General features: G+C 37.0%; 1 long non-coding RNA gene across 1 annotated transcript; it reads right to left on the reverse strand.

The window, feature by feature from the left end:
* Positions 1-34,312: 34,312 nt before the first annotated feature.
* On the reverse strand, positions 34,313-48,377 carry LOC139008118 (uncharacterized). Its single transcript, XR_011471100.1, has 5 exons — positions 48,355-48,377; positions 45,104-45,188; positions 43,191-43,335; positions 42,348-42,417; positions 34,313-35,122 (listed from the first exon to the last, which is right to left on the reverse strand). It is a non-coding gene; the product is annotated as an uncharacterized lncRNA (long non-coding RNA).
* Between the last annotated feature and the right edge of the window lie 9,116 nt (positions 48,378-57,493).

Consider the following 57,493-nt stretch of genomic DNA (forward strand, 5'->3'; position numbering starts at 1 on the left):
GAGGCAAAAACTGATAGAACTAAAGAGATAAATAGACAAATACATTATAGTTACAGACTTAACACTTAAACGCTCTCTTAATAATTGACAGATCAAGCAGACAGAATATCAGTAGGGGTATGATAACTGCAAGAGCATTATCAATCAACTTTACCTAATTGGCATTTATAGAATGTTTTACACAGCAAAAGCAAAGTTCTTCCCAAGTTCACATGGAACAGGCACCATCAATATAGTCCACATCCTGGACCTTCAAACATTCTTTAGCAAATTTAAAATAATAGCAAGCAATAATTAATAACCTTAAAAAAAAGAATTACTGGGCCATCATGGTTTTACTGGTGAATCATACCAAACATTTAAGGAAAAAATTATACCAATTCTTGACAATTTCATTTAGAAACAGAAGCGGAGGAAACATTTTCTAACTAATTTTATGAAGTAAGACATAACAGATAAGAAAACTACAGACCAGTATCTCTTAGGAACATATGTGCAAAAATTACCAACAAAATATGAAAAATAGAATCCAACATTGCATAAAGAAAATTGTATACCACAGCTAAGTGAAATTTATTTCAATTAAACATTGCCAGTTTAACATTTAAAAGTCAAAGAAATCTACTATATCAACAGAATAGATAAGAAAAATCATATCATCATCTCAGTTAACACAGAAAAAGCATTTGACAAGCTCCAACATCTATCCATGACAAAAATTCTCAGAAAATTAGGTAGAGAGAACTTCCACAACATAATAAAGCCTACTTACATAAAACCTATAATTAAATTTAACTAATGATGAGACACAGAATATCCTCTTTTACTACTCCTGTTTAATGTTGTGCTTGAAGTCTCTAGCTAGTGCAATAAGATAAGAAACAGAAATAAAAGATATACACGTGGGAAAAAATAAAACTTAATTTTTTTAGATTGCACAACTGTCTATTTAAAAAGATCTGCAAATAAATGTCTGGAAGTAATAAGTGAATATATCAAGATTATATAATATAAGGATAAATTTAAAAGTCAATAGTTGTCCTATGTACCAGCAATGAGAAATTGAAGTTTAAAATTTCAAAAATTAATTTACAATAGCATAGAAAACATAATTCATAGTTATAAACCTAACAAAATGTGTATAAGATTTATATGTGGAAAACAACAAAATACTAATGAAGGAAATCAAAGAATAGAGATATTTTTCCATGCTTATACATTGAAAGACTCTATATTATTAAAATGTCAATGCTTCCCAACTTGATATATAGATTCAATGCAATTTAATTCAAAATCCCAGGAAGATATTTTGCATACACCAACAAACTAATTCACAAATTCATAAAGTCAAAGCTTCCTAGAATGGCTAACACAAAACTGAAGAAAAACAATGTTGGAAGTCTCACCATAATGTGACTGTAATCAAGACAGTGTGGTATCAATGTAAGAATAGAAATATAAATCAATAGAACATGAAAAAGAGCTCAGAAGTATATCCAATATGTATATCCAATACTTAACTTGACAAAGACACAAATGCAATTCAAATTCAAAGGTTTCTTTTTTTTTAACAAATGATCCTAGAAAAGTTGGATATGAATATCAATTCTTACACACTATGCAAAAATTAATTCAGACTGGATCAGAGATTTCATTGTAAAAAGAGAAACAATAAGCCATCTACAAGAAGACATAGGACAAATTCTGTATGAATAAATTTGGTGGCGAGTTTCGAGCTACAACACCAAATTATGGTCCATAAAAGAAAAGTTAGGCAAATTAAACAGTATTAAAATTAAAAAGTTTTCAATTCTTTTAAATTTATTAAGGTTTGATGATCAAATAGTCAAACCTCAGAGGGAAGGTAGGGGAGGGTGGGGGTAAGGGGGAGAGATCAACCAAAGGGCTTGTATGCATGCTTATAAGCCTAACTAATGGACACAGACACCAGGAGGGTGAGGGTATGAACGGGTGGTGGGGGAGGCAATGGGGGAATAAGGACACATAGGTAATACCGTAATCAATAAAGAAAAAAAAAATTAAGATTTGTTTTAAAGCCTAGCATATAGTCTATCCTGGAAAACATTTCTTATACATTTGATAAGATTGTGTATTCTGCTGCTATTCAGTGGAATGTTTTAAAGATATGATAGAAGTGTTAAATATAAGTAGTTGGTTTATGATGTCATTCAAGTATTCTATTTCCTTGTGGATCTTTTGACCAGTTGCCCATTGAAAGTGAAGTATTAAAGTGCATATAAGATAGGAATGTATACATCTATGTGTTACTTCTTTATAACACCTATTATCTTGCTGATATTTAATATTTTAATATTTGACTCAAGAGTGTTTGGAATTGCTCATTGGAGCATTTTGACACTACTATAAAGGCCCTGCCAGATAATTCTAACAGCTCTCTATTTTCATTGGTATCCCTTGATTTTATTTCTCCATATGAGTTGAGATTTGTGAAGTTCTTCATATGCCAAGTGATTTTTGTTATATTGTATTCATTTTGGGTATTACAAGACTTTGGGTCTTTTTTATATTCTATGAGAATGTTGATTTTTTTTTAGCCTTCTATAAACTGTGTTTTCAATGTCAGTTCACTTTTTAAAGCCTTTGCCATGCTCTTTTTTAATCCTGCATATAAATGACCCAGTGGTCAGTTTGAGACCTGATGAGAAATCTATTCTTTTTCAAAGTCTTTGGCATGCTAATTAGGATTAGATTCCTGTTTGCAAGGTCAAGTACTAACCCAGGAATTAATAAACAAAATTATTGCTTTCCCTAGCCACATCCTCGCTGTAATATTACTGATATTTTCCAGACCTCTGGGTTTCACATTTTGGTCTTCTAGTCAAACTGTCCTCTTCTTTGATTGCAACTACTTCAGGGCCACCTGGCAGGAGGACAAGAGAGGGGGAAATCACCAGTCTGGTACCACCCACTTGGAGATGGCAGGCAGATCCAGCAAAGGAAAAGGAAGTACCCCCTGCAGCAGAGTTTTGGCTGCAGCACCACCTGGTTCTGGAGTGCAATAAAACAGAGAAAAAGACAATGAAAAAAAAAATCAAGAGATTTCACCTATTTTCTCTGAGCTTCAGAAATTTCCTTTTCCGCTCTTCAAACCAGAACTAGAGGGTTGGTTTCTCTTTGATTTCTCTGTTTATGAAGCATAAAGTGCTCACTTTCGGGACTTGGGTTGCCTTATGATCAGGCCAAGAGATACTGGAGGGGGAATAAAAGGTAAACTTACTGTCTGTTCCATGGTACATAAAATTCTGGTGTTTTTCACTTTCCAGTCTTGCTGATATTTACTTTTCAGTGTTCTCAAGTAATTCTCTTGAGATTTGTCCAGATTTGATAGTTTCATTCAAGGAGAGGGAAAGGTTGGCATATGCAGTTATCTTTACCAGAATGGGTAAACAATCCTTTTTTAGTTAATACTTTTCAACATTTCAGAACAATTTTAAGCCATCATTAAACTTTAGTAATTTGTTTTCTTACATCTTATGAAAGTTTTTATGGGAGGGGAAAGAATTACATTGACTTCACTTGTGATGGAATTATTTAGAAAGATGAGGTTTAACCTGATGGCATATATGAAACTCTACAACAATCTGATGAACTCATGTAGAATATTTTCTATGATAAATTCTGTTTACTATTTCAACCCCCAAGACTACTCTCTCTCATAGAACTGTATATCCATTCACATTCTGGAGCCTTCAACAATGTCTGCTGGGAAGAGGAAATTTCATAGATTTTTATCTCAGAACATCTCTTCTTAACAAATAAAAAGAAAACCACATTATTTTTTCCTCCTCAATTTTCACCATTGTTTATTTTCAAATGTTTTCCTTATTTCCTAATCTGAAGATTTTAGAAATGTTTCTATTCTAAAAGAAGGAATTCAAATTGCCACTAACCAAACTCAGGCATTCTAGCCAACACTTGATGACATAATTTTCACTCATATGAGAAGCCAGATATATTATTAAGCTGGGAAATCCATTAGAAACTTGCATTCAATGAGTCAATCCATTATCATCCCTTTTCATATATATCAAGTTCATATATCAAAGTTTGTTTTTGTGTGTGTATTATTTCTTCTATCTAATGTAATCTGAATTTTACAGGAAATTAGAATTTAGAGGGGCTTAATGTGTGGCCAAGATCATATGAACAAAAGTAGAACTAGATTTTAGACCATTTAACACCAGGACACAAGTCTTTCCTCACAATATTGTATCTCTTAGAAGTTCAGGTTTATGAAATTTGCATATATTATTAGTATAAAAAATTTTAGCATTATTTATTTTCTATTAATAATATTATGACTAGATATTTATCTTTACAATTGTGATTGGATGTTGGATTTTTTTAGAAAATCATATATATACTAGAGGCCTGGAGCATGAAATTCATGCATGAGGAGGGGGTCCCTCAGCCTGGACTGCACCCTCTCCAATCGGGGACCCCTTGGGGGATGTCCGACTGCCAGTTTAGGCCCGTTCCCACAGGGATAGGGATTAAACCGGCAGTCGGACATCCCTCTCACAATCTGGGACTGCTGGCTCCCAACTGCTCACCTGTTTGCCTGCCTGATCGCCCCTAACCACCTCTGCCTACCTGCCTGATCACCCCTAACTGCCTCTGCCTGCCTGCCTGATGCCCCTAACTGCTCCCCTGCTGGCCTGACCACCCCTAACTGCTCTCCCCTGCAGGCCTGATCACCCCTAACTGCCTCTGCCTTGGCCCCTGCCACTGTGGCTTTGTCCAGAAGGATGTCCGGAAGATGTCCGGTCTATCTAGTCTAATTAGCATATTACCCTTTTATTAGTATAGATAAAATGATATGGTGAGCCTGACTTATGGAAATCCTAATAACTCAGATTTAATCAATAAATACATTAAAGCTTCTACTGATCCTGCAACAAGTTGCTCAACAAATTTATTTGATAAGTTAAATGACAGTATACCTTCTAATTTGTTTTCATATTTAATTATCCATTTATTCTTTTGATTCATAAGCAGTAATTTCATCCTGTTGATTCCCTCTTGACCTTGTGCTTGTAACTGAATCCTGAGATCTGGCTTGTGGCCCAGGAATATGTAGAAAATTGTTTATATTAACAGCAAGCTGCCTTGAGCTCCAATGCTTTGATTTAACGTTATAACTGTACTAAAAGTAGCATAGCTTTCCCATGTACTCTCTACTCTGTTCAAATCCCTTGTCATTATAACAGATGTTTGGATTATTGTTCTGTAAACTATGTCAGAATTTCAATCTCTAGTATCTGTTTATTATTCTCCAAGGGTGATATTACAAATGTTCTCATGCACAGTTAATACTTATAAAATAGTCTGTCTTATTTCCCATAAAAAAATAAAAATTAAAAAAAAAACTTACTAGAAAGATTCTGTTAATCAGAATTAAAATACCTAAATTTGGGAGGAGTGTTTTAAGTGTATATGAGTAAATGATTCCAGTTAAGAATAGGCAACATTTCAGAAAGTATTCCAATCATACACAGAAAAAAACAACAACACAAAACTACAGCTTTTATCTTAAGTCTTATAAGGTACTGATTTTAAAAATTTTTATTTAAATATATATAGTTAAAATTGAAATACCATAATTAATTTTATTCTGAGATTGAGATACAATTTAATTTATAGTAATGCCTGTGAAAGCCATATTTGCTGCTAAAAGCTCATGGTTTTGAAGTGTGCCATGCTAACAACATGAAAGAATTATTGGAATAAAATAATATGAAGACTACATCCTCATAATAATATCAAAAATGTATAGGGACAGCACAACGTTTAAAATGTGTACTTGAACACAAAATCTTATTACCTTAAAAAAAAAAAAAAACACAGGGTTACTGACAGCTTTTTAAAATACATTTTTAAAGCCTGAACTATTAGTTTTCCCTGTTGTTTGAATGAGTTATTGCAGCTTTTACAAGGGCATGAAATAAGATTTCCTGAGGTGATGGTACAACTGGTTGTTGATGAAGAACAAAATCTCTGCTATATCATTTATTTCTCCTTTACATTTTTATATTTTAATTCTTACTCAAAAGGGAATTGGCCTGTTTGAAATAGAGCCCACATCAGATAAAGGAGCATTATGCCCACTTATTGCAAGAGATGTAAGCACACTAATAATCCGAAGGATAATCTGTACTTCTAGAAAACAATGTTTGTCGCCTAGTTAGAAATATTTACATGGAAATATTGGCCTCATACTCCATATACATTTTTATCTTTCTTTTTTTTGTATTCATTGTTTAGCACTTCTTTCTTTTGAATATAAAAATGGCATTAAAAAAAAGCAGGAGAGGAGAGAAAGAAGCCTATTCTTTGCAAATGATTTAGAAGGAGAGTTACAGAATTCTTCTGGGAAATAAAAGGAGAGGGGAAGGGAGCATTTAAGGAAAAGGGTCAATTAACTACTCCATCAGCCCCATCGAAGAGGGTGCTCTATCTTTTACTTCATTCATTTTGCCTTAAAGAGTGGACACAGCTACAGTGGCGTTCAGAGTCTCCAAGAATACTAACGTGCATTATGTTTGCATTTAGGATTTTAAAAAATGAAGGGAAAAAAAAAACACAAGGTCAGCTTCGGAAATGATGAATGCCTTTTTGCTGAAAGCTGTACTGAACGTCCTTGAGTTTAATCAAAACTATTTGTTTTTAGTCAGCTTTGCTGTTGTCTCTTTTACTCTTGTCCACTGATAGCTTGACATTAATGACATCATAAATCATGTGAAGTGGCGGCTAGGGTTTGGTAGCATTTCAAGTGTTTGTTGAGATGTCCTGGACTGTCGGAGAGGCTGGTGCAAGCTGGGATATCATCCTGCACTGAATCTTTAGCTTATGGCATTATTTTGGACGGTAAAAGCATGAAGTGCATTATTAGTGTGATGGACATTCATTAAAGAACATCTGGCTCCCTGTTAAATACTGGCTTCAGAAAGATATGTTTGAATAGGTAGATTTATCTTTATTTCTGTTTCTTAATTTTAAAAAAAAACATATTAAAATGAAGAGCTCATCCTCTGTACTTGTCAATCCCTGTGTTCTTTCAATGCCTGCTAAGTAAAGCATCAGGGTCCATTTGTGCTGCTCATGCTTGCACAGTGTACAGTCAATTGAGACTTGAACAATGTGCATGTTGGAGCAATTCTATCACACTTTTAAAGGGCTCTTGTTAAGCATAAAGCATCATCAGTACATAGGAAATGTATCCTTTGAAAAATGTCTAGCTTTTATCAGTTTTTTTGTTTCAGAATGATTTCACCAGATCATTCTATGTTTTATGGCGTGTTATCTGTGTGATTGCTCTTAAAACATGCTTTTCATTATCATTGTACTCTACTGTTAGGAAAAAATATTATCCTTTAACTGTTATTTATTTAATGGTATTATGTTATACTGCAAACTTACATATATATATATATATATATATATATATATATATATATATATATATCATAAGAATAATATGTAAATCATTTACTTTCTTATCAGGTCAATACATTAAGTTATAGAGATTCACTTTGTTTTATAAGGCAACTTGAAAAAAGATATATTTTTTTCTTCAGTCATGAAAAAGGACATCATCTTGCAATGTTCCTTACCTATTATAAAAGAGTACTGTTCATAGCATTGAGATAGTTCAGCCAAAATATGCCCAGATTTCAACATAAAATGCAGTTTTTGACTTATATTCAAAGTGGATCAAAATTAGATCATTGCTACACAACCTCCTCCCCACCACCAATGAAATAGAATGACATCAAATAAAATCAATCTTTTGACAACTTGGATAATTCAATCATTTAGTGGTTAATTTAATGATCTCATTTTAAACTTGAGGGGGGAAAACATGTTGTGTATAGATGTTAAGTACAGATTCTTAAAACTATTTCCCTAAATGCCTGGCTGGTGTGGCTCAATGGTTGAGCATCAACCTATGAACCAGGAGATCATGGTTCGATTTTCAGTCAGGGCACATGTCTGGGTTGCAGTGAGTCTCTCTCATCATTGATGTTTCTATCTCTCTATCTCCCTCTTCTTTCCTCTCTGAAATCAATAAAAATATATTTTAAAAAACAATATTCCTAGATATTAATTATCTACTTTTAAATGAATGCTAAGAGGTCATTTCATCACAGCTTTTTTTAAAGTAATGTAAAAATATCCTAACTTGATGTAGTATTAAGATACTTTTTCCTTTTTTTAATAAGATATATTGACAACATAAATGAATTTGAGCATTTGATTCTTCCTTCAAATAGGATTAGTCCATGTTATTAAAAAGGTTTTATTTTCTCCATTACTCAAATGGTAGCAAATAATTATAAGAATAAAGTAAATTAGAGGTGAGATCAATGTAATTAGAGCTCATTATGATGTATACCTCAGGTCAAGGAGTTCCTTGCCAAATCTAAGGGAATATTAACATGAACTTTTAGACTATTTTGTAACTTAAAGAAATGTTCAGATATTGTCACGTGATTTCATGGAATCTCTCACTATGCTATATAGAGAATGTTCTCATGGAGGAGAAGTAATTTATATACCCTTTTCAACCTAAACTCTCTTATCTACTTTCTGCTCATCTGTCTCCCAAAAAAATTATAAGTTTTTTCCCCTTTCATGGAGTATTTAATAGCCTTCACTTTCATCTGATCTGTACATGATAGAATCAGGTGGGCATTATTTTTCTTCAGAGTCTAATTATGTACTATAATGAAATGTACTAGATTTTCCCTGGTCTGTGCTATTTCTCCTAATTTAAAAGCATCAAATAATTATGTTTACCCTAGGAACAGAGAGAATAAACTTTAGCTTGATCCAGAAAAGAGAATACATGTCTCCATGAGATACAAATGTTAGAATGTTCCGGCATACAGAGGGATCATTTACTTAACTGGCTCAGAAAAAGTTATCTTAGACTTTGAATATTCAATTTTTTGCATTCACCTATCTTGAAAACATTTCTAACATCAAATATATACTTAGCAGATCTCTTTTTTCATATTAATAATGACACTATTCATCAGTGAGCAAATAAAGCTTTTTTGGTAAAACAAAGAAAAAAATTTCTCTTTTATTAATAAAGAGCAACAACAAATTGATTCATTATTTGTATTAACTAAAGAATTGATTCTAAATAATTTTGCTTCCTAAAATTTAACAGAAAACATTGACAACCCTGGCCAGGAGGCTTAGTTGGTTGAAGCATTGTCCCATAGACCAAAAGGTTGTGGGTTTGATGTTTGATTCCCAGTCAGGGCATACGAGAGGCAACCAATCTCTCTCTCTCTCTCTCTCTCTCTCTCTCTCTCTCTCTCTTTCTCTCTCTCTTCTCCTTCTTCTTTCTATAAAATCAATAAAAAATATCCTTAGGTGATGATTAAGAGGAAAAAAAAATAAAAAGCTGTCAAAACTACTTAGAGAATCTACCTTGTACAAACTACTGCCACTGCCCCTCTCTGGAATGAGAGAGTATATGCTTGTATATTCACATACATACACACACTTGTACATGCCCAGGTTTACTTATACACATCGTTATATCAATATCAGGTAAAATCATTGTGCTGGATTAACAGTTTTATTTATCCTGAAGATTTTCATTTTAATTGAAGCTCCTATTGGAACCCTGATGGAAAACTATAAGCTCTGAGTCTATTCCAAATTGAACCAAACTCCAGATAATGTACCAGTAGTGAATAATGGTAACTACAGTGAAGGATCTGAGGTGCTATTTATTTCTAACTAACAGACAGCACCTGACAGTATTTGTGTATCAACTTGTTATTTAAGTCCTATGAATGCTAAGCTGACTTATTTAACAACTAATTGTCTTTTACAACTAATCACGAAGGATGTATAAACTTTGGTAAGTAAAATCATCCAATTTGGCAAGGGGCATCTACACTAATAAAAAAAATTGACTGAACCTTCGCTATGCCTTAAGCTACGTCCACCAGCCAATCAGAGTGACTATATACAAATTAACCCAACCAAGATGGAGGCCGGCAGCCACAGAGCTGGAGCAAGCAGGAGGCTTGGTTGCCCCAATGATGGAGGAAGCCAAGCTTCCCGCCTGCTGCGGCTGGCTCTGAACTCCACTCAAAGCAACAAAGTTTCAATTATAGAAGGTAAATAAATCCCAGAATTAAAAAAAAAGAAAAAAAAAAGGAGAGGCTGGGAGCTTTCGTCGCCGGGGGGGTTTGGCCATCCTGAAAACGGCCCTCAGCCGCTCACCCAGACTGGCCAGGCACCCCAGTGGGGACCCCCACCCTGAAGGGGGTGTGACCAGCCTGCAAACACCCATCAGCCCCTCACCCAGGCTGGCCAGGCACCCCAGTGGGACCCCCACCCTGATCCGGGACACCCTTCAGGGCAAACCAGCCGGCCCCCTCCCATGCACCAGGCCTCTATCCTATATAATAAAGGGGTAATATGCAAATTGACCCTAACAGCAGAACGACTGGGAATGACTGGTCACTATGACACACACTGACCACCAGGGGCCAAACGCTCAATGCAGGAGCTGCCCCCTGGTGGTCAGTGTGCTCCCACAGGGGGAGCTCTGCTCAGCCACAAGCCAGGCTGATGGCTGCCAGTATAGTGGTGGTGGTGGGAGCCTCTCCCGCCTCCTCAGCAGCGCTAAGGATGTCAGACTGCAGCTTAGGCCTGCTCCCCACTGGCAAGTGGACATCCCCTGAGAGCTCCCGGGCTGCCAGAGGGATGTCTGACTGCCAGCTTAGGTCCCAGACTGAGAGAGGGTGCAGGCCGAGATGAGGGACCCCCCACCCCCGAGTGCACAGATTTTTGAGCACCGGGCCTCTAGTATTAAAATAAAAGAATTTATGTCATAAAATATACTGGAGAAGTTTGTTTTCAAGATTGTCAAATGCAATGTCATAAATTTATCACCATGAAGATCTTCTAAGAAACTTTTTTCTTATGTTAAGATGAGATTTATAAATAACCATAATTCAAAAAATTTTAAATGTGTTAAGAAGGGCGGGAGAAGCCTATTCTTTGAGCTATCACTCCAGAATGTCAGTGCAGGTAAAGAGTAACTGCCATGGGTAGGGGTCCTACATAGGCACTCTTCTACTGTTACCCAAGAAAATGAGATACACAAAACTCTCATCCCTTCTAAGAGAAATAAAGCAGAATGTAGGTGATAGCTACCATTTAGAAGTATGCCACAGAAAAATCCTCCTTAATCAGAATTTTCTGCCTATCATGTTTATCGCTTTTATTTGAATTCAAATTTATTCTTTAAAACTAAATACTAAATGTGGTTTATTGGTAACTGATGGAAAGCAAGTAAGGAATTTCATATGGCTTTTGATAGTCATAGAAAGCAGGTCTGCCACACATGGTAACACAAGTTGTACCCTGTACAATTACACATAACAATGAGCATAAGAGGGCACAAACCTAGCTCCCACTCCATGCAGCCTGTCAAGATGCTTCTTTCTCTGTTTTGGAGAAACACAAAAGCTCACCATGCTGGAAACCCAAGAGTCCATGTTTGTCTGGAGGGGATATACCAATTCACATAATGGTATATATGAATTATCAGAGACCTTTGTTTAAAAAAAAAATGTACAGCCAATCCCAAAAGTCAGTTTAAACTTGTTTTGAGTGAGACAAACTTGGCCTTTAAACGACATGAAACCAGGAAATTTTGAAAATGATGTCTTCTATGATACCTAATTTCTCGTAAGACGCCACAATTCCCCATTACTGAATCCCCCTTAACCAAACTGCTTTACTATTTCATAACTAATGTATTTTATGATTATTATAGTTTAATTGTATTTAAATTTCTTCCAAATGGTTATGCATTGATGTGTCAACAGTATATCCATAGTAGAGTTCTAAATACAAAGACACTCACTTTTCTCGTGTTCACCAGATTAAAAACAAAAGCTGCACTAAGAAAACCTCTTTGAGAGAAGAGAATTTCTAGAATGTGGCAAAATTTTCAAATTGAAGCATTAAAGAACCTAATTTGGCCTATTTTCTTAGGTTATTGATGTGCTAGTGCTAATCTTGCACTAGGTCAGGGTTAACCCCAAGGAACAAGCTATTGAGCTTTGCTAATATCTTTGTGGTACTTGTCAAAAACAGTCTGTTTGTGACTCTGGTTTGCAAGACTCACTCTCAAACAGTGTTTTCTGTAATAAATGCAATAAAAGAAACATGGATATTTGTCCAGACCCTGTATAAAATGCTTTTTCTTTATTAAGCAATTAATATTTACTGAGTCTCTACTATGAAAATACATTTGGAGTAAAAAGAAGGGTTTATTGAAAGTTGACTTTATAGATTTACCTATCCTCTCCCATCACCTAAAAAGATGTTTAGCACCACTTAGTAGAAAATATACTTAGTTTGTGCTGTGTCTTCTTATGATAATCTCCTATATTCAATGAGATGGTCATAGAAATTAGTTTCTTTTTTTATTGAAGACATATTGGATATTTTAAAAACATCTCAAAAATATGGGAACCTTTTATGTTCTTGCTTATCTTGAGAGTGCCAGTGAATTACAGAAAATCACAAGAGGTTATATGACGTATGGACTCCAAAGCAGTATTTTACCATAAAAGCATGGAACCCTGCTGGCATATGTAATTTAATGTGCACCATGCCTCCTCTAATTCAATCAGGTCTCTACATCCCTTCTTTTATATTCCAATTGGATTTCATGTGCTAAAGCCATCAAGATTTTCAGGATGAAATGAATGCTTGTATTAATCCTGCAATTTCCATTTAAAACACAGCATCGATTTGATTAATAAGGTTTGATGCTGAATAATTATATGGCAGATATGTAGGCTATAGGAAAACCACAGATGTGACCACCAGCAAAAGCCTTGTGGGAGAAGGAGGTCAAAGGGAAGCAATGGCCATGACTGAGGTGATGAATTCTTTGGCTTTTCTTTTATGCAATTAACAAGCAGGGCTTCTATTAATTTGCCACCCCTAGAGCCTTGACTGGTCAGATGTGTCTGGGTCAAGGGTCACAGGAGCAGAGTAGGGGTCAGCATCACAGCAGCCCTGAAACAAAATGGGAAAACTAAAGAAATCTAAATGATATGGCTGAGTATACATTCTGCAGTGCAGAGGGGATTGGGAGAAAGTGCATCTCCTTAATGTTAAGATTGCTGTTTTAGAATAATAAAAATGTTCTGTGCACATTTAATTCAAAGTAATCAATCTAAGGTGCAGTGGTTGAGCATCCAATAAAAGAAAATCAATGTGGTCTCTACAAGGGAAGACAAACAATGCTCGCTTTTACTAAAGGGATTATAGGTTAACATTTATTCAGTGTATTGTAATCTGATGTCAAGTGGTATAAAATCAAGCCAACAATCCATTACCACCCGTTATAGGCTAGATGCTGATCTCATGCAAATTGACTTTCATAGAACTTATTAAATCATTTCTGTGTTCTACCTATGAGACATTTTTCTACAGTGATTGAACTTCATTTTCTTTCACATATTGAATGAAAATATATTAAAAAATGTATTTGTCATTTCTAAACAAAGATTTTTCACAACTTTCTTATACTGCCAGTCATTTATTATATATTGTATTATATGATGTTTCTGTGAAAACAAACTAAAGAATTTGGTCATGATACTGGACCTGAATTATTTCCCTCCAAAATCTTTTTATTTCAGTACTGCATATATCATTGTACAAGGTCACCAATTTTATAATACTTTGAGATAAACTGTAATGCATTTTCAAATTTTGATGGAATTTAGATTTCCCTAGAATTTAAGAGAAATAATTTATGCTTCATGAGTACTATTTATGTTCTTAATTTTGAGTTTATTTTCTGTAAAATAAAAGTCTCTAATTCATATTGTCAACCTTGTGAGAACAGGATTTTTTAATAATATGTTTCACAAAGTAGAATATATGAGTTCCACAATTTTGGAATTAATAATTGTTGAAATTATAAGTATCTTAAATATAGGTAACCTAATTCATTAATGTTTTCATTTATTGCATCTACTCTTTGCTTGAGCAATAAAGATTTATAGTGATTACTGCACGTCTCCCCCCCAGCCCCACCCACCAAAATGTGGTGATCTTTTGAAGTATCAGAAGAAGTTAACGATCTTTCATTAAACATAATAAAAAATGGCTAGCAAACCTGTCAAAGTTAGCATTTTTACTGAAGCAACTGTGCTTATTGTTAGAATTGGGGCCACTTTTAAGTGTAAGGAAAATCATTACCACATGTTTGAAAATATTGGTGATATTTTGCAGATTGCATTACTCTGCAGCCTGGTACTACTTCAAAACATTTCAGAATTACTGGGCAGTAGAAAGGGAAATTGAATTTGACGCTATTTTTATTATAAAAGCTAAGTTTAGTTTTATCACCCTTGCTTTGATGGAAACTTTTACCTTTTTATTTGTTTGGAAGTAGAAGTTTACCTATTCTGTATACAAGACACAAAGAAACATATGGCCTATTACTTTAAATCTTATCCACAAAATCTAATACATATATGTGTAAAATATTATTGTATTATTACCCTATCCATATATTAGTATTTTTAGGCATACTGAAATTTGTAAAATTTTATCACAAGAATAGCTTCCATTATTATCTTTCTTAAATAGTGTGATTTTTCCTGATATTTAAATCAAAATAGATTATACTTTTGCTGACTCTGCATGATAAAACAAATATTTTTAAACACATTTGCTTTATTATAGTAACTAATTGGCGATTCTGTTATTGTCGCCCTGTTTTGCATTTTGCAAAGTAAAATAAATGTTTCAAAGAATCCACTGAAATCATCTTATAAAGCCAAAAATCAAATTGGAAATAAAAGCAAAATGATTATTTGGTCAGTAAACCAATGGTACTTACTCAAGCTATTAGCCTGCCTGTCCAAGACCTGATTTTGGTAAAATCCATCCCATTTAGATGAAGCACTCTGAACTGATGAAATGGAAAACTTAAAATCTAGCAATACAATTTGATATGACCTTGTAACATAGCTTGAAATGAGATATTTTTGGTTAAGTGTTGAATTCACTCTAAAACAATAGATTACTGGTATTTAAAATTAAATTGAAAAACAAACTGAAAGGCTAGTAAAATATGTCAAGATATAGTTATTCATATTCAAACTATGAATACTAAACCTGGGTTCTGTCCAGGATATGGATTTTACTAGGATTTTTCATGAGCCCTGAATTTTTTGTCTCATCTGTGTTAACAAAATAAGGTAGAAACAGTTACTCATTTCTACTGTTTATAAACTACATTTGATATTCTGCTTTTTCATTCTATAGCAAAATATCATGCTTTAAATAAATAAAAAGTAATCACGTACCAAAAAACTGCAAGTGAGCCTTGTGGGGAAAAAAAAAAAGGTTCCTTTTCATTTTTATTTGCAAAAGACTGACTTGCTTTAGGGGATCTAGATAACACAAAATCACTCCACAACCAGAAACGATGAATATATGAACTCTAGGCTAACAGTAATGGTAAAAATAATTTCAAACTGAAGGCAAAACCACTTCATTTTGTGCACAATGTCTGAATGCCTTCCACTGGATTTTAAATAAAAAATGGAAAACATTTTAGCAAATAGAGAGAAGCAGAGAGTATATGGCACTGAGAGGCATTTTTGATGTTTTTGCATTTTTGTGCAGAGAGAGCCATAAAAGGTTGCCAATGGGGTATTGTAAAACCACAGTTAACAGTGAATTTTAGATAGATATAACCAGTTAAAGGTGATTGAATATCAAGGGTTGAGTAGTGCTTATTATACCTGCTGTTGGGAGACTTCAATTCATTATTGTAACAGAATGAAAACAGCATTGCTGCTGTCCAGGACATGCTTGTAGTATTGATTGGGTTTCTCCAAAGTCTTCTCTTAGGATGCAGAGTGCAGTCAAACATGCACAAACATCACTCAGTTCCCCTGATTCTGTCATGTGCTCCTTGTACCTCAAACTAAAGCAGCCTTAAGACACAGGAAAAAAAGCTTCTTTATTTGAAGGCAGACAGGGCTCTAAGCCTGACTCCAGGAGCTATGCAGATGTGGTGACCTTTCTTCCAGAGACCAGATTTTACACTCAAATTGTCATTAAGGCTTGATTTCCCCTAGAGGTTCCCAGTCAACTTGTGTTCTCTCTCCATTAGGGTTAAAAGTCAGAGTGGCACCATGCCCACTATGCATACTAAATGAAACGGAACATAAATAAAAGGGGAATGGCCCTCCCTCCTGGAGAAATGGCATCATCCACAGTCCAGCCAGATGGAGTCAGGCCTGGTCAAAATGACACAAATCCAGGGTAAACACTGGCCAGAATTTCATAGGATTCTGTGTCTCTAGCAATGTATCTCTGAACTAAGATGTTATCCCCTCCTTTTAATTTTCAGAACCAGTAATAACTACTGACTCAGCCTATGTAGATCTAGAGACCCTATGCCTTTGTCACATCCTGTGGCTGTACCTATATGCTTAAAATAATTAATCTAATAGTTTAGGAACAAAAGTTAAAAAAATATATATAGCCTATAAGATAAAAATGAACTGATTTGGGGCCTTTAATTATCAGAATAGCAAAGTAAGTATATACATCAATAGAATTAACTGATAAACTAGGTTGTTGTTTTTTTCTTGCTTATGTAGGTTGCCTGAGGATAAAATAAGCTTAAAATTGCCACGATCTCTCAATCTCATAATGCAGCTCATTTTAAGGTTATCTCATAAATTAAATTTGGAGAGAGAAAAATTTTCTAAAATCCCAAATGAATCAGCCTAACATTGCAGGGATGGGAAATGTTCTTGACCTATTGATATGCTGTGTTTACCCCCACTGATCTATGCCGAGAATATGCTTCACCAAATTAGAAACCCTTCTGCTTAATTAAGAACCTCTTGATCTGCAATGCCAATGCAAGCAACTTGATTTTCTCCTTAAAAAGGGGAGAAATGGTGAGAACTGAAATTTTTCATAGAAACATTTCTTAAGACTTTAGGAAATCTAATTATAGGGAACCTGAGAAGTGAGCAGAGTAAATCTCAATCATATCAGGCCTGTAGATGAAAATAGCAGCAATAGATCTGAAACCAGGATACACTCCGGCATCTAAATATGAGATCTAGTTTTAGTATCTGTATGACCTGATGTTTTTGTTTGTTTGTTTTTATTCACAAGTCTTGATCTCACATTTAAAAAGGTGTTTTGTATCTGAGGAGATGCAGAACATACTATAATGTATACTGTAGGTAGACTTTTCTCAGAAGACATAACTTCTAGCCCTAATTCCATTATTTATCTTATAACTTTGAGCAAGTCACTCTCTCTCTTTAAACTTTTTATTTTTAATCTGCAAATTGAGGCTAATAACATATGCTTTGACTATTTCTCAAGATTGTTCCGAGACTAAATGACCTAATCTATATGAAAGTCAGTGGGCAATTATGAAAATAAGAGAGAAAGAGAAATAGTGCACCCTACTATTATCAATTTGCTACCTAAAACTTAATCTGTCTAAGATAAATATAATTCCCCTTGCTAACCTTTAGTTCAATCATGGCTTCCTAGATTACTTTTGCCTTTTCTCTGCTCCAAGTTTCCCAGAAAAACCTTTCTAACAAAGTGCCAACATCATCTTTAATTAGATGATTCCCAAAGTCAAGGTCATCCCCCTTGGTGTTTTGTTTCATACCTCATCCTCTGTGGGTTTCATGGTCACATAACCAGCCTGGAACTGTTCACAAAGCCTAACTAAAGAGAAAGATCCCATATTCTTACCTTTGAGCAAACTCTGTCATTGCTTTTAAAAATATATATTATTATGTTTATTATTATTAATGTTGACAGTATAATTTCCATTCTGTCCCAAACTACATTTTTAGCTTGCCTTCAACCTTTTATTTCATGATAATGAAACCAGTGATTATTTTTTTCTAATAATTTTCAGAAACACTCATGTATTTTAAGTGTTTTTGACCTGTTCAACGGGATTATAAGCTTGAAAGAGAAGGAGTGTTTCCTGTTCAGGTTCTGAGCTTGGTCCCACAGATGTCACAATAAACCAACCCTCAGCTTGTCATGATGGAGTGTATGCAGTCTTTGTCTTTACAACCAATTCAAAGGTCACTTACAACTTCTCATCTGCTCTCCCAAGGTACAGAGAGAGAAGCTAATTCAATCCTCTCCTTCCCCAAAAGGATTCTCACAACTTCCCATGTCCTCAAATGGCAATTGCATACATTACATACAATGTTTAGTCAGTGAACATTCCATTCACATTCCTGACTCCTACCACATTCTCATCTACCCCACCTCCCAGCCCTGTCTTACTACAGTAAACCAGTTCACAACCTTTGAGGACAAATTAAAGTAACTATCAGTTATTGGTAAAGACCAACTATGCTTAAGACCCTTAACATACATGATTTACACTTATTTTTTAAAATATATTTTGTTGATTTTTTACAGAGAGGAAGGGAGAGGGATAGAGAGTTAGAAACATCGATGAGAGAGAACCATCGATCAGCTGCCTCCTGCACACTCCCTACTGGGGATGTGTCTGCAACCGAGGTACATGCCCTTGACTGGAATCGAACCTGGGACCCTTCAGTCCCCAGGCCGACACTCTATCCAGTGAGCCAAACCATCTAGGGCAGTGATGGTGAACATTTTGAGCTTGGCATGTTAGCATTTTGAAAAACTGTAACTTAACTCTGGTGCTGTGTCACATATAGAAATTTTTTGATATTTGCAACCATAGTAAAACAAAGATTTATTTTTTTGATATTTATTTTATATATTTAAATGCCATTTAACAAAGAAAAATCAACCAAAAAAATGAGTTCGTGTGTCACCTCTGACACGCATGTCATAGGTTCGCCATCACTGAGCTAAGGCATGATTTACATTTATTACCACAAACTCTTTTTGAAGATGAAAAAGTTGAGTTCCTAAAAGATAGAATTTACACATGCCATAAAGATAGTAAAGATCTGAACTAAGGATTCTTAAATTGTTCATCAGGTCATTCTGACTCTGAATTCTGTAATAAATTTCCTCACAGCTCAGAATATTGACTTCCTTCACTATATATTGACTTCCAAAATCCCATTTTGGGAGCTCACTCTTATACATATCTTCATTCCAGGATGCTTCCAAAACTCATCATTACTCATGTTCTACTTTCCTGTGATCACTTTCTAGTTTCCTGAGATTATGCTTTACAGTTTTTCAGAGCACTTTTACATAAATAATCCCATTCGATGATCATGGGAAACCTAAGCAATACTAGACAGGTGTTAAAAGACACATTTTTTCTAATCTCTTCACCTTCTTTCATCAAGTCCTCCCCATTCATCTCCTCTCTGACCTCTGTCGGTCTGTCCCATGCATCTATGTCTCTGGTTCTATTTTGTTTACCAGTTTATTTTGTTCATCAGCTTCCGCATATAAGTGATATCATATGGTATTTATCTTTCTCTGTCTGGCTTATTAATAAGCTAGAATAACAAGAATTATGACAAATAGTCGGGTGGAAGGAAAGGGACATTAGTTTGGAGGGTTGTAGTCTCATATACCAAAATGAGGTTTATTCTCTTAGCTTTATTTGTCCTTGGTTTAGGAAGATAGGATTTACTAGATGGCTGCAGACTGCTTGGCATCTGGATTTTTAGATGGCTGCAAACTGCTGCTTAACTATCTCAGTTTCCCTAGAAAACTACTGTTTAACTATTTCAGGCCTGTTCAAAATTACACAAATCCAGGATAACCACTGGCCAGAATTTCATAGGATTCTATGTCTCTAGCAATGTATCTCTGAACTAAGATATTAATGCCTCCTTTTAATTTTCAGAACCAGTAATAACTACTGACTCAGCCTATGTAGATCTAGAAACTCTGCAGTCTGTTGTAGGACTACAGTTTCCAGGCCTCCAGCCCCTTGGATTTATAAATGCTATATTTTACCTTAGAGATAACATGCTAAGGTTTGGGTGATAATGAGTTCAGCTTCTGATAGCAGCAGGACTGTTAAGTAAGTGTTTGCAGTTTAGTAGTAAATAAACTTGTTTTTTGGGAAGGAGGGATGAGAAGGCACTAAGGTGAGAGCAGTTTTCAGAGCATCAAAAGGTTGAGAATGCGGGCCTTGGGATCTAAAGGCTCAGTGAAGGGTCCCATCGCTCATGATAGATGGACTTTCTGAGAAGATAAAAGTTGGGAACCCAGAGGCGAGAGTACCCAGCAAGCCCAAGAAATGAGAGTATTTCTTATCATAAAGGAGATAAGGTGTTTACAGTCTAAGGTAATGACTTGACTTTGTGGGATGAGAGTGAGTCACATGAAGTATATTAACACCTTTCGTACCACTCAGGAGTTTTCTCGTGTTTCGCGCCCATGGAAAAAGGAGCGAAACTAGATACTTATGTAAATTTTGTTTGGTCCCTCTTCATAGAGAAAAACATTTTATGCAGTACCATACGTTAAAAAAGTACTAGGAACTTGAATTGTTTAATTGTTTTTGTAAATAAAAATGTTATAATTATTGAAAAACGACACCTAAAGTGCATTATGATGATTTAAATAACATGCAGTTTGCCCGAAAACATGCAGTCTCTGGCGTATATCTTAGAGATTTCTATGCGGTACAAAAGGTGTTAACCGCACCAGAGTAATGAAGACCTTAACAAGATACCACTTAGAAAATTTACTGTCTCAGAGACATAAAATGCTTCACATAGACTAGTGCATTATGCCTGTCTGGACTATCTGATGTCCTTAAAAATCTGTCCTTATGGGCATGGTCCTACTTATATGTCAAGAGATACATATGGCTCTTTTTAGAATGTGAAATGATAAATCTGTTATATCATATCCTAAAATATAACAGTATCAAGGGCAAAGTATGCATTCTAATAATAAATTTTTATACTTAAATTCAATATTGTCATGTAGGTGATTATAGTATGAACACTTCTTACTTAAATATATTTTACTCACAATATTGGCATAGTTTTTGAAGAGAAGAAGTAGTAAGAATATTTTAGTGAACATATCTGAAATCATTAAAATATTTACCTTCAATATCTTAGAAAAATCAGTGTTTTATCATCTCCAACATTTTGTGAAATTAAGATTAGAGTCATAGATACTCCTCACAATTGAATTTATTTTCCTAACACATGAAGTAATTTTTCCAGAAAACCTAAATACTTGTAATATATTTAAATAAGGAAAATCATACATTATAACAGATAACTTTTGTCTTCTGGGCAAGATTAAGCCACGACAAGGCCATATTTACCCTCCCATGTGAGATAACCCCAAAAATGAACAATGGTTTTTAAGACACTGGACATGGGTGGGAGAGGAGGGTAGCGGGGAAAGTGATCTCTGAGTGACAGGAAACAAATGAGACAAGCCCTTTGGTTACCCCAATCATGGCTGGGAGAGTTTCTGGCCTGTGGTGCAGGAATGAGGAGGTCAGGAAACTCAGCAGACTCCCTGAGTTGAGGAGATGGAGCTGTGGGTCCAGGAAACCAAAGGCAGATAAAGTTCACAGGGCAGGGTACCAGAAAGGAGGAAACTAAAGAGAAGCCTGGAGATCTGGAGAGGTTCTGCCTGGGGACTCTCCTGGGTGCTGAGCAATTCACACTCTGAGGAAAGAACTGGGAGCTGGGGAAAGAGGCAAAGAGGAGCAGAGGTAACAGGGTGTTGGGCAGAATAATAAGAAAGACCTCGCCTCAGTCCTGGTGTTCCTTAGCCTGATTATTGTCTGGGCCAATAAATCTTCAAAGAAAGACCTCGAAGTATCAAACTGTTTCTAAGTAATCCAGCTGCATCACAAAACATTTCACAAGAATACTTATAGAAATACAAAAATATCCCGCACCCAACATAGTACAATTAACAATAGCTAGCATCTAATAAAAATACTAGGGAGAGAGGTCCAAGGTGGCAGTGGCCTAGAGAATTCTGAAATTGCCCCTTGTGGGGGGCTGTTTCTCTCTTTTCCATGTCCCGCATGGAAAAGGAAACAGTCCATTTGCTGAGTGGAGGAGCTGGGGATTAAGAAATTAAAGAAAGACAAGATGCAGAAATAGATTTTAAGCTGGGGCCAGGTGGGTGCCATCCTCTCTGATGGAGAGGCGGCCAAAAGCGGCTGAGCCACACAGCAGGTTTATTTTAAAGGCCTAGATTTACATATCTAGTCCTGCCCCTGCCTGATTAACATGTCTAGCCTTATTGGGGAAGCATGTTCCCAGGGCGTGGCTCTGCCTATGCTCTGAGTTCAGCTGACAATAATTATAAGAAAATGCCTAGGTGCCTCCTAGGCGGCCCTCTACAGCCCCTCCCGTGGGCTAAGTCAAAGCTACACATACTTAAACAATAATTATTCTTTGAGACAATTGAGGGCTGAATTAATAGCATTTAAACAACCAACAAGAAAATGAAACCAAATAGAAGAAGGTCTGGAAGCCACAGGAAATTTCCAGTAGCTGTGGGATCTTTCTGGGGCAGAAGAAGGCAGTGAGTACCCTGTGTATGTGTATGTACACACACACACACACACACACACACACGGCAGCTGAAGGTTCCTTTGGGTGCAAGATCACCACAGTGCACTCCGAGCATTCCCAGGAAGAAAGCAGCCCCGACAGGCCCTCACCATACCCATGGGGCCTCCCTGCCCAGAGCTGCTCCAGCCGGGCAGACTAGCGTAGTGCCCAGACACCCTGAGCACCTGCTCCATTCGCAGCGGCTTCCCCCAAACTACCAGGCGCACAGAGCCTGCACAGAGGTCGCTTCCACACAAGACCACTTTCGGTCCAACAAACCTGAGACAGTGTGGAGAGGGCTGGGGAGTCTCCGGAGCTCTCCGGGGACTGTGGGAATTCTCGCAGGGCCGGTAAGCACCATTCTTCATGTTCCCCTCCATCTTCACAGGGTCCGTGAGGCCTCTGGCTAACCTGCAAGGTTGCTGCACGTTCACATCTGAACCCAATCAGCCCCAAGCAAAGGGAGCAGGCAGGAGGATCAACAGGGCCTTACTGGATGCACCTGGTCTCCCTGCCTGGAGCCACTCCCGCTTGCTGGGTGGGTCTGTGTCCTGGATGCTTAGGTACCTGCTGGGCTGACGTCAAAATCACTGGGCACGCACAGTCTACCCAGAGGTCACTTCTACATAAGGCCACGTTTCCACACTTCCGGCTAAACTCATCCAAAAAAGGAAAGAACCCAAGTAATAAAATCATAAATGAAAGAAAAGTTACAACTGACACCGCAGAAATACAAAAAATCATTTAAAAAAATACTATGTACAATCATATGCTAAAGTAATCATAATACTAATCATGCAAAGAAGGAAGAAAATATCCATAAACAGGAAAATAAACTATTAAATCAACTCAGACCTGGAAGATGTTAAAATTAACAGGCAAAGACATGAAAAAGATTTAGTATAACATTATGTTCAAAAAGTTAAGTAGAGATATGAAAATATAAAAATATCTGAATCAAACTTATAGAGATGAAAAAAATATTTTAAAAACTAAACAGAGCATCAGTAAGCAATGGGGCAACTTTAAGTTACCTTGTATACATTTAATAGGTGTTTCCAAGGAAGAGGGAGGGATTGACTACAGCAAGTGTTGGCAGTAGTGTATAGGAACTGAGACTCTCCTACACTGTTGGTGGGAATTTAAATAATACAATCACTTTGAAACAATTTTTAGTGTAATATAAAGTTTAAAAAAAGCAATAACAAAAAAACCTACCATATGATCCAGCCATTCCACTCCTAGATGTTCATCTGAGAGAAATAAAGTATATGTTCACACAGAGACTTATGTACATACTAGGGGCCCAGTGCACGAATTCATGCACCTTGAAAGGAACTGTGGGCCGCAAGGCTGCGGTGGGCACAGGGGTGAATCTTGGCCCATCCTCCACATCCCTGCCCAGCCCCTCCCACTGCTGCTCCCACGTGCTGACAGTGCCGGCCCCGCTTGCACCTGCTGACAGCACGTTGCAATTGGGGTCGGTGCCAGAAGTGGGTTCAAGTAGTGGTTGCTGCCTTGATCGCCCCTCGGGAGCAGGGGGAGGTGGAGAAGCCCTCAGGGATGATTGGGGTCGGCAGCCGCCGCTTGCACCCACTGATGGTGCTGAGCTATTGGGATCGGCACCGGGCACTGGCAGCGGGTGTGAGAGGGGCCGGTGCCAGCAGCAGGTGTGAGCACCCAGCGGGACTGTGGTGCTTGGGAGCAAAGAATTTTCAGTAACCACCAGATGCTCACCCCAATGACAGCTACTGGTGGCCAGCCTTGGTCTGGTGCCCCTGCTCACCTGCTCCACCATCCTGCCACATCCAATGCCCACCATGTTCCATGCTCTGCCACCTGCTGCCAATGCCCGCTATGTTCTGCACACGCCCCCTGGTGGTCAGCACACGTCATAGCAGCCAGTTGTTCAGTTGTTTAGTTGTTCCGCCATTCGGTCTATTTGTATATTAGGGTTTTATATATATATATATATATATATTTGCATAACTTTTGTTTGTAATAACTCCCAAATGGAAACAATCCAAATTTGTATCAATATATGAAAGGATAAAGAAACCCTAGTATATCAATATGAAATACTACTTTCCCATAAAAAGGAGTTAAATACTCCTTCACACTACAAGATGAATGAATCTGAAAATAATATGCTAATGAGAGAAGCTAAATTAAAAATATTATATGATTCTATTTATCCTATATAATAAGATATATGCAAATAGACCAAATGGCAGAACAACCGGGACAACCAAACAACTGAACAACCAGTTGCTATGGCGTGCACTGACCATCAGGGGGCGTGTGTGAAACATGGTGGGCATTGGTTGCAGAGGGATGGTGGAGTAGGTGAGTGGGGGCACCAGACCAAGGTGGGGCGCCAGTAGCTGTCATCTGGTGGTTACTGAAAATTCTTTGCTCTCACACACTGCAGTCCTGCCTGGCACTCACACCTGATGCCAGCGCCGGCCCAGCTCACGCCCGCTCCCTGCGCTGGAGCTGCTGCTCGTACCTGCAGCCAGCGCCAGATCCACTGCTTGCACCCACTGCCAGTGCCCAGTGCTGGTCCTAATCACTCAGTGCTATCAGTGGGTACAAGTGGCAGCTGCCAGAACTGATCACCCCTGAGAGCTTCTCCACCTCCCCCTTCTCCTCAGGGGCAATCGGGGCAGCAGCCGCCACTCCCACCCGCTGAAGGCACCAGACCCGCTCACACCCGCTGCTGGCACTGGCCCCAATCGCTCCCTGCTATCAGCAAGTGCAAGCGGGGCCGGCGCTGTCAGCCCATGGGAGCAGTGGCAGTGGGAGCAGGGCTACCAGCAGAGAGGGGACAAGGGGCTGTGGCAGGAGGGGCCAGGCGGGGTCATGAAAGATGGGCCAAGGCTCACCCCTGTGCCTACCGCTGCCTCGCAGCCCACAGTTCCTTTCAAGGTGCACGAATTTGTGCACTGGGCCCCTAGTGTTATATAATATGTAAACAAATCTCTTGTGACACAACATAGATTAGTGTTGTTGTGGGATCCATATGGGGGAAGGGATTATAAGGGGCATGAGAACAGTTTTAGGGGTGATGGACATGTTCATTTTTACTATAATGATAATTTAATGAGTTTACACAGGCATAACAACTTTTTAAGTTTTTTACCTTAAGTTTATATTATGTCAAGTATATATTGATAAAGCTGCTTTTACAAACCACATACACATAAAAAATGAAAGTTTCACATGAGAAAAGAATATTTTTTATAATATGATTTTATAGCACATGACCAGGCCACTTAAAATCTGTTTCATCCTTTACTTCTTCTTCTAATTTTGCACTTGAGTTTTTAATCATATAAAATCCAATTTAAGAAAAAAATTTGACAGAGAATATATTTTTCATTACATTGAAAGTAAATTTATAAACATTCTCTCCCTGTTTATTTTTTAAGTAAATAATCAAATGTGTTCATGAATAACTCGTGCTCAATATTTTATATTCAGGTCACAATATGTATTTAATATCTATGCCACAATTTGTTGGGGAAAATAATTTGCTAATATATATTTGAGGAAAAAGAAAAAGAAAAAATGGATTTAAGGTATAATTATGAGACTGCAAAGAAAATTTTGAGGTTTTAATATTCTTTTATGGCAAATACTTCTCTGTAATTGAACATTACAGCAATTTAGAATTTTATGTTATCTCAGGACAATAGACCTAGGTAATTGTGAAATCTTAGGTGTGAATTGTTGCTAGGGATTTTAATGCTCTTTACCAGAAGATAATTTGTGGAAAATGATCTGTTTCAGAGACTATTGCCAATGGATAACAATCAGTGAGAGTCCTATCATGTAAAAAGAGGCTCCTATAAGATTTTCTTCCTCTAGTTTTTTCTTCTTACAGTTCATTTTTCATATTGCTTCTAGAGTTTCTGAAATAAAGATTTGATTATGTCACTCCTCTATTCTAAAGCCTTCCATAATTTTGCAGTATTTGCAAGTTCTTATTTAGAATATGCCCTTCATTATTTTCCACCACCACGAACACTACCACTTATGCATTCTAAGTTTTAGCTACAAAGAACTTATAAATATTTTTTATTTATAAACACATATATAGTGACATTATTCTCTTTGTATTTTATAAAGGTCACTCCTCTGCTGGGTGGGAAATGAATTGCAGGAGAGTGAAAAAGAAGGAAGGGAAACTCTAGCAGTAACCCTGGTGAGAGATGCTAGTGACTTGAGGGAGTGTGGTGGCAATCAATGCTCAGGGAACTCCTTCCAATGGCTCCTCCTCTGCTTTTACACATAAGATTTTCTAAACAATATACAGGAACCTACAGCCTCATTAATACATTTTTTCCCAATTGCCAGGCCATGTTCCTTTTTTCTACCAGCGTACCTATCCCAAATCAGAAGAAATATTTGTTACTATGCTTTATTTCCCAAGACTTTCTCAGGAGCTGCTATAAAGCTACTTAATATCTTGGTCAGGGTCCCCTTAGGAAAATCATGACACACTCAAAAGGAATAACAGAAGAGAGTTTAACCACAGGGCTCTTACAAGGCATGAACAGAGTTGCATGAAATCAATAAGGGAAAGTGAAGCATCTGGGTTAGACAATCTTAAGGAACAGTTAGTCTTCCAAGTTTGATGGGGCAAAAGAAGAGGGCATTACTGGAATCTAGCATGTCTTGGAGCTACAGTGCCTCCAATTGAATGCTTGAGTAGAAGAATTCAGCCACGGACACACTTCTCTTAGGAGGGAGCACAGAAAAATAGATGCCCTGACTTTACTCTCCACTGACCTGAAGGCAAGGGACACTGACGGATGCAATCCTTAGAGTCTGGGCTCAGGGACACAGGCCAAGTCAGACAGGTTGAGAGTGGATTTGGAGAGGAAATGCAAAGCCTCCAGTAATTCAATATAAAAACTAGATGAGTCACTGAATTAACAGATGACAATGTGAATGAGAATCCATACATGGAAAGAGAATAGAAAACTTGGAGTTTTATGGGCATCTTATTGTCTGACTACAACAGGGCCAAGATAGCAGCTAAAAGTTAAATTACAGGTCTCTACAAATTCTGCATTAGTACTTCATGAAGTTTTTTCTTAAAAACCACCTCCTTCAGAATTGACTAGATTGCATATTAAAACAAGATTTCTAGGCACTGCGTTAGGCCTACTGAATCAGAATCTCTCAGGATAAGGACCAGCATTTGCATAATTAACAAATTCCAAGACTGATTCTGAATAATTTCTTTTATTCTTTCTTTCTTTTTGAGAACTATTGTTCTGGATATTTTTAAGGCAATTTTCCCCAATTTATCACTTTACACTGGCTCCAACCTTCATGATAAACTGTACACCTTAGTTAAGGTGTTAGTTTTAATCTGGAGATAATGTGAGACAAGCAAAATACTTACTGCAACAGAAAAACAAGTTGCCAGGCTGTGAGCCCCTTGATTCAAACTGTCATTGAATCGAAAGGAAATCTGCATCTGAGAGGCATATTTCTTTCCTTCTTCTTTTCCCATGCAGAGTGAATCTCAGGGATGTCTCAACTCCCCAGCCCTATGTCACAGACAGGTGGTCCGGAACCAGACTTAGTTATTACTATGCACCCTGCTCCCAGAGGTTCCACAGCCCTTAGATTAGCAAAGCAAACTCATTTTCAAGAAACTTAATGGTGATTCTTCATCAGGTATTAGCAAATGGCCCCCCTAACAAACACATCATCAGAAACAGTGCTGGCAAAATCAGCGAGTGCCAACTTGAGGATGACAGCTCAGTTCCTAACGGAGCACCACCGGGGACTCATTATGAGGTGGTGGGAGACAGGGATGGAAGCACTTCTAGGGCCACATGTGTGGGAGCTGATGCAGCCAGCCTCCCAACCATGGCGCTGCAATCCGGTACACTGAAGAAATATCTGCGATGGGAATTGGAGCTGTGTGACATTGACACCAGACTACCAGAATGTTTTCTTTTCCTTTTTGCCATCTACACACACACACACACACACAAAATTGTGGGGAATTTTTAAAATACGAAAATAGAATCTATACTATCAAAGAATTAGCTTCCTATACTGATAACTAAAGCATCATTAAAAATATATTGTATCTTATTAAACATCTTTTGGTCAGAGATGTCCTTATATGTTATCTTACTAAGGTATTCTGAGTGTCTGTGAGATTAATTAATGCTTACAAATATTTCAAAATACTTTGAAAAAATATTAGTTGGACATAATTATAATAGCAATACTATTACAGACAGTCCTCGGATTATGTTGGACTCAATGTACATTGTTTCATGGTTATGTCGCCATCTCCCATCCTATATAATAAAAGGTTAATATGCAAATTGTCCCCTCAACCAGGAGTTTGACCAGGAGGTAGGGCCAGCCAGCCAACCTCCTGCTTCCCCTCCCTCCCATCGGCTCTTATCAGGGTGGGCCTGCCGGACCCCACCTGTACACGAATTCGTGCACCAGGCCTCTAGTTTACTTATTAAAAAAAAAAAAAGTTCCATCATTTTGACGTATGTACATATGTGCTTTATGTTTTTTATTATTTATTTACCACAAGTAAAGGTCAGGAATTGTTATCTTTCTTTTAATTTTTTTTTTTTTTTTACTGTTTCACTTCATTACTGCTGTGTATGTGCTCCACATGAGTGATGTAGGTGCTTATGTAGGTGGTTCCGACTTATGGCGAAAATCGCTGTACGTTGCGCCATAGGAACAGATCTCCAACATAAACTGAGGACCTACTGTATTACCTGGTACATGTTGAGTAGTTATTATGTTTCACAAGTAATAAACACTTTTCAAAAATTTTCTAATTTAATTGTTTAAACAACAACTTGGTGTTATAGGTGTGATTTTTTTTTTTCTATTTTATAGAGCAAATGAGACTTACCAAAACTTTTGTCTTAAATTCCCAAAATCCCAAAGTTTATAAGTGGCATAGTTGGAATTCTAATTGAACAACTACAAGCCCTATGTTTTTGGTTAAAATAGTCATTCTATACCATTCAATTTATATCAACTTTAAGTTCTCAAAGATCAGTATAATTCTAGAAATATTTACACTGCATTTTAAAAAACACTTTCAAGGTAATATGTGGAATGTTACATATATGAGAATTACAGGGTAAAATTCTAGGTTTTGGGGTCTGACCACTGTACAAATAATAATTATGGTAATAATTAGCTAGAAGGCTTTGATATATCTGAAATGTTGCTATGAGTTTATAGAATGTGCATTGAATACATATGACAGTGTAGATATTCATTCAATAGAGACCATTATTTAATGGATTATGTAGTATCCATTTTAAAACTCAAGGGAACATTTCAGAAAGTGAACATACTCATTTATATTTACTAATCAGCATACTAACATATTGTCTTTCAGAGAAAAAGAATGTATTAGAATTCTGGATGTAGGAGGATCAGTCTTACAGAATAATTATTTTTCAGCTTAAAATACATGCCATGTTACCTTCAATTTAAAGTATATTTTTATTCACTAATTGAGATTCTTAAATCTGAAGCTGCAGGTCAAGATCATGGTAGAGAAGCAGCTATGAAAAATGTTGATGGCATGTGAAATGTAGACGTGTTTATAGATTGCTTAGGTGAAATGAGATGTACTTAAATAGAGCTGAGGAAGTCAAGGGACTTTGAAACAATGATGTTATTAATGTGAATTGTGAAAAAATGGGAGGATAATGTCAAGATGTAAGGAGAGAAAGATTGTGATCTATATATTGAAATTACAGAAGAAGATAAGGATCATGGAACTTGGTAGACAAGAACAATAAAGAAAATAGTTTACTGAATTTTTGAAGATACTGAAAAAAATTTGGAAGCTGCAATAGAAAGAGGTTGGCTGATTCCCTAACCCAAATAAACCAAGAATGCCAGTGTTTCTGCTCTTGAATTTTCAAGTTATATTGGAGAGAGCTCTATAACAAAACAAGTGGTTTTGTTATAACTTCGAAGAAACCAGCCACTCACTAGTCATAATCAATGTTTTAATTTGTCTTTAAATTGGCTGCATTTCCATAAAGCTGCTTCATTTCCTAAAGAAAGGAGCCCCAATTCATACTTAGTATCTACAAATAATCTCACCTTAAGTGACATCAAGACCAGAAGCAATGAACTTCCTCAACATCTCTCCCATTTCTCTTCAAAACTCAGCTTCTTCACCCATCTTCTCCTCTCTCCCTCCTATTGAAGATAAAGAAGTAATTTAATTGTGACCCTTCTCCACCCTCTGAGAGCTTGTCCCAATAGTCATGTACCATTTCTGTTCTCTCTCCCTCTCCCTCTCCCTCTCCCTCTCCCTTCCCCTTTCTTTCTCCCTCACCTTCTCCCTCTCCTAGATCCTTTTCCTCAAAAGGTAAGACTGCACACATGCTAGTGTCTCTGATCTCATCACCACTACCCTGCTGGATGTTCCCTTTACTGGTAGATTCCTCAAAAGATCATTCTCAGAAAAAGAGCCTCTATTTCCTAATGTTTTCTTTTTCCACTTGCTCCATTGATCAAGGGCTTCACTCTCTCAGAGACGTAATAATAATCTGCCAAATCTAAGATTTTTTTCTTCTATCCTTATCTTGAATGTTCTGTAGAATTTTTTCATCACAGCTCTCTTCCTGTGGCTTCCATGATGCTGCTCTCTCAAATTGGTTTTTTTTAGGCCTTTTTCTTTTAGACTGTTATTTCTCATTCTGCTCCCTAAATAGAAGTTTCCAGTTTTTATCCCTGTGTGTTCTTTCCCTTTAAAACCACCTATATTAGACTGGCTTTAACTATCATTTCTAAACAAATGTATATATTAGCCATCACGTACATCACAAGCTTTCTCTCACTTCAAAAATTCCTTCCGATCATCTCTACAAAGATGCCCTACAAGCACCATACACTAAACCCAACACCCTTCTTGGATCATCCAGTTTCACACTTGGGGCCTTTCTGATTGCAATATCACCTCTTTTCCTCACATTCAAATAGATGCTAAATCCTATGCATTCCACTTTTCTAATATCTCCGACAATCACTTCTCTGTTTCTATCAGCACTCACTTCACTATCTTCCATCTGGTAGTAAACAATATGTTTTAAACAATAACTTTAACAATTGGAGTGTGAATTTAAAATATTGGAACTTAATAAATATAAATATGGTAAACAAGTCTGGGGTTTCCTCACTTCAACATCCTCTTTAAAGTCTTTTCCAGTCTCTTATTCTAGTCTGCCATAAACAACAAGCTTCCAGAAATATTGCAAAAGAGAGAACATTCTTGAGATTCCCAGAACCTTTTTATTCTTTTTTTAAATTAATTGATTTTTTTCTTTTTTAGAAAGAGGAAAGAAGAGAGAGAAGCATCAATTTGTTGTTCCACTTATTCATGCATTCATTGGTTGATTCTTGCATGGGCCCTGATCAGGGATCAAATCACAACTTTGCCATATCGGGACATTGCTCTAACCAACCGAGCTACTTGGCTAGGACATCACCCTTTTGTCAACATTTGGAGACTCTCTTAGGTTTTTAAAAATATATTTTTATCAGTTTTAGAGAGAGAGGAAGGGAGTTGGAGAGAAAGAAACATAGATCAGCTACCTCCTGCATGCCCCCTTCTGGGGATTAAATCCAGTCATATACCCCAATGGGGAATCAAACTAATGACTTCTCAATGCATAGGATGACACTCAACCAACCGAGTCACACCTGCCAGGGCGAGACTCTCCTAGATTTAAATTACCCTCTGGCTTTGCAAATCTCCCAGCGAGGTGCCTGCCCTCTATAGGCATTGTCCCTCACTGCTTCTCTAGTCCCTCTTTAAAATTCATCACCCCCCCCCTTTTTTTTAAATCATGGTATTGTGGAAGGAGTTTGAGATTTGGAAAAGACTAATATCAAATGCCACTGCTGCAAATTACTGATGCTGAGACTTTGGAGAAATATTTTGTAATATTTCTGTTTTTTTGAAATCTGTGAAAAGGGTTGATAACACCTATCTGAGCATAATTGGTGAAGATCAAATGAATTAATATATGTAAGGCACATACCACACAATGTAAACACTCAAGAAACATAAGCTCCTTCTAATTTGATATCAATTTATATTAATGTAATGCAATATCTGGTACTATTTGATGGTATCCCTTCAGGAGTAACAATATTGTCTTGCAGACAATTCCTGAGTGCAGGTACATCTCTGATAAACACAGTTGGCATATAAGAAGGTTCTTCCTACCATTCTTTAAAGTAATTCCTACTTTGATTTATTCTGAATCATTTTTACGACAATGTGGATAAAATTATTTTTGTTATAATTTGCTTTATGATGTCATTTTTTCTAACCAGATGAAATCAGGAGTTGAAGTGACTTTGAATGAATGAGCATGCTAGTGAGGTTGACTAAAAGCTGGGCTGAGGATGAGGGGGCCAGGTTTGGGGTGAGAGGTGGCAATGTTGTCAGACAGATGGCAAGGGATAAACTGAGAGGCACAAAGGATGGGCTGACAGGCTCAGGGACCCCCTTCTCTTAGCCAAGATTCAAGGAAATGTGGAGGTGTGAAGAGGATTGAAAACTCAGGTGGACAGTCTTTCTTAACTAATTAATTAGTCTTGCCTGAAAGAAAACACATACACACACACACACACACACACACACACACACACACACTTCCATGTAAAAAAACAAAAAAACAACAACAACAAAAACCAACACTACAGATCATAGTGTTGTTTGTTTAAGACTCTGAATTAGGCTTGGCCATAACAGACTGCAATGGACACTCTGTGTGCTACTTTTCATCTCAAATTTTGTGCTCAACATGTGAGCATATGATTCATATTCTAGCAGTTTATTACCATCAATAAAATTCTCTTGGGCTAATGTTGATTTCAAGGTAGGTTACATGTCTGTAATTCTATCTTTACCGCTTACTATTTTTTCCTCCTCAGGGTCATGTTTTAAATGTGACCTAAAATAGCAAAGTCTTTGAAGAGTCTTCAGCATCGTGGTCAGGTTCGCAGACTGTGAAGCCAGATGGTCTAGTTTTGAAAGCTATTTCTACCACTTACCAGCTACAGAACCTTGGGTACTAGTATTCATTTCACTTCTTCTAGCTTCAGTTCTCTTATGTGTAAAATGGGAATAATAATGGTAATCTCACAGAGCTAATGAGAATATTCAACAAATTAATATATATAAAGTCCTTAAATCATGCCTGGCAAGTAGTTTTAAGTTAGCTACTAGCCTGGCACCTAGTAAATGTTACATGAGCGCTAGCTATTGCTGCTGCTAGAGGCTGTCAGAGTAAATTCCACATGCTATATTATTACTTTAAAAACAGTACACTGATCTATCGTCATAGAGGAATTTATTCAAGCGTGCCAGATAAATGTCTAAATTCACTTACTCATCAAACCAAACATGAGTTTACCCCAGAAGTTGAAGAGAAGCACAGTGAAAACAATCATTTTTTAACAGAAAATTGTTTATGTTTTAGTAACTTAATATAGAGTTAAATACTTTATAAAAGCATTTGGCAGACTCTGATGTTGATCAAGTTAAAAAATAATGTGAGAACAAAATAAAAACATTATTTAATGATTTATCAATTCACTCACTAAGCAATTAACTTATGCTTGCCCTACACAGAAGCTTGAAGAAGACAAAAAGAAAAATAAGAGCAATTTCCTACCTTTTTTGGAGTTATAATCCAGTAAGGAAAACTCAGATAATTAATTTTAAATCATGGTCCTAAGCACGATGATAGTCAAGTGTGAAATGATAGGGGAACATACAGAAGGAAGTGATGTGTATTTATGGGAGTACTTGGTGATGGTGTGTGACTGGCAGAAGGCAAGCATTTATCGCTATCCTTAAGTTAAATCTCTGGTGTATAGGAAGAGTAGACACTCATGGCATCAATAGTCTCTTGTTATTATAATTAAACTTTTTTCAGCCCAGCCTGTGAAAGACATAATAACATATAGGCTTGACCCCAAAACACAAAGCATCCAAAGTCTTCAAATTTAGTAGGAAAAATTAATTAGACCAAAAAATATAAATGGATCATATTAATGCAACATTGTAATTAATATTTTAAATGTCTGGGAGAAAAAATTTCAAAACTTTACTGCAAACCACAGACAGACCTTTAGGAGAATCATGTGAGAAAGTTTCTCCTTGACGCTTATGTTGTCCCTGGGATAATGTGATCTGTCAGGGCCCCCACATAACAATGAGGGCTATGGAAGTACACAGGCAGACGCTCAGCAAGACAGGAAGATAGGTCTTTCCTGGATATTGTTCCCACAGTCAGTCAGCCCCCCTCATACAGCCACCCAGATCCTCCCTGGCCACGTGTGAAGTCCCAAAGCACAGAGAGCTTCTTGGTCTCGTTCAGCATTATCCAGCCAGACTGAATCACAGTTTCTTGTGTTTTTTTTCTTGAAAGAAAAATCTGTAAGAAAACAAGTTCAGAAACTGAAATACAACCTGGGTAATATTAAGTGGGTTTTTAAAACATATAAATATCTTTTCAAAGTTTCTTAACTTCACTAGATGCAAGATACACAAATTTAAAGTATTGTATAGGTTTCATAGTATAATGTCAAAACATAAACTACCACTAGGCATACATACTTTTTAAAAGGCTAAGCTTTTTGATCATCGTAAGGTTCTCTAACTGTGACACTTCCACACTGAGTATAAGCTTAGGAAGTTAGGGAGATAAAAATCTTGAGGGCCCAAACCCAGGAAATTTGAGTAGCATCCTGTGGTAATTCGTTCACTTTGATGCTAACATCAGTACTGTTGCTCTAATTATAGACATAATTAAAACAGTTAGTCACTGCTATAGCCAATTAAGAAACATAATGCAAAGAGAGATTCCATTCATAATAACAACAAAAATATAAAATACAAAGAAAGACAGTTGACAAAAAGTAGGCAAGATCAAAATAAGGAAAACTATAAAATAATGTATGTATTTAAAAATAAAATAAATAAAAGAAAATAAAAAATAAAAACTTTGAGAAACTAGAGCACCTTATGATTCTCTGGCCACATTAGCTAAGGTACCACTCTTCTCTATCCTACTAGCCCTATTGCTATCTAAAAGTTCAGATGCAAAGAAATGGCTTTGTCTGAAACACAGGGATGTCTTGTTTCCTTGTTTGCATATTTATTTTCTGTCTTGGAATGCAAAAATAAGCTGTGAAAGCAAGTACTTTTTATTTCATGTTACTCATGTCTGGCACACATTGTAAGAATTCTTAACATGTAACAAGTTCTTATATCCCAATATATAAGATAAATTCTTGCTGCAGAAAAATAAAAATTTAAATGCATACATAATAAATACTAATTGCTAATAAATAAAACAGTTAAATTTCAGTGAGTAGTCAAAAATATAAATTGAAAATACATGAGATAGCATTTTGACCTCCAGTTTTTGTAAATATGTATTCAAAATGTACATTGTGTAAGCCCTTTCATTCAATAATTCTACTTTTCATGAAGGAATAGGAAGTTTACCAAAAAAGAGAATGTATATGGATCCTCAGTACAGAGTTCTAATAGAAAAATGAAAAAACCACCTAAATATCCATCAGTGTGCTAGCGACGGCCATCTGAAGTAATAATATGAAGACATTAAGCATTGTGCTTCGATGGGTAAAAAATGATTTGGGAAAATATACAGAAAATTGATGGCAAAAAGACCAAAACAGAATGCCTATATAGTTCAGGTGTGTGTATGTGTGTATGTGTGTGTGTATACACAAACACACCAAAACAAATAATGACTCTCCCTGGGTGTTGCAAATTTTGTTTCCTTTAATATGCCTTTCTTTATATTTCATAAGGTCTACAGTGAAAATTACATTAATATTACAATTTTAAAGTCAATTAAAGTTATTATTTTAAACTGGAGGCCCGATGCACAAAATTTGTGCAAGGGACTCGGCCCTCACAGCACCAGCTTCATCCAGAAGGACATCCGGAAGGTCGTTCCGCTATCTGGTCTAATCAGCATATTATGCTTTTGTTATTATAGATTGCCAGTTATCTTATTTTTAAAAGATAACTTAGAACTTAGCTCTTGAAATGACAGCATATAAAAGAGAATGTTGTCTGATGTGTGTAGTCTAATCATTTCATCGGAGAAAATTTATTCTCATACGTATTTCTACTTAGTTTTAAGTTGAACCAGGTAAAATTGTTTTTCAAGCTTTGGCACGTTATGGTAGTTGATTTAATTTTTTCACAGGTTAAAATGCAAGTTTTTCATTAGTGTGCTTTGGTACTCTTGGCCCACATTCTTGCTTTAGGAAAAAACAGTAAACTATGACCCATAAACTTAGATGGCAACTGAATGCTCAGCTAGTCACATTAGAGTTGTTACATTTCCTAGGCATAGAAATCAGACATCATAGTTGTTTTAGATCTTTCTGAATATTGAAATATATCTACTCTCAGGTTCTTAATGACGAAAGGTAATCGCTGAGTCTTTAGAACACAAGAAGGCTCAGAAGAATTTATTCTCAATGCCATATAGGTTTCATTATTATTAATATTAGATATACCTTGATATTATTTTAAATGTGGATACAATTAGATAAGCCACACTTACACCAATGGCAAAGTTTATATATCCTTTTTGTTTTAATACCTCATAGGCACTTTGACCCACCAAATTATAGACCCCCTTCTAAATCTCATTGTTAATGTTCATTTTCATTTCTTAATTCAGTATAAAAGGCAAAGTTCTTGCCATATTCACTTCACTCCATATCACCACACTTGAATCACTATGGTCTTCTGGAATCCATCCATGGCAAGATGAATGCCAAGATCTTTGTAGATAAAATAGCCTGATCTTGTAGAATCTAGATAAATTCATTTCTAACCACACAGGGATTGCTTGGGTTATGTTCACTGAGTCTCAGACAGCATATGCAAGATCACCCACTAGGTTGGAAACCATAATTCTGACGCAACTATACTGTTCTAAATAATCTTAAACATAATGAATTTGAAGATGGTAATTTTTCTCTGGATCAGGTTGAGGTAACTCTTTCTCTGTTCCTGACAAAATCCTATGATTATCTCTAACTCCAAATCTATGCAAATTAAAGTTTCTCCCCAACCCACTGACATCCTAGAATAGGGAGGAGGAGTGAACATGAACAATTTCTGCCCTGCCCCCCACCCATGGGGAATTTTGTGGCTTTTTATAAGTTTCTTTCAGTTTGCTGCCATTGAACCCTCCCTTGTTACCTCTGCTAATGGTAGTTCAGCCCCTGCCGTGTTCCTTCGCCCAAGTGGTTCTGTGAAATGGAGTCACTGAAGAGAAGACTCAGGGAAGGTTCCCTTCCTCAGGGTTCCCATTGGCCCTTTACACAACATGCAGTCACAGTTTGCTCTCTGCTGGGCTCTCTCCTCATCACTGTGTTACTTTGGAAATTCTCCCTATAGGGGGCAGGGGCCAGGTCCTATTGCCCTTAAATTCCAAGGAATTGTAAAACTCTTCAAACATTTCTTTTGAAGGAACCCTCTTCACTTGATAGGGGTAAGGGAAAGTGCCACAATGAGGGGGAGGATTGTACGAGTTAAATTGTCCTTTCCATTTTTTCTCTTCCAAAACCTACAGATGGGCAACAGACTAAGGTTGCAGAAATTGCTTCACAGTCTTCATGTGGTACAGAGATAGTACAGCAACTTGCTTGGGGATGTGAACAGGGTTGGTGCAAATCCAACTGAGACTTCTGCTTAAACTCCAAAACAACAGGAATGGCAACATTTAACATTATCTTAGATACATGTATAATATTTATTTATATACTAGAGGCCCAATGCATGAAATTCATGCACAGGTAGGGTCCCTAGGCCTGGCTGGTGATCAGGGCTGATCTGTGGGGCGACCAGCAAAGTGATTGGGGGCCCCCCACTGGCACCCACCTTGGCCGGTCTGGGGCCTGCGGGCTGGGGGCAGCTCCTGCATTGAGCATCTGCCCCCTGGTCAGTGCACATCATAGCGACCCGTTGTTCTACCATTTGGTCGATTTGCATATTAGGCTTTTATTATATAGGATACATGATACTCCTGTGCTTCTATATTACATATGAATGTATTCAGAGTGTGGTGTATCTAGGTATCATAATATAGAGATAGATAAATTTGGAGGAGAGGGACAGAGAAAAGTTATATAAACCCATATAATATTTAAAGCCGAGAATAGGACTTGGGGCAGCATTAAGTCTTTAACATAACTTTTATATCAATTAATTGTAACATTTTGAAAGTATATTCCTAATACCTCTGGCTGTAGCTACAACTCTCACTTATCTTTAGGACCTAACTGAGCATGTTAAGATCTCCATAAATCTGTTCCTCTGGTCTCAGTCCTGACATGGAAAACTATCTTGTAAGGATACTTATTTAGATTTTGGTTAAAGTTTTGAAACTTGTGAAAAAAAACTTGAGGAGGTGCCAGCTACTAAAATTTTTCTTAGTCTCTGGGTAAATCCCATTCAAATATCCAATATTTAAAAGTCCATGCATCATGAGAAGTATCTCCATGAAGTTCTAGTGCTTGTAAGAAAATAATCCGTGCAGGGACATTCCAAAGGTTTGTATCTGACCTTTCTTTGGTTTTAATCACTGAAGTTCTAGACAGCTTAATAAGTTGAAGGTGCTGGGTCACAGTCTAACTTAATGAGGCCCGCTGCAGAGACTGGGCACCTCTGATTGCTCCCATAAGTCTTAGCACATCTGGTGTACTGTCCTTGGATGAGAAATGTTTTCCATAACTTTTCTCTTGTTCACCACCCTGCATATAAATTGTTTTTATTAACCCGAGAATGATACAGCACTGTATATTTGTGTGAGCTTTTGCCATTTTCAGCTTTATCCTACAGAAAGAGAGTTGATTGTTTTCTCCAAAAAGGAATTAAACACTGTTTATCACCAATGTCTTCTTTTCTATTTTTCTACCCTTACTTAATATGGGTCAAACTAACCTTCAGTTTGACATCAGATTAAAGAACTAAACATTGTAACAAGACTCTTCGAGACAATTTACAATATGCCATAGTTGTGGAAGAAAAGAACCAGATAAAAACAATAGATCACTTTTAAAGACTTTTTCCATAGGGCAACATATCCAGATGTAAATATCAAGGAGATTCAATTGTATAGGGAAATATATATATACATATTTGGGTGATTGGCACATTCCTTTGTCCAGAATGATAAACAAATTGATAGACAATCTATTCTGTTTTATTTCAGGATATTTTACAAATCTAATGAAAGCCATATTTCTTCTTTCTTTGCTATTTCCCATATGGATACTAGTAGCATGGAAGTTGATCCAGATGGATAAAACTACAGTTTTATAGGATGGTGTTACATCTGCATCCTCCACCTTAACCTTAGTCATGAAGAATGCATCTCAGGGCCATTATAGCGCAGTAAAGAAAATTGAGTGTCTTTATAAAGAAAGTGGACCAAAGACAACATGACCATATTTTTACTAAGGAAATTCTGCAGGTGGAAGCAGTTTGTATTGGAATCCATCTTATCTCTCTGAAAGCCAAAATATTTGCATACTGAAGTCATCTGCCATCCCGTCATTGACACTTATCTTTTGAACAGAAAACATTGCTTGCATTCTTCTCTGATTAATCCTATCTAACCTAAATTCATACACAAATACCATATTTCACATAGCATTATATTAAAAATATAAAAAGAAGAGGAAGTAGCTAGATGGTGTCAAAGGATAGTTAGTCATTCTATCAGACACAAGATGAAGACCAGTTCTGGTCATAATTAGGTCAGCTCCAGAATAATCAGAATGTCTCTGGTATCAAGCTAATGAAAGCTTTGGAAAAAGTAAAAGTAATATTCTAGTTGTATTATTTTTAATTTACCTACTGAAATGTTGAATAAAACCTGCCTATGTTTTTTCCTATGTCATATTATATGTCACTAATGTAACTCTCTGTACAAAACACTGATTTTGCCATATCACTTCAACATTAGCAAGATTCTTACTCTTGTATATTCTTTATTCAATTAAAGGACACATCCAAGGACTCAGGATTTTTATTGTTGTTTACATTTTACTACTCAACCACTCTTTCAGATTTTCCTTTCATACAACTCATTTGTGAAGGAAGCTTCATGTGACTCCAATATAAAATTCTTAGATTAACATTTTTAACAGCTTTGTCCGTTCCCATAAATCTAGATACCTGATATATGAAAATGTAGGTATCACCCAAATCTACCTGCCATTCTTCTCTTTCTCATTCATTCCCTCACTGACATTCTTACCTTACAATATTAAAATGCAATTTCTTATAGTTCTTCCCTATACATTGCAAGATCAACTTCTCCATCACGTATTTGCTACTTGATCATTTAGCTATCTAATCACAGGCACATATAAAAATTTTATTTTAAGTTTTATAAGTACTGCCCACAATTCCACAACTTTAAGGATACCTCAATTAGATATTTACAGAATCCTAAGATTCTAATTTGCCATCATAATTGTATAAAGATCAATCCTGAAAGAGGCTCAAAGACTTTCTATTCCATCTCTTACATTTGCAGCTAAGAAAAATGCTCTAGGTGGCAAAGACGAAATCAAAACACCAATCACTATATTTCAAGTTCACAGCTCTTATTGCAACAGCTTGCATTTACAACCTAGAAAAACTGCCGCAAATTAGTCCTCTGCAAATTATCAGTCTTAAAAATGTTACTATTCTCTACTCTACTATATTAGGGTTCTCCAGAGAATCGAGAATCAGAATCAATAGCATAAATACAGATATCTATAAGAGGAGAATTATTATAGAAACTGGCCCACATGATTACAGAGGCTGAGAAGTCCCATGATCTGCTATCTGCAAGCTGGAGTCAGGGATATAATCCAGTCTGAGTCCGAAGGCCTGAGAACCAGGGGATCTGATCATGTAACTCCCTGTCTAAAGGGTGTAAGTCCCAGAGTTGGAAGGCCTAAGAAACCAGCATATCTAGTGTTCAAGATCAGGAGAAAATGGACAGTCCTGTTCTAGAACAAAGAGAGAATTCATCTTTTCTCTACCTTTTTGTTCTTTGGTCCCTCAACCAACTGGATTATGCAAATCCACACTGGTAAGGGGATCTTTTATACTGATTCAAATGTTAATCTCTTCCAGAAACATTCTCACAGAGACACACAGAAATAGTGTCCACTGGGTATCCTGGTCAAATTGACACATACAATTAACCATCACAACTGCTCAGTTCTTCCTGCAGATCCCAAGCCATGTAGATGTACACTGTGCTTCAAAATTTGTCAGAATTTCCTGCCTCATCCTTACCCCACTATCTTCTCAGGCATACTTATTCAATTTTACTACCTATCTTGAGTCTACTTTTTTGCCTAAAAGCCATCCTCTATGCATTCTTCTCCAAACCACTACAGTCATTTTAATTTTAACTGCCTCCATTTTAAAAGTTCCTAAAAATTCTCTTAACTTCTCAGACTAGGTAACTTCCTCCACCAGTATTGATAGTATCATACTTCTGATGATAAAAGCCACAAATATTTTTGATACTTCTTATGAGTTAGTCTCTGTGAAAACACTGAAGATACATATCGCCATGCACCAGCTCTTGGACTCACCTGTCTCTTGTCCCAGTGCCCATTACACAACTGGCTCTGAAGGGGCTTTGACCAACTTCATGCAGGTACTCTGACGGCCGTCACAAACAGAGGAATTAAGTTGAAGAATTGGAGATAAGAAAGTTTTGAGTAGAGATATTTTGATATATAAGAAAATATATTACTTATATAAAAACCCTTGGAGTTTCCTAAGTGATAAGAGTGGTAACGATGCTTTTGTTATGTTAATATGGTGACCTTTGGGAAGCACCTAAGGATATGGCTGATTGTGACTGAAGGACTGGAACTTTCAGTCCCCACATTCGCCTTACCTCTAGGAACAGGAGAGGCATTGGAGGTCAACTGATGGCCAGTGATTTAATTAATCATGGCTAAGTAATGAAGTTCCCGTTAACAACCAAAAGGGTAGGATTCAGAGAGCTTTCTGTTTTTTGGTGAATAGGTCTCACCTTCAGACCTGATAATATTTTGAATAAAGTTTAGAGAGATGAGGCTGAAAAGAGAAGCAAAGGCCAGGTCACAAAGTTTTAAAGACTCCTTCAATACACAAAGGATTTTTGAATCTATTATCACAATGGTAACCTGAAAGAGGTAAATCTCAGTTTTCAATGTGCTTTAAAAAACACACAAACATTAAAATTTAAGGTAACTAATGAGATTCCTGCATTTGAAGGCAGATCTAGTTCCAACCCTCAAGGCATAAAACTCTTAATTTGCTTGTGTCTTCTGCATAGCGCTCTCCATTAAATCAATATTAGAGTCCTTGCTGGTTTGGTTTAATGAATAGAGCATAGGCCTGCAGACTGAAGGGTCCCAGGTTCGAGTCTGATCAGTGGCACGTACCTTGTTTACAGGTTTGGTCCCTGGCTTCAGAGGCACATTCAGGAGGCAGGCAACCAATCAATGTGTCTCTTTCACTCTGTCTCTCCCTCTCCCTTCCACTTTCTAAAAACCAATGGAAAAAAAATGTCCTTAGGTGAGGATTAACCTAAAAAGTAAAATAAATAAGTAAAATCAATATTGGAGACTTGAGATTTTTATTATGAGTGGCTTCAGAGAATTTCATAGTAGGAATGCATTTGAAAGGACATCTGGTTCAAGTTTCTTAGCTTTCAAATTTTTAAATCTCAAAAATGCACTACATTTTACATAAGAATTATAAAAATAAAATAAAGAAAATAAATATCAAACAAAAGTTTTCATATAAATTAAGATTCTGAAAACCCAAAAGTCTTTATTTACCAGACAGGGAGGAATATGAGCAAAATGAAATAAGAATACAATGGTAGAGTATGATGTAGAAATTTCAGATAACTGTATTGAGTGTGCTGCCATGACGTTTGCAGTGGGGTTCAGGATCGGAAGGAGGGGCCAATGCACAAATGAAAATGCTATACAAGAAATATGAATTTAGAAGGCATTGGGGGCCAGGTGGAGCCTCTTTCTTGAAGCGACACACAGCTTTCTGGCCTGGTCCACTATTTATTTTCTTGAATACACATTTGCCTTTTAGCAAAGTATACAGGCATATCAAAGGTAAAGTTTGGTAAATAGTAAAAAGATTATCAGGTTAGGGAATTGCCTTGAGCCAGCACTATCTCAACAGACAAGGTGCTTAGCATCAGCCCTGCTAAAACCCAAGGTCCATCTGCCTTCCGTGTTCCTTGGTGCACTTTCATGATAGTATCAGCAAGCAGTGGCTTCCCTCAGTGTGCCTCTTATAAAGATATTCAAATTCTTTTTTTTTAAAAAATTGAGTTCCATATCTGTGAGCTCATTTATGGTTACTAATACATAGAACCAAACTGGATGCAGTTGGTATTTACAAAAATTAGATGATCATCAGAATCACTGGGTAAACTACTAAAACATTGAAATTTTGGGGTTCTACCTTACAGTGCTTGTTTTTGTATGATTGGTTTTCATTTGTTTTGGTTTTGTAGTTTGTCTGTCTCTGGTCAGAAAAATGGTTTAGGTGCATTTATTCAGCAGTTTATCTAATATTTAATATTTGTCAGGAACTATTCTAGGTGCTAGGGATATAGTAGTAAATAAGCCTATTTTCCAAATCTCATAAATCTTATATTCTAAGTAACATAATAAGAATAGGCATGTATATACTCTTAATGGCAACCTGATAAAATAAATTTTACCATGTTAGCCAAGGTTTAATTAAAGTTTTTTTTTTTGTTTTTTTGGTTTTTTTTTTAATATATTTTATTGATTTTTTACAGAGAGGAAGGGAGAGAGACAGAGAGCTAGAAACATCGATGAGAGAGAAACATCGATCAGCTGCCTCCTGCACATCTCCCACTGGGGATGAGCCCGCAACCCAGGCACATGCCCTTGACCGGAATCGAACCTGGGACCCTTCAGTCCGCAGGCCGACGCTCTATCCACTGAGCCAAACCGGTTTCGGCTAATTAAAGTTTTAATTGGTGATTTAAAGAAAAGATACTGATTCATTTATGAACAAAATAAAATCATAAAATCACAATATCTTCCAATCTTTTATTACTTCTAATATTTAGAGCAATTATACTCAATAGTCTATTTATATAAGTCACTTTTATAAATTCAGTTTTATAAAATCATGTGAATAGAATAGCTTACATAAGTTTTACTAAATTAATATTAAATTATTCATTGACATTTCATACCCTTCAAAATAGAATGTAAAAAAATTTAAAATATTTATGAGATAGGATTCATCTATTTTCTTTATTCTATGAACTTGACATAGCCTTAATACATACCTTCCCCTTTCTACAGCACCTCTCGAAGCTGTCTTCTGTTTTGTGTTCATTTTTAAGATCTGATCACCAGAGGTAGGCTTATAATCTGAAATACAACATAAATTGCTTAGGACAACCATTTCATGGCCTCTTGCCATGACAGAATTTTCCCTAAGAACTTTGCATTTTTCCTTTTGAGTCACGTCAAATAGTTTCTTTCACTTCCACCCATCCTGGTCTCATCCACTGGGTGGCCAGCATTACTGTCTACTTAAAAGCAGCTGGGGGAGAAAACCACCCTGAATAACCTCCATTTTTATATAGAAATTATAACTCCCAAGAGACTGGAAGCACTGTAATGCTGACTTTCTGACCTCAGCCAACTGTTGTGGCTGTTCACAAATGAACCCACCAATAAAGAGATTAGAAAAACTCTGGAATGTGGTTTTTGGCCAGAATAAACTCAATCTAGATAAAGGGAAAGAGACTGTCCATTTTATTTTTCAGGCTAATGTCTACCACATTGAAGCACTAATGAATACTCAGACACACTAAGATTTTTTTTTTACATTCTTGGCTACACATTAATTTTAGGTGGACATTCCTTAATCTACGGTTCTTTGTGGGTAAGCAGCTGCACTGTGGAATTATTCTGGTAGTTAAATAAAAATAAAAGTGTTCTTCCTTTTTTTAAAAAAATATATTTTATTGACTTTTTTACAGAGAGGAAGACAGTGGGATAGAGAGTTAGAAACATCGATGAGAGAGAAACATTGATCAGCTGCCTCCTACACACCACCTACTGGGGATATGCCCACAACCAAGGTACATGCCCTTGACCAGAATTGAACCTGGGACCCTTCAGTCCACAGGCTGACGCTCTATCCACCAAGCCAAACTGGTCAGAGCAGTGTTCTTCCTTTTGAACTGTTTTTAAAAAATTCTTTAGATATCAAAGATGGAGTCATGTAGCATTAACTAAAAATATTCTCTTATTAGAACAAGTTCTTCTCATCTATTTTGTTTATTCGAACACTAGTACCCAGTGCATAGATTTGTGTACATTGAAAGGAAATTAATTAGAAGGTGGCCGGCAGGGCTGGACTGAGCAAGATGAGCCAGACATGCCCTGGAGCCAACCTCCAGGGGTCCCTCCCCGGCCAGCGCACTAGGTGGTGCTGTGGCTTGAAGTGTGTCTACCCAATGAGCCGGGTCCCTCAGGCAGTTGGGGTCCCTTGGCCTGGCCTGCAGGGATCAGGCCAAAACTGGCTCTTCGACATCCCCAGAGGGGTCCCGGAGTGCGAGAGGGCACTCTGCAAAGTTGCTATCATACAGGGTTTGGAACACAAACACAAGTTTGCAGTAAACCAGATTCAGGACTGACAGTGCCCCAACAACAACATAACCCATTGCCAAAGGTACAATGCGTGGCCCCACAAGGAATCGGGCTCCCTTCTCTCTGGTTTCGGGGTGCATTACTCAAGAACTGCCACTGCCAAGTCACTGCAACTCGGCAGCTCCTGCATCGAGCATCTGCCCCCTGGTGGTTAGTGCTCATCATAGAGACTGGTCAGACGGGCAGAGGGACACTTAGCATATTAGCCTTTTATATATATAGACTAGAGACCCGTTGCACAAAGAGATTTGTGCGATAGTCCTTCCCTTCTTCTGGCTGCCGGCACCGGTTTTCCTCCGGCACCTGGGACCCAGGCCTTCGCTCCAGACGGAGCCTTCCGTCTTTGCGGCTCCTGATGGAGCCTTCAGTCTTGGCTCCGCCGCTTCGCCCCTACGTATGCAAATTAACTGCCATCTTTGTTGGGTTAATTTACATACTCTCCTGATTGGCTGGTGAGTGTAGAGTAGGGATGGTTAATTTACATGTTTGTCTATTATTAGGTAAGATTTTATTCCATACCTGCTATGTGAAAGGCACTAGGTAAAGTGCTGATTTGTTTGATATAAAAAATTAAATCCTTTGTTAGCCGAGTAATTCACAGCAATTCCATGATAATCAACCTCTTCCAGTAGATTACTGAATTTTTATTTAGAAAAAGAAAACTTGTTGGACAAATTCCAATGCATAATACACTTAAAAACCAGGTTCTCTATAATAACTTATGGGAGGGAAAAAGCTCTAGTGTTGGCAGAGTTAATAACTCATATATTTCACAGGAACAAGTTTGTTTTGGGATAGCTGAAACATAATAGTCCCTAATGATTTTTCTTTCAAATCTTTCCTGTAAGCACACATCTGCTCGTTTTGAGATTTAATTGTAGATACTGCCTACATTGGCAGGAAAAAAAAAAAAGTGTTCTCTTCAAAATACCTCTCATTTCCCATTTAATCAAAGGACTGAGTTCATTTGATCTCAGTTCCACATTGCTATTCACACTTAAACCTAACGGCAACAGGCTTACCAAGTAGAAGTACTACTTGGCATTGATGGGCAAGTTTCACCACAAGCATAATGTTGAACTGCTGAGCTCGTCTTTCTTATTGAACTGTTTGCCAAGGAAATCCAGTCCATGGTAAATAGACAAATGTCTGAGATCACTGTGGCTCAGTCTCTGATGAGGCAGCTGCCTCCATGCTGTGTTTGTTGTTCCAGGATATTGTAAATACTAATATTTTATAAGCTATAGTGCAGTTTAGAAATGAATCTCATAAACATAATTCCCTATTTCCCAGTTTTTAAAAACACAGAGCCTGGATGAATATCATTAGTGGTCAGTCTGTAGATTCGGTTCTCAGCTCCATGGCCTGTGATGGGCAAAGGAAATTTGGGATGTGCAAAGTCTCAAGCACTCTGTCTTTCAGATAGTCAGGGAACTTTTGAGTTCACATAATTCCTTCTGATTTAAAATGACAGGCTATGGTACCTGCATTTAAAATTGATAAAAAGTGTTATAGCATAAATTAAAGAAACCAGTTTGAAAGGATAGGCTAAGAAAAAAGTATTGGTTATTAGGAAGGCGCCATAATTATTTATTTTCTTTTCAAGGTGAAACAAAAGATGTTATATCATATTGTGTACAAATCATTAATTGAGGGTATTCTCCTAAAATGCTAAACCTATTAAGTCACATTGTGTTTGGACCCTCGCCTTCATTTTGAAGTCTGATCTATATCTATAGTCTCTTTCTCCCTTATGTGCTTATTTCTATATTCATAGAACCAAGCCTCCTCTGCTCCATCTTCCTTCTTTCCTTTTCTCTCATAATTAACTTGTCTTCTTTGAAGGAGGTGACTCTTCTACCCACAAGTCACTTACCTTGGCTTGCAAAGAAGTACCTCTCCTTATAGGGTGCTTCTCAGTATGTCCAGTTCCTGGAATTGCAACAAAAAATAAAGATGCCAACCCCCTTTTAAATACTGAAGACTGACTTGGTAAATTTTATTAGGTAGCTCAGTGGATATGCAGGCAAGAGGAATAAAGACAAATAAAATCCACATCTTAAATCACGGAAACCAATAAAAACATACGGATTAATTCATGGCTCAGACAGACACTATGTAAGACTAATAACGTAGATGAAAATATTTTGCAAATTCCATAGCACTGTACACACATCACTGTGATTGTTTTTCCTTTAAGACACCGCACTGAGAGTGAATTGAATAAGATGCCAATTGCCTATTAAAAAATGTAGCCTTAATTAGAGTTGGGAACCCCCGTCTTTGTATGAAAGGGCAATAATGATGGAAAGACCTGCTACATGTGGGATCTCTATTTTCTTTATCCTCAGTCGGTGATGCTATTTGGGTAATAACTGATGAAAGGACTAGGGTGCCAACCACTTTGCAGTTAAGTGGCTAATTAAGACCCAAAGCAAAGCTGCCAGGAGGTTGGGTCTCCTAGCTTTAAAGTGACACATAAAAGCAATTAGAATGGGGCTGGCTTTGCTAGGACATATTTAAATTTGGACAAAAGTTTGGGCCAGTTATTATTTCATGTTAATATATTCTTCTCTAAGACAGCATCAGAGAGAAAGGGAAATCATTTAGCGCATAAGAAATAAATTAGAATATTACTTAGATTCTCTGAATTCAGATGTGAATAAAAAGCAAAACTATAAAATCATTTCTATGTTTGCATTCATAATGGGGACACTACATGTAATTAGATCTAATCCTAGAGAAAAAGAGAATAGGTGCATGAAGCACACTGCTATCCAAGAGGAGAAATCTCTGAATTCTTGGGCATATTGTCACCTGCCTGTCATATTGCACAAGTGTGACACCTAGCCCAGAATGGCAAGGTTTTCAGAATTGTTATATTTCAACTTGGGACAATCATTATTGCATTTAAATATAGCTGCTCTAGGAGCACAGCGGGGAAAAGAGATTCTTTCTGTGTTTAGAAAAAAGGTTTGAAGTTGGTGAGGGAAATTAGAGAGAATTAGAGAAGATGAAAATTATAACACATGTTCTCCATGTATGAGGGAATGGTAGTTGGGGAGAGTAGATGACTTAAAATCACAGCTCTAATGGCATCTTAGGGTTGTGGGGTAGCACAGTCCATTTATACTTTGCTCTTGTGATTTATGATGTCACCATTAAACCCCTCGATGGCATTATATCCTTGTAATTTGCAGTTGCCTAGCATTTTTTCTATATACAACTCAATAACTCATTGTGTAGCTATTTCACACACACATAAACATACACATTAGTGTGAATATGTGTGTGCTGAATCTGTCGTCAGTGGAAACCATGACTTTTGGTGTAATAATAAGTCTGGTTAATAAAAGGCAAGAAATCATGGGCTGGATATGTAGTCACTGCCTCCCCAGCTTTGTCATGAAGCCTCATAAGAAGACATGCACTGTGTGTTACTATAAAGAGATTTCACTTAGATTTTGTATATATTCTTATTAAGAATTAAATAAGCAAAACTGTCTGTAAGGTCAGCCAAAAGTCATCATTGCAGGAAATGTGAGATTGCACAGAGATAAAGCAGGAAATATATTCAATTCACCTCAACATTACAGTAATAGGATTAGAAAATAACAGGATTAGATATATTAAACCTTCAGGGCTAAATTCTTCTGCCCCAGGAGATATATGGTTGGATCTCCTCGCTGTCCAAGAGGAATCTCTGTTTCCTTCTAGAGTCTAGCCCTGGTCAGTAATTGTGACACCATAAATCCAGGAAAGAGAAAGTTTGGGAACATTTGCTTTAAGACTATAATACAACGAGTCATTAGTATGTCTGTGTGTGGTGGGGGTGGGGGTAGGTGGGGGAATGAGAGGTGGTATTTCAACCTCTCTTATTCCAGCTTTTAAACTGACTTCTGTAATTATTCTCCAATGGAAACATGAATGCCGGCGACTTTCTGGAGAGTTATTTTTATTTCTATTTGAATATTTTAGCTCCAATACTAGATATGCACTGATGGAGCTCTGAGTATGCTGTTCTAAAATACTATATTTATAAAATGACCCAAGAGCACATGCTGCCTGGATTAAATTTATCCCAAGATGAGAGGTTTTATCTCTAATCATCTGCTTGCTGACAAATCTGGGTGCATCTTGTGTAGGTTTGATGGTTGAGATGAGCAGGCTAAAGTGATCCAGATCCTGGAGGGGCACCCCTTTGTCTTGCCTTTGCCTTCCTGAGACATGGAGATAATGAACATGGCTGCTCTGAATTCATCATGATTTAGAGTAACATCCTCACTGAATGAGACTGTTAGTTTGATACCAGAAATAGTGGGATGCTCTTCTTAAAGCAGCGTGACATAAAAGATGGCAAAATTATTTAAGTTCTCAGGAAAATGTTTCTTAAAGATATAGAATAGCTTTTCCACAATGTGTGCAAAATCTATACCAGGCATAATTCTGAAGAGTACTTGTTTCTGTGGAATTGTATTCATATCTATTCTGTGGCCCATGTCACATTATAATATTATTTTTACTTAAGCCTCATACTAGACTATGAGCTCCTTGAAAAAGGGAACCTCTGCTTGCCATTTTTATGTTCCCTCCAGAATTCCACTCAACTCCAGGCACATTGTAAGCATTCACTAAATAAGTATACCTTGAGAAGGATCGGTTGCTTCTCTGTGTTTGAGACACTTAATGGTGGATGATACATCCCTATTACCAGCAGCAACTTCTTCCATGTGGCTGCCTTCCTTTGCACTTGGGGTTAGTGACAGAAGTCGAAATTGGGATTAGATCCTGTGTCTTGCAGATCTTCCTTCCATGAAGTGAGGAAATCAGTAAGAAGAATACTCATGACAAGCTCACTATTCCATCCCTTCTCTTTGGAAGCTTTTAATGCCAGTAAAGAAAAATAATAAATGAGAAACTCTTAGCATAGAGTTTTGGAGTGAACATAGAATCATTTGCCTTTCTGCTAGATTAGGGCCTAAGCAGCTTTACTGCTGGCTACATTTCCCCCTATGGGTTATTTTCTTTTCTATTAACTAATTCCCTTAATGCCCAGGAAGTTAAACATTCTGTTGAAAATAGAGTTTATGAACTCTAAGATTCAAAGCCTTACTGTAATGGTTGTTTTTTATCTTGTAATCTTAAAGAACTACCAGTCTAATTAAATATCTCTCTCATATTTAGTTTAGTGATATTTCTAAGGTTATGCATATTTGAGGTAGATATCGTGCTATAAGAATCTCACTCTGCAGCACTTTCTACCTCATTTTGCTATATTATCTAAAACTTTTGGGGAAGCTATCCAAACTTTTGTCCTTTTCTAATTCTTATCCCAATGCAAAAATCATTGTAGTAGTTCAAGAAGAAGAAAGAATTAAAGGTATGTCAACCCCTGACTTGTTTTGTTTTCTCCTGTGGCTGATTTAAGCATCATCTAATTTCCAAGCAACATTTTAGAGATGTATGAGATTGTCCACCAAAAGATTAAATGCTTTTAAACATATTTTGTGAATGCATTTAATACTTCTTCACTAATGAAAAGCATGCATTACAGTTTTTGTCAAAGGCAGCAAAAATTATTTTTTTTCATTTTTGAATGGAGATATGATTCAATTATAATGTAATCTTGATGTCTTACATAATCAGAGAGAATTATTTACCAATTATTCCCTTTCGTGATTTTGATAAAAATCATAGACTGTTCTTTGAACCTTTGTTAATTCCAGTTGTTCAAAGTCTTATTGGCCTTGCTCAGGGTGAGAGCAGCTTTTGGAAATGGTATGCTGCTCTTCAATATCATAGTGACGTATTATTTGAAAGCTGACAAGTTTTAGCACTTTAGAATTTTAAAGAAAGTTGCCAGAATAGATACAGAGTGTGGTGTGTGTGCGTGCGTGCGTAAAAGCACGCACATGTGTATGTAATACTAAAATGAAGAGACATCTATTTTGGAAACAGCCATGTACTTGGACCCATCTACAGTTCGATTGTACATCAGTTATGATGTGTCTCTTTCTAACAGCAAGGATACTGATCTTGATGAATAGCTAAAAGGTAAGATCATTCTTAAAGGTGTGAGTGATTAATAATGGCCATGCATAGATTTTTTTCTAAGAGTGTAAATAAAATATATCATTCCCATGAAGGGCAGGTGTTTGGCAGAATGATTCATAGTGCATTTGAAAGCATAAAAAGTCAAACCCAGGGTCTCTCCTAAGCATGTCAAAAAGAAAGCTGGTTTATTCATTTGAAATATTCTAGTGGATGCTGAAATAAATGAGTGGATATTTTTTAAAAAGCATATGCTATGGGATACTGAAGATGGAACTAAGATTTTTATTTACCACTAATTAAACAAAATAAAAAATTTATCTTTTGATAGCTTAACAATCTATAATAATAAAAGCATAATATGCTAATTGGACCAGACATCCTTCCAGACATCCTTCCCTCCGGACAAAGCCACAGTGGGTGGGGCTGCAACAGAGGCAGCAGAGGCCCCCCAGGCGCAGTAGCGGTGGGCGGGGGCCACAGTGGCAGTGGGTTGGGGCTGCTGGGGCAGCGAGCAGGGGCCAGGGCCAAGGCCCTTGCACAGATTTCGTGCATTGGGTCTCTAGTAATAGAATAACAGGGAAGATAAATAAAAATATAAAAGTAGCATTTCTGTACATAACACTTGAACCATATACTTCATCCAACCAAGATTTACTACATAACTTTTAGATTGAAGATTCCTGTGGAAAGCTACAGTATTAGCATAAAGTTTGGCGCTTTTGTGCTCAGCATTCATGCCAAAGTACATGGGGTTGTATTAAATTATCACAACACAATATAAGACTGGGAAAGATGTTCTTTGAAACAGAAGACTTATTCCAGTGGTGATATCTAAGTACTCTGCTAATGGCCTAGAGCAGTGGTCAGCAAACTGTGGCTCGCGGCTCTTTGGCCCCTTGAGTGTGGCTCTTCCTAAGCCTTAGAGTACCCTAATTCAGTTAATAACAATGTACCTACCTATATAGTTTAAGTTTAAAAAATTTGGCTCTCAAAAGAAATTTCTATTGTTGTACTGTTGATATTTGGCTCTGCTGACTAATGAGTTTGCCGACCACTGGCCCTAGAGCACATGATATTTTGACAATGCATAAGAAAACCAGCCTCATGATGCTGCAATGCTACGTGTCATGCTCTCCTATGGCCCCAGTTCCACAGAGATCGTGCATGTCCCAGACAGAAAAAGTCTCAAACCTGGGTCAGGTAGGATTCTACTTTCCTTCCACAAGTTACAGGTGAATCAAGGAGCATTAGTTGTGTCTTTCTATCATCCAGTGAAGGTGAAAAAGCAGATAACTGTCATCATAGAGTGTGTAAAAAGAAAAGTTGACTGTCAAGAATCAAATGCCTGTATCCACTAGAGATAAGAACAAGTCGTCATTTCTACTCTTTTAAGAATGAAAATTTACAATTCACTGAATTTTTTAAAGTGCGTATTGACTTAATATCTTAGAAACGATTTCATGAATTTTATTTTCCTCATTGGATGCCTCTCCCTGTAGGGACTTAGGGCATATCTCCTAGCATTGATAGAAGGCACGGTGACATTCTCTCTCTACAGTTGGCATGGCCTTCTTCCTGTGTTCTGTGGCTGCCAATGTTTCCTGCAAGTCAGAGCTTATATAGACAAGCCAAGCATGAGGCCTATTGATGGATGGAGATATGGCAAATGCATTGACACCTTAGAAGCATTACTTTTGACTGTGAAGGATAAAACCATAAGAAATACCAAAAGATTGTGTTATACATGAGACTTCACTATATCAAGGACTTATCTGTATTTTTGGAAACTAAACTCCCTTTGAGAAAATCTAAATAATGATATGCTTTTCTGACTTGGATAGAGCAGAATCTGCCCTCCCACTCTTCTAATTCTTTCTCAAAATACACACATCGAGGATCATTTTGCCGCTGTGCCTGGGGTGCAGATATCTGTGTCCATTACAGGCATCGATTTTCTGAATATCTTGGGCTTCCTGAAGTAGGAGGTTTTAAAATTGGTTCTCTAATACATTTCAGGATTTGGGAATCTTTGTATAAATGTGGAACATGTTGCTTATAACACATGTTCAGTGTGTCTCCAGAATAAAAATATATAAATAATTATACATTACCAGATAATATATCATTCTAGTGAGACACTGTCATGTGCTGTACTTAAGTTCTAACTCAGTTATAATGTCTCAGTGTAAGTAAAAATGAAAACATCAGATAACTCACAGAAATCAGGACTGAGAAGGTAATGGTTAGGAAGGTAGATAATGGGAGATAGCTACAGAATATCCAAAGTTCCTTTTTAAGATATATATATATATATATATATATATATATATATATATGGATTTCATAAATATACATATTTAATTCACCCAACTTTAATGAGAACACACTGATCTGAAAGACAGATGCCATTTTAATATAACGTGGGTCATAATATAAAAAAATCGCATTGTGGTCTATGGAGAAAAGAAATATACTAACCAGTCATCAATCAGACAACTAAACAACCACTTTGAACCTTTCTCAACAAATTGTCTTTTTTTCTCTTGACTTTGCCTCTAGAAAGTGAGGGGGAGCTGGTCCTTTCCTCCTTTGTCTCTCCTGTCGGCTAGGCTGCTGCGGGAGTGAATGAGTCTATGTCAGTGGTTCGCAAACTGCGGCTCAGGAGCCATATGTGGCTCTTTGGCCCCTTGAGTGTGGCTCTTCCACAAAATACCATGTGCGGGCACACACATACAGTGCGATTGAAACTTCGTGGCCCATGCGCAGTTTTCGGCCTGGGCGAGTCTATTTTGAAGAAGTGGCGTTAGAAGAAGTGGGTGTACGTTCGCTGAGGTCGACCCCTCAGATTGAGGACGTTTTTAGCAAAGGCCAGCTTAGGAGTACCCTGATTAAGTTAATAACAATGTACCTACCTATATAGTTTAAGTGTAAAAAATTTGGCTCTCAAAAGAACTTTCAATCGTTGTACTGTTGATATTTGGCTCTGTTGACTAATGAGTTTGCCGACCATTGGTCTATGTGACTGTTTCCTGCATCCCATGTGGCCTGTGTGATTAGGGATTCTGCTAATTTTCCAGACTTTTGCCTGTAGGGATTCTTCCTAAGTTTGCATTTCCTCTCCCTTAAAGGAATCTTCAGGGAGCAAGTGGGTGCCACTAACCATCAAGTGAGTTCAGAGAGAATGAACTCACCCTAGTTGTTGTCAGGGCCAAGTGGCAAAATGAGACTCATAGGTTAAGGACAAGATAACAATGAGATGATATATTTATTTGCAACACAAGTGAGAATCAACTAATTGAAGTGGTTAAGACACTGCCATACTCACATTTGGTTTCTCCGAAGGGCACATTCTCTCAAATCTATCTCTGATTTTATGCCTTCTGTGATGACATGAAGGTTCTTTCATTTATTTTTATTTTCCTTTTTTTTCATCTTGCTCAGACCTTCACCACCTCTCTCCTGCCAACACCTCAACTGCTCAAGATCTAGAAAGACCCCAGGTTTGCTTGGGCAAAAATCTTTCAATGCTGAGGTCCCTGACTATGGAGCCACCAATGGTTTCCAGATTTAGAACATGGTTATTATTTTCTTATCTTCTTTTCTTGTACTTCTCCATTCTTCCTTTCTCACCATAGTACCATTTGCAGATTAGCTCTCATTTGAGAGCCAGCTAGTTTCAGAACTTAGTGAATCAATGAGTTGCTCACCAAATGACCAGCAAAGAGATAATCTAGTAGAAAGTAGTATAAGAAATTAGTTTCTTTTCCCTAGAATCTGCCCAGTTATAGTCATCAATACAATGTATTGTACAAAAGGGGGAAACTATTCTTTTTTAGAGTTGCAATTAGCACTTCCATTCAGAATGCAGTCATACTTTAATTTTAATGGGTTGTTTTAAATGCATTTTGTTTTATTCCTTTGAAATATGCACCATCAGACCAAACAGGTGTTTTAGTGAGAAGAGTGTTTACAGAGCAGTTCAGGTGAGGTATTCCCAGATTGACTGGATGCAATTTTAATGGCACAATCATCCTCAGGTGTGTGCTAACTCCTACTATATTCCAATGACTTATTTATCAACATCATAGGATACAGGAGGATTTTCCTCTCACTTTAAATTTTTTATAGTGATTTGAAATCACCAGAAGAAGAAGAAAGAGAAGAAGGAGGAGGAGGAGAAACCAGTGAAGAAAAATAAAATCACAGGAATACATTCTAATGATGCTAAACGCTGCTTCAATTAAATGTATCCCTTTTGTCTTCCAGCTCACAAGCCCCCCTTTGTGTCATCATGCTTCAATATACTTTTCAGTAAGTCTAAAATGTAAATAATACTACATGTTCAGCATCTGAATATTACAGAAAACTTCTCCAAAATGGTCTATATGTTCTTCTAGAAAAATCAGCAGTCCTGACAGTGAACCATGAAATATTCTGGAGGCAAATGGCAGAGTGCCAGTGTCTTAAGGGACAGCATTTCCCACTTTAAATAACAGACAAAATAAAGCTTTAAAATGTTCCTGGTGATGTATGATTCAGTAAACCCTTCAAGGCAATGTAAGGAAAACCTTTTCTTCTTAAGACTGATGTTGGAAAGAAACAGACAAAAATTAAGAATTGCTCTGCCAGGCCGCATAAAGAATCAATTGATGTCTTTCTGAAATTCAATGAATCGATAGATTGTTAGGAACCAGGCCACACACACTGAAAGTGATTCTGTATAAGTACATAGCAGATACCAGAGATAACACAAAGCTCTTCAGAAAGCACTGGGCACAAACATGCATTAAAAGAAACTAAATTGTATTTAACCGGAAATAAAAACAGCCTGATTTTTAAAAAAACATCTGCAAATGGGGACATTTGACAAGGGCAAACCAACAGTTAACTGAAAAATAAGCAATTTACAGGTAAATATCAAACATTATTTTTTCATTTCTCATTTGATTTCTGTCATTTCT

Source organism: Myotis yumanensis, unplaced genomic scaffold (assembly GCF_028538775.1).
Source record: "Myotis yumanensis isolate MYYU_CA2020_CCGP unplaced genomic scaffold, mMyoYum1.0.hap1 SCAF_4, whole genome shotgun sequence".
NCBI lineage: Eukaryota > Metazoa > Chordata > Mammalia > Chiroptera > Vespertilionidae > Myotis > Myotis yumanensis.